General features: G+C 44.3%; 1 protein-coding gene across 2 annotated transcripts; it reads right to left on the bottom strand.

Moving 5' to 3' along the window:
• Positions 1-37,341: 37,341 nt before the first annotated feature.
• On the bottom strand, positions 37,342-56,548 carry LOC121579778 (protein Wnt-11-like). Of its 2 annotated transcripts, XM_041894666.1 has the most exons (6): positions 56,356-56,548; positions 53,997-54,192; positions 50,889-51,133; positions 48,686-48,963; positions 42,693-42,985; positions 37,342-39,829 (listed from the first exon to the last, which is right to left on the bottom strand). In XM_041894666.1, exons 2-6 carry the CDS (start codon positions 54,077-54,079, stop codon positions 39,655-39,657), a joined length of 1,074 nt encoding a protein of 357 aa, XP_041750600.1. In that variant the 5' UTR covers positions 54,080-54,192; positions 56,356-56,548; the 3' UTR covers positions 37,342-39,654. The 2 variants fall into 2 exon arrangements, with proteins under 2 accessions (XP_041750600.1, XP_041750601.1); XM_041894667.1 differs by lacking the exon at positions 53,997-54,192.
• Between the last annotated feature and the right edge of the window lie 5,901 nt (positions 56,549-62,449).

Raw genomic sequence — 62,449 nt, forward strand, 5'->3', positions numbered from 1 at the left:
ACTGAGCTACACAGAACTAGTTGCCATGGAGATTAACTTTTTTATGCGTCCCTACCAACAGTCTGGGTTTTTCTATCAAATCTATCTCTTTTGGGATACATGTCACAACTCTTCCAAGTAGCATTTCTGCAATACTTGGAAACTGGAGAATAATTATTACGCAATAACATTTCTCCCCGAAGTTAAGCTGCTTTCTTCTATTATGCCAACTATCTCAAACATAGTGAGATCTATGTATGAATGTATGAATATTCTGAACTGGATAACCACAGCAATACACAGTTTTAACATAAACACCATTGAACTGGAAGTACAGTAATAAGAGGTGTTATGACATAAAGTGAATAAAAACACAAGGAAAGTAGTCAAGCAAGCACTCTTGCCAAATAGCGTTTGTTCATGATTCCTGAAATGAACCTATTCCCTCCTGCTGAGAGACAGTCAGAGGAGAGGAGGAGGAGGCCACCACAAGGAACAATAAGGAGAGTAAATATTTGGTCCGTCTTTGTGCTATGCTGAGTCTAGCTGTCACAGCAGATGGATGAAGAGACGGGGGAGATTGCATGGCTTGGTGTGTGACTCCAGCATTACCCACCATAAACAAATCGTGTGTGAAATGAAATATGGTTTTAATTGGCAGTATAAATGTTTACAGCATAGGCCAAATCAAAGCCTCTATTGAATCTCTCTGTGTACATTATTGTGGATGCTATTAGAAAAAAGTACAAGGTTTACATTAAAACATTAATACAGATGTAGGATCTTAATTTGACCACTCTTTTGTTGCTGAGAATTTTCCTGCACAGCAGGAAATGCAAACTTGTAGTTTATTCAAGGTTTAAAAAGGCTTCTAAAGTTTGCAATTTCCACTTTAAAATGTCAGACTTGATTTGCCCTAACGAAAAATTTATCAACTCCTACCAAAAAAATTAATTAATTATAATCCACATAATAATTAACATTTCCTGTTGCTGCAGGATTATTTTCCTGCTGTAGCAAACTGGCTCAAATTAAGATCCTGCATGTGTTCTTCGATAATTCATTGTTGCATTTCATACGCAAACAAACACATGACCTTGCCGTCTGTCAGCGTTCAGAGGCCCAACGTCCTTATTTCATTGATCAACTACCCAAAGTTAACAAACAAGCTGACCCAGAATGGCCATGTGTCGGCTCTAGGCACCTGACACCAGCCTAATGCATTACAGTAGGGGAACTCTGCCACTGCTGACCAGTGTCAGTGTTCTCTCAGATGAAGGGGAACAGGGTTAGGGTGCATCCCAGGCCCCCCTTGAGTCTCTCTCTGAGCTATGCTCCACATTAGGGTGGCAGTAAATCAGACATTGTACCGCACCCTGCCGCCCCACGCTGGGGAAACCCTCTCTCACTGAGAGGGAAGGGAGCTGCTGTAGTGTTAACATGTCACTGTGGATTAGCCTATACCGAGTTCATGTGTCTCTTTACCGGGTAATACTGTTTACATATACTAGTCAAGTGTGTATCAGATCACTTTTTTTTTAGGGGTGGTGTTCATGGTCTGTGAGAGGAGTTATATCTCTCTGGGAGATGTCATGTCTTGCTCACCTAGTAAACAGGAGGATTCCATGTTCTTCAGCAGATCCATCCACTTTTTCAGTTGAACCTAAGTGATGTCATGACCGAAGAGGCAAAGAGGACTGAACAGAGATGAGAGTACAATGGAATGTGTAGACCCTGTTTCTCTTTACTGTAACTCTCTCTCTCTTTCTCTATCTTTCACCCACACGTACATACACAGATGTCAGAACCACATCCTACTGGGTAGATTTTTCCTGCTCTCCAAGTGTTGGGTTGACGGGGGCTTGGGCCGGATTATTTCCAGCTGGTGAGCAATGTGGATACCTGGCATAGGGGGTTAGGGCAGGGGTTGGGGTTGGGGCGGAGTGATGGGGCCGGCACTGGAGCTGCAGTGAGCTGCAGTATGCAGCTAAGGGGATTAGAGGCACTGTCAGACAGAGAAAGGGCCGAGAGGTCCACAGGAAATGATCTATGTGCATAAAGGCAGGAGGCAGTGCAGTGAGTCCAGCTCCAATACCAACCCAGCACTGGGGGAAAAAGGAAAGTGCAAGGTCAGTAGAGCGTTAGTGAGAGCACAAAGGAACAAAAGAGAAAGAGATAGCAGAGGCCATCACATGAAGAGGAAAGGAAACAACTGCTCTAAAAAAAAATTTTTTTTTAAAGAAAGACATGGAATGCCCAGGCTCAGTTCTCTTCCCTCTAGTGTATTTTCATTGAGAGAGACGAGAAATGCCTGTGGATTTGATGTCTGTCAGACATATCCTCTTGGCTGTGTTTGGCAGGCAGGGGGTGGGGGAGCAGTGGGGGTATTTGGTGGGTGGAGGGGAGCTGCGCATGAATGGTCATTAGCCATATGTGCTGGCGGAGGAAAGACATTGCTCAGGCATGTGTTGGAGGAAATGCGGCAGTTTGCGATGAGGCCCATCTCGTCCTGTGAAGTCAGAGTTTTAAAAAGGTGTTTTCCGAGTCATTGCTCTTTTTATTAGCAACAGCAATCACAAGTCTGGTAATTGGTTCTGGCAGGAGAGATTTGCCTCACAATTAGACCAAGTTTTGAACCAAAACAAATGGAGTCTGCCAGTGCCTGCTGACCATCAGTAATACATACCTGATAATGTTACGAAAAGGATCAGTGCCACTCCAATAATAGAAAACCTAAGAGACTTACTCCAGATGTATTCCTGTATTTTCTTCTTCTTCATACATTCCAATCCAAACACTCCATTCAAGCACGTCATCCATGTCTGAGGAGAGATGAGAAATAATACAACAGCCACAAGCAAACTCAGCTGTCAGCATCAAAACACGAGCCAAGAAACAAACAAATAAACATTGCATATCAAAATCAAAAGGGCAGAGTTCAAAAGGGGTATTCAGAAAGAGCGGACGATGATAGAACAACCAGATCCTGTCATGTGGGACCAGGACCATCATGTGCCCTCTGCGGCTTTCTCTCTCTCTCTCTCTCTGATGGCAAAGGATCAATTGCCCAATGCTCTCCCCTTTCTTTCCACTGGTGTGCGTGGCCAAAGAGCTCTATTTTCATGTCATCAAACAAATGTAAACACCTGCAGTTTGATAAACGGCATTGGCACTTGGATTGGAACCAGTGCTTTGGTCAGATGACATGAAAATAGATATCTTTGGCCACGCACACCAGTGGTGGGTTTGGGTCGAAATGAGAATGCATAAGCAGAAAATAACCCCATACCTACTGTAAAATATGGTGGTAGATCGTTGATGTTATGTGGCTATTTTGCTTCCACTGGTCCTGGGGCCCTTGTTAAGGTCAACGGCATAATGAACTTTACCAAGTACCAGGACATTTTTGCAAAAACCGGGTTGCCTCTGCCAGGAGGCTGAAACTTGGCCACAAGTGGATCTTCCAGCAAGACAATAACCCCAAGAACACATCAAAATTAATTGTTAATTGGCCACAAAAATCAACATTTTGCAATGGCCATCTCAGTCTCCGGACTTGAAACCCTTTGAAAACCTGTGGTTTGAATTGAAGAGGGCAGTCCATATGCGTAGATGAAGGATATTGTCACGCCCTGACTCTGAGGACTTGTATATGTTGAGTCAGGGTGTGTATTTTCTGTGTTGTGTTTGCTATGTTGTTTTCTAGAATGTGTAGATCTATGTTGGCCGGGGTGGTTCCCAATCGGAGGCAGCTGTAGCTCGTTGTCTCTGATTGGGGACCATACTTAGGCAGCCTTTTGGCACCTGTTAGTTGTGGGATCTTGTTCCAGTTATGGTATGTTTGTGTGTTACCTTGGACTTCACGTTTCGTTTGTTGTTTTGTCGTTTAAATAAACATGTATGCTTATCACGCTGTGCCTTGGTCCGTCCAGTCTATAAACGATCGTGACAGAAGATCCCACCAAACGAGGACCAAGCAGCGTGTTCAGGAGCAAACACCGGGAATTAAACAGGAGGTTACTTTAGTAGATGTCCTCCTCGGTTGGGGGAGAATTACGGAGGAGGAGGCCGTCCGCTACTGGAAGGCGATGAAGGAGGATGCCCAGGTAGGAGAGGTGAAACGGCGCCAACAGTGCCGACGACGGAGACCCGAGAGGCAACCCCAAGAACATTTTTGGGGGGGCACACGGTGTGGACGACGAAGAAGCAGGAGGCAGCGACAGGGTGATTCTGCAGGTTAGGAGAGGAGGCCACCATGTTACGGGGGCTATTGGTTCAGAGAGAGCAGGAGTTATTTGGTCAGAGGGAGGTGCTACAGGAGGCTATAAGGGAGAAGGAGAGTGTAGAGGCACGGCGAGAGGAGCTGGTTAGGCAGCAGAAGGAGCGGGAGTTTATAAGGGAACCCACGCACCACTGGCTTAGTGCGGGGACCAGTCCCGCTCCTCGCACCAAGCAAGTGGTGCGTGTCGCCAGTCCGGTCCGGCCCGTTCCTGATCCCCCGCACTAAGCCAGTGGTGCGTGTTCCCAGTACGGCCCGACCCATTCCTGCTTCCCGCACAAGGCCAGTGGTGTGTGTTCCCAGTACGGTCCGGCCCGTTCCTGCTCCCCATACTAAGCCAGTGGTGCGTGTTCCCAGTACGGCCCGACCCGTTCCTGCTCCCCGCACTAAGCCAGTGGTGTGTGTTCCCAGTACGGTCCGGCCCGTTCCTGCTCCCCGCACTAAGCCAGTGGTGCGTGTTCCCAGTACGGCCCGACCCGTTCCTGCTCCCCACACTAAGCCAGTGGTGCGCGTCGCCAGCCCGGCCCGGCCTGTTCCTGCTCCTCGCACCAAACCGGTGGTGCGCGTCGCCAGCCCGGTCCGGCCTGTTCCTGCCCCTCGCACCAAACCAGTGGTGCGCGTCGCCAGCCCGGCCCGGCCTGTTCCTTCCCTCGCACCAAACCAGTGGTGCGCGTCGCCAGCCCGGCCCGGCCTGTTCCTGTTCCTCGCACCAAGCCAGTGGTGCGCGTCGCCAGCCCGGTCCGGCCTGTTCCTGTCCCTCGCACCAAGCCAGTGGTGCGCGTCGCCAGCCCGGTCCGGCCTGTTCCTGCCCCTCGCACCAAGCCAGTGGTGCGCGTCGCCAGCCCGGCCCAGCCTGTTCCTGCTCCCCGCACCAAGCCAGTGGTGCGTGTCGTCAGCCCGGTCCGGCCTGTTCCTGCTCCCCGCACCAAGCCAGTGGTGCGTGTGTCCAGTCCGGCACGGCCCGTGCCTGTTCCTCGCACCAAGCCAGTGGTGCGCGTCACCAGCCCGGTCCGGCCTGTTCCTGTCTCTCGCACCAAGCCAGTGGTGCGCGTCGCCAGCCCGGCCCAGCCTGTTCCTGCTCCCCGCACCAAGCCAGTGGTGCGTGTCGCCAGCCCGGTCCGGCCTGTTCCTGCTCCCGCACCAAGCCAGTGGTGCGTGTGTCCAGTCCGGCACGGCCCGGTGCCTGTTCCTCGCACCAAGCCAGTGGTGCGCGTCACCAGCCCGGTCCGGCCTGTTCCTGTCTCTCGCACCAAGCCAGTGGTGCGCGTCGCCAGCCCGGCCCGGCCTGTTCCTGCTCCCCGCACCAAGCCAGTGGTGCGTGTCGTCAGCCCAGTCCGGCACGGCCCGTGCCTGTTCCACCGGTGCCTGGTCCGGCACCGGTCAGCTGCTCCACTCCGGAGCCAGAGCAATCCGCTCCACCGGGGTCCAGTCCTACTCCGGTCAGCTGATCCACTCCGGAGCCAGAGCAATCCGCTCCACCGGGGTCCAGTCCAGCTCCGGTCAGCCGCTCCACTCCGGAGCCAGAGCAGTCCGCTCCACCGGTGCCTGATCCAGCTCCGGTCAGCGGCTCCACTCCGGAGCCAGAGCAGTTCGATCCACCATCGTCGGGTCCAGCTCCAGTCAGCGGTTCCAGTCCAGACCCAGACGTCAGCCCCTCTCCAGGTTCGGAATCTCCCACACCAGGGTCCAGACAGGGCTTGGTACGTCGTGGGAGGAAGGAGAGGGGAAGCAGCGCGCCGAGGTCCAGACCAGACCAGGGGCGCAACAGGGAGGTGGAGAGTAAGTGGTGGTCATGCCCGGAGCCGGATACGCCTCCGAGGCGGAATGCCCACCCAGCCCCTACCCTGTTATGTTTATGTGGCGCGGTAAGAGTCTGCACCTTTGGAGGGGGGTACTGTCATGCCCTGACTCTGAGGACTTGTATTTGTTGAGTCAGGGTGTGTATTTTCTGTGTTGTGTTTGCTAGGTTGTTTTCTATGTTTTAGATCTAGAATGTGTAGATCTATGTTGGCCGGGGTGGTTCCCAATCAGAGGCAGCTGTAGCTCGTTGTCTCTGTGTCAGAACGCTGCTTGTGGATGTGGTGCAGGGAATCAAGCGCAGGAACAGGGGTGTTCGTCAACAGACTTTAGTAAATCCAAACAGGAATGAGTCGCCAACCCAACCGGGTGGCACGAACAATTACGCACAGCAACAACAGTGCGAAAACAAGAAAAAAGCGCACGCAGTGCGAACTCTCAAGATACAACAATATGAGAGAGGAAACTCCTCAATGGCAACAGCTGACAACAATAATCACACATAACACCTGACCCAACACACGATAACTAAATAGGAAACAAAATCAAACACTAACAAGGGACAGGTGTACAACTAGACAAAACCAAACAAACATGAAACATCGAACGGTGGTAGCTAGTACTCCGGGGACGACGACCGCCGAAGCCTGCCCGAACAAGGAGAAGGAGCAGCCTCGGCCGAAACCGTGACAGTACCCCCCCCTTGACGCGCGGCTCCAGCTGTGCGCCGATCCCGGCCTCGGGGACGACCAGGACGACGCGGAGCAGGGCGCGTAGGATGACCCCGATGGAACTCGGTCAGCAGGGACAGGTCTAGTATGTCCCTCCTCGGCACCCAGCACCGCTCCTCCGGGCCGTACCCTCCCACTCCACGAGATATTGGAGACCCCCCATCCGGCGTCTCGAATCAAGGATGGACCTCACAGTGTACGCCGGAGCCCCCTCGATGTCCAACGGGGGCGGAGGAATCTCCTCTATCTCATAATCCTGGAGTGGACCAGCTACCACCGGCCTGAGGAGAGACACATGAAACGAGGGGTTAATACTCCTGTAATCAATAGGCAGTTCTAACCTGTAACACACCTCGTTCAACCTCCTCAGGACTTTAAATGGCCCCACAAACCGCCGACCCAGCTTCCGGCAGGGCAGGCGGAGGGGCAGGTTTCTGGTTGAGAGCCAGACTCGATCTCCAGGTGCGTACACAGGCCCCTCACTGCGGTGGAGATCGGCGCTCGTCTTATGCCGACGGATGGTTCGCTGCAGATGAACGTGGGCAGCGTTCCACGTCTCCTCCGAGCGCCGCACCCACTCATCCACCGCAGGGGCCTCGATCTGGCTCTCGTGCCAAGGTGCCAGAACCGGCTGGTACCCTAACACACACTGGAAAGGGGTTAGTTGGGTGGAGGAGTGGCGGAGAGAGTTCTGCGCCATCTCGGCCCACGGAACGTATCTCGCCCACTCCTCCGGCCGGCCCTGGCAATAAGACCTCAGAAACCTCCCCACATCCTGGTTGACACGTTCAACCTGCCCATTACTCTCCGGGTGGTAACCCGAGGTAAGGCTCACCGAAACCCCCAACCGTTCCATAAACGCTCTCCACACTCTGGAGGTGAACTGGGGGCCTCGATCAGACACTATATCCTCGGGTACCCCGTAATGCCGGAAGACATGGGTAAACAGAGCCTCAGCGGTCTGTAGGGCAGTAGGTAGACCCGGCATGGGTAGGAGACGACAGGCCTTCGAGAACCGATCCACAACGACCAGGATGGTAGTATTCCCCTGTGAGAGGGGAAGGTCTGTAATTAAATCCACCGAGAGGTGGGACCAGGGTCGTTGTGGAACGGGCAGGGGTTGTAGCTTACCCCTGGGCAAATGTCTGGGCGCCTTACACTGGGCACACACCGAACAGGAGGAGACATAAATCCTCACATCCCTGGCTAACGTTGGCCACCAGTACTTAGTGCTAAGGCAGTGAACTGTCCGGCCGATACCTGGATGTCCAGAGGAGGGGGACGTATGAGCCCAATAAATGAGGCGATCGCGTACCTCGAGCGGAACGTACGTCCGACCCACAGGACACTGGGGAGGACATGGGTCGGTGCGTAACGCCCGCTCGATCTCGTCATCGACCTCCCACACCACCGGTGCAACCAGACACGACTTCGGTAGTATGGGAGTGGGCTCAACGGACCTCTCCTCCGTGTCATATCGCCGAGACAGGGCATCTGCCTTCCCGTTCTGGGACCCAGGGATGTAAGTGATTTTAAACACAAACCGGGCTAGAAACATAGTCCAGCGGGCCTGGCGAGGATTCAGTCTCCTAGCTGCCCGGATGTATTCCAGGTTACGGTGGTCAGTTAGAATGAGGAAAGGGTGCTGAGCCCCCTCAAGCCAATGCCTCCACACCTTTAGGGCCTGTACCACGGCTAACAGCTCCCTGTCCCCTACGTCATAATTCCGCTCCGCCGGACTGAGCTTCTTAGAATAAAAAGCACAGGGGCGGAGTTTAGGTGGTGTGCCAGACCGTTGTGAGAGAACGGCCCCAATACCAGCCTCGGACGCGTCTACCTCCACCTGGAAAGGCAAAGCGGGATCCGGATGCGCCAACACCGGCGCTGAGGTAAACAGGTCCTTCAGTCTCCCAAAAGCCCTGTCCGCCTCAGCTGACCACTGCAAGCGCACCGGACCCCCCTTCAACAGAGACGTAATGGGAGCTGCCACCTGTCCAAAACCCCGGATAAACCTCCGGTAATAATTCGCAAAGCCCAAGAACTGTTGCACCTCTTTCACAGTGGTTGGGGTTTGGCAATTACGCACAGCTGACACCCGGTCAACCTCCATCTTCACCCCTGACGCAGACAATTGATAACCCAAAAAGGAGACCGACTTCTGAAAGAACAGACATTTCTCTGCCTTGACATATAGGTCATGCTCCAACAGCCTCCTCAACACTCGGCGCACCAGGGCTACATGCTCAGCTCGGGTAGAACTGTACACTAGAATATCATCTATGTACACGACTACTCCCTGCCCCTGCATGTCCCGGAAAATCTCATCTACAAAGGATTGGAAGACTGAGGGAGCATTCATTAACCCATATGGCATGACGAGATACTCGTAATGACCGGAGGTCGTGCTAAATGCTGTCTTCCATTCATCGCCCTCTCTAATGCGCACCAAGTTATATGCGCTCCTAAGATCCAATTTTGTGAAGAACTGAGCACCGTGTAATGACTCCGTCATAGTCGCAATCAGAGGAAGTGGATAGCTGTACTTCACTGTAATCTGATTGAGACCGCGGTAATCAATACACGGGCGCAGACCTCCATCTTTTTTCTTCACAAAAAAGAAGCTAGAGGAAGCGGGTGAAGTGGAGGCCCGTATGTATCCCTGTCTCAGAGACTCGGCGATGTAAGTTTCCATTGCCTTCCTCTCCTCTTGGGACAAGGGATACACATGGCTCCGCGGGAGGGCTGCTCCTGACTGGAGATCTATCGCACAATCCCCCTGTCTATGAGGCGGCAGCTGCGCTGCCCTAGTCTTACTGAACACAAGTTTCAAATCCTCATACTCAGGGGGAATCTGCAGTGCTGGCATTAGATTCGGACTCTCCACCGAGGTCGCCCCTATGGAAACACCCAGACACAGCCCCACACACTGAGCAGACCACCCTGTAAGAGCTTTCTCTCGCCACGAAATAGTAGGGTCATGGGTAATTAACCAGGGAAGCCCCAGCACCACCGGATACGCAGGAGAGTCAATCAGATAGAGCTGAATCGTCTCCTCATGACCCCCCTGCGTCACCATCTTAAGAGGCGCTGTGACCTCCCTAATCAACCCAGATCCTAACGGACGGCTATCTAGGGCATGTACAGGGAAAGGCTTATCAACAGGACGGAGGGGAATCCCTAACTTTACACAGAACTGGCGATCTATAAAATTCCCAGCTGCGCCTGAATCTACCAGCGCCTTATGCTGGGAACGAGGTGCAACCTGTGGAAAACAAACAGGCAAGGTTAGGTGAACGACAGAAAGCTCTGGGTAAGTAGGGCGCCTACTCACCTGGGAGGACTCCCCAATGCCTGGCCTGACCTCACCTCCACCAGGGGACCCTCCCCAACACCTAGCCGCGGTGTGTCCTCCACGGCCACAGTTGGTGCAGGGAACGGCCCCCCTCGGGTTCCTACTCCTCCGTTCCCTAGCGCCAGCACCTCCGAGCTCCATAGGGCTCGGCTCGGAGGTGCTGGAAGGTGGAATGGGCAACCCCCACCCGGGGACGTTCCACGGGTAGCGAGCAGGGTGTCCAGCCGAATGGCCATGTCGACCAGTTGGTCAAACGACAACGTGGTATCCCTGCACGCCAACTCTCTCTGGACGTCCTCCCGGAGGCTGCAGCGGAAGTGGTCTATGAGGGCCCGCTCATTCCACCCTGCATCTGCCGCTAGAGTCCGGAACTCCAATGCAAAAGCCTGTGCGCTCCTCATCCCCTGTCGGAGGTAGAACAGACACTCCCCGCCGCCTTCCCCTCCGGTGGATGGTCAAACACGGCACGGAAGCGGCGGGAGAACTCCGCATAGGTAACAGTAGCGGCGTCTATTCTCCTCCATTCGGCGTTGGCCCACCCAACGCCTTGCCGGTGAGACAGGAGATGAGGGCGGAGACGCCTCGTGTCCCGAGGGAGCCGGGTGTACGGTGGCGAGGTAGAGCTCCACTTGCAGCAAGAACCCTTGACACCCGGCAGCGGAGCCGCCGTACGCCCTCGGGAGGGAGAGCCGAATCCCGCTGGGTTCCGGAAGGGGGACAGGAGGACTGACCGATGGGGATGGTCCGGTAGGTGGGGGCGTGGGTACCCCGCTGGTCTCCCATCGGTGGAGAGTGTTCATCACCTGATCCAGGGCGTGACCGATCTGGTTGATCCTGTCCTCCTGCCCACGAAGACGGTCTTCCATAATGTCCGTTGGCGCGGCTGCTCCTGCTGATTCCATAGTGTGATGTGTGATTCTGTCAGAACGCTGCTTGTGGATGTGGTGCAGGGAATCAAGCGCAGGAACAGGGGTGTTCGTCAACAGACTTTAGTAAATCCAAACAGGAATGAGTCGCCAACCCAACCGGGTGGCACGAACAATTACGCACAGCAACAACAGTGCGAAAACAAGAAAAAAGCGCACGCAGTGCGAACTCTCAAGATACAACAATATGAGAGAGGAAACTCCTCAATGGCAACAGCTGACAACAATAATCACACATAACACCTGACCCAACACACGATAACTAAATAGGAAACAAAATCAAACACTAACAAGGGACAGGTGTACAACTAGACAAAACCAAACAAACATGAAACATCGAACGGTGGTAGCTAGTACTACGGGGACGACGACCGCCGAAGCCTGCCCGAACAAGGAGAAGGAGCAGCCTCGGCCGAAACCGTGACACTCTGATTGGGGACCATACTTAGGCAGCCTTTTGGCACCTGTTAGTTGTGGGATCTTGTTCCGTGTAAGGTATGTTGTTTGTATGCTACCTTGGACTTCACGTTTCGTTTGTTGTTTTGTCGTGTGTTTATTCGTTTAAATAAACATGTATGCTTATCACGCTGCGCCTTGGTCCGTCCCGTCGATAAACGATCGTGACAGATATCAAGGATCTGGAAGGATTCTGTATGGAGGATTTGGTCCTAGATCCCTCCCAATGTGTTCTCCAACTCATAATTCATTTTAGAAAAAGGCTCAGTGCAAGGTGGGGTTTTGAAAGATATTGAAAAAAGGGGTGTCAATAATTTTGACCTCTACTTTTTGGAGAAATAAAATATATTACTTGTTAAAAATCTATTTCACTGAGCAGTTGTATTAGTATAAAATAATATAATTTCTGAATTGTTTTGACCATACAAATAGCTCAGTATTTGAATTATTTATTTTATACAGTAATTTTTGCTCATCTTTATCAAGGGTGTCAATCATTTCAGACCCCACTGTGCATACACAGTGAGTAAACAACAGTATATTAACAGTATATGAAGTGACCAGTGTTCAATGTCTTTATATACATGGGGTATTAGTCTCAAGGTGCAGGGCAGAGTACCGGGCAGGTAGCCGGCTAGTGATGGCTGTTCAACAGTCTGATGGCCTGGTGATAGAAGCTGTTTTTCACATCTCTCGATCCCGGCTCTGATGCACCTCTGTCCGCTAGATGGTAACAGAGTGAACAGACCATGGCTTGGGTGACTTAGGTCCTTAATGATCTTCTTGGTCTTCTTTTGACACTTGATGCTGTAAATGTCCGCACCACCCTCTGGAGAGCCATGCGGTTGAGGGCGGTGCAGTTGCGGTACCAGGCAGTGATGCAGCCCGACAGAATGTTCTCAATGGTGCAACTGTAGAAGTTTGTGAGGGTCTTAGGGGCCATGCCAAACTTCTTCAGCTGCCTGAGGTTGAAGAGGCGCTGTTGCGAATGTGAGAAGATTTCATGTCCTCAGTGATGTGTGCGCCTAGGAACTTGAAGCTTTTTACCATCTCCACTGCGGCCCCATCGATGTAGCCATTGTAGCCATGTGCCATCAGTCTCTCTCAGTGCGCTCAATAATCTGCCTGCACTCCTCTGGGAGGTTGGGGAGAGACAACATTCTGTGAGCAATTGAACCCTTGGCGCTTGACAGTACTATTGATGGGGAGGAACATTTTTCAACAGCAGCTACAAATCCATTTGCTATCTCATATGGTACCATTGAAAATAGATTTTTGTGGACTGAGCGTGTAGGCTTGGAAATGTATGCATGAATGCAGCCCAGGAGTCTCCCCCTCGTTCTATCAACAGGGTCCAAATAATCTCAAGACCTCTTTTTTGTTCGCTGCTAATCAGGCCTTCTTAAGGCCATTTAACTGGCATCTGTGCTCTGACACCCACCCAATGCAAACCAGGTGACAGAATAGAGAGAGAGAAAAGAGCGGATAGAGAGAAGTGTGTGCGTATATATTTTACAATGACCTTTTAGTCATTTAGCAGACGCTGTTATCCAGAGCGATTTAGTTAGTGCATTCATCTTAAGATAGCTGAAAAATATTTCTGCCGTAGTTTCATTATTTCTGATCACACATGACTTTGCTAAGAAAATAGATACGACATTGTCTGTCTTAGGAATCTGTCCTCAGTATTTAGATAGAATCCTACCCTAGATATTCTCTCTGTCAGTCTATCTTGCCTTCCCTTTAACAGGTCCCTTCTGGAAGCAGCACTACATCTCCCTCATAGATCAGCCTGACCTGAGCAGCAGCCGGTCATTACCAGAGCTATCTCCCTGTCCTCTCAGATAACCCAGTCTGATTCCCAGCCAAGTTAAAGGCCGGACACGCCAACGGGAGTCCTGATCCTCAGCATCCTGTAGTCTAGTCAGTGAAGTCTGTTCTTGTCCCTCAGACTGTTCAAATCAAAGTTTATTGGTCTCGTACACAGATTTGCGAAATGGTTGTGTTTCTAGCTCCAACAGTGCAATTATACATAGCAATAAAAAAAATATATCCAATAACATTGTAGCTAAATCACTGAGATCTTTATCTGCTGTCCCTTAGTACCTAATAGGGCCAAAATGTATCCACCATAAATCATTTAACCGAAGGTTTGCCAAGAAGATGTCCAAGCCTAGATGCAGAAACAGGCAGCACCTCACAGTGACCGATCGTTGACGGTAGCGGGCGAGTGGAGTGGTATCTGAAAGCCAGGTTAGAACAACTATTGTTTGCGGGGTCCATTACTGGAATTCCCCATGTCTTTTCCACCTGTCACGGGTAGTGATTGCAGAGGCGGAGCAGCAGTGATTGGGGATCACAGGCGCAACGCTGGCATGAAAGCCTTCAGGAAATCCCTCCAACAAAACGCCTGCCAGGCTGGAATGTTGGCACCAGCCGCCGGGTCCCCGAATCCCTCTGCCCAGAACAGCACCGTCAGAGGGGCTGGGAAGCATTTGATGCAGCGCGGATTGTTGTTGCTCGGTTTGGAGGGAGGATGGGGGGACGGAGGGTTAGGGTTGTATCAGTGGTTGGGAGGTTTGGAGGTTGGAGGGTGATTTGGGGGGTTGGGGGCAGGAGCCGAGGCTGTAGTGATAATCCCCAATTGGCAGGCTGAAGAGATGTGAGTGACTACGTGCTGAGGCCTTCCATCACAGGCTGAAGTGGTATGGGTCTGCTCTGTCAAACTCATGTCAAAGGGCCATGGAACCTTGATTCCAGTCTCAAGGATCTTTAATGAGAGCTTTATGGTCGAGCTAGTTCAGTGTTTTTCAACCATCGTCCCTTTGATGTTGCTGACCCGTTCCTCAGATAACTGACACCAATATTTGTGTTAGTTTTAATAGAAGCTGTCCTCCAAAGAGGAGAACCATGCACTTGATACCAGTCACTGCTTGAATATCATTTTAGAGGTTGGCAGTGATGAAGTAAAAACACTAAAACTTAGATATTTCTTTATCAGTAACAACGTCAAAAATAATATTCTAGTAAGCCTTAATCATATCATAAAGCTGTTGTTTCAGATCTTTGTACACAAGTCAAGATGCTTCTCTGTCCTGTGGGAATGCAGTTCATTTCTCGTGTCTCTCTGCATGCAGCAAAGCCATGAATCTTATTGTGAACATGACACTAATGATTCTGTGAGTATCAATGTAAATTCCAAAGGGGAAAGGAGTTCATGTTGGAATGTGCTGTGCACCAGGATCAAAACTCCCTGGCGATGGGAGACAACAGCTCACAACAATCTGGTTCCACCACAGAAGAGGAAAGAGAAGGAAGAGAAAGTGGGAAAGAAGAGATGGAGGGATGCGAAGAAGAATAGAGGGAAAGGAAAAGCATTCCTTGGCCTAAAGTGATCAATCATCTGTCTAAATCTTCATCTGTCTAATTTACCTGCAGTCAAGGGGGAAAGAGCACCGTCTCAGAGCGTGGTAATACACACAACACAGCTCCCTCACCCTGCCCCGTCAGGTCCGTACCTGGATCCTCCATGCAGCTTTAACACTGAGGACCGCTTTGGAAAGAAGTGTTTAATGTGTTATTCTCTTAGATCAAATACACATCTTGTTGATGTATTAATTATCTTTTCCCAATATGAAGTCCAATCCAATCTAACAGCCTCTGTAGAGAGTGGCCTTCCGCTGCTTTACCATTGATCAGACTACTCTGACCTTTTGAACACAGCAGATGCCTTTTGTATTGCCTGTGTTTATTTAATAGCTATTGGATACAGTCACACAGCCTTGGCTGCAGCTGACAGCCCAGCATTTTGGAGACAAGAGCTTTCTTGAATCATTGACTGTCTTTAAACCAAGCTAGTGTGTGACCAAATGCCACACACACAAACTGAGCTTGGAGGGTACTATGGTGTTGAATGCTGAGCTATAGTCAATTAACATTATTCTTACATAGGTATTCCTCTTGTCCAGATGGGATAGGGCAGTGCGATGGCGATTGCATCGTCTGTGGATCTATTGGGGCGGTAAGCAAATTGAAGTGGGTCTAGGGTGTCAAATCAAATCAAATCAAATTTTATTGGTCACATGCGCCGAATACAACAAGTGCAGACATTACAGTGAAATGCTTACTTACAGCCCTTAACCAACAGTGCGTTTATTTTAAACAAAAAAAGTAAGAATAAAACAACAACAAAAAAAAAAAAAAAAAAAAGGGTTGAGAAAAACAAAGAGCAGAAGTAAAATAAAGTGACAGTAGGGAGGCTATATATACAGGGGGGTAACGGTGCAGAGTCAATGTGCGGGGGCACCGGCTAGTTGAGGTAGTTGAGGTAATATGTACATGTGGGTAGAGTTAAAGTGACTATGCATAAATACTTAACAGAGTAGCAGCAGCGTAAAAAGGATGGGGTGGGGGGGCAGTGCAAATAGTCCGGGTAGCCATGATTAGCTGTTCAGGAGTCTTATGGCTTGTGGGTAGAAGCTGTTGAGAAGTCTTTTGGACCTAGACTTGGCACTCCGGTACCGCTTGCCGTGCGGTAGTAGAGAGAACAGTCTATGACTAGGGTGGCTGGAGTCTTTGACAATTTTGAGGGCCTTCCTCTGACACCGCCTGGTATAGAGGTCTTGGATGGCAGGGAGCTTTGCCCCAGTGATGTACTGGGCCGTACGCACTACCCTCTGTAGTGCCTTGCGGTCAGAGGCCAAGCAGTTGCCATACCAGGCGGTGATGCAACCAGTCAGGATGCTCTCGATGGTGCAGCTGTAGAATTTTTTGAGGATCTGAGGACCCATGCCAAATCTTTTTAGTCTCCTGAGGGGGAATAGGCTTTGTCGTGCCCTCTTCACGACTGTCTTGGTGTGCTTGGACCATGATAGTTCGTTGGTGATGTGGACACCAAGGAACTTGAAGCTCTCAACCTGTTCCACTACAGCCCCGTCGATGAGAATGGGGGGCGTGCTCAGTCCTCTTTTTTTTCCTGTAGTCCACAATCATCTCCTTTGTCTTGGTCACGTTGAGGGAGAGGTTGTTGTCCTGGCACCACACGGCCAGATCTCTGACCTCCTCCCCTATAGGCTGTCTCATCGTTGTCGGTGATCAGGCCTACCACTGTTGTGTCGTCGGCAAACTTAATGATGGTGTTGGAGTCGTGCCTGGCCATGCAGTCATGGGTGAACAGAGAGTACAGGAGGGGACTGAGCACGCACCCTGAGGGGCCCCCGTGTTGAGGATCAGTGTGGCAGATGTGTTGTTACCTACCCCTACCACCTGGGGGCGGCCCGTCAGGAAGTCCAGGATCCAGTTGCAGAGGGAGGTGTTTAGTCCCAGGATCCTTAGCTTAGTGATGAGCTTAGAGGGCACTATGGTGTTGAATGCTGAGCTGTAGTCAATGAATAGCATTCTCACGTAGGTGTTCCTCTTGTCCAGGTGGGAAAGGGCAGTGTGGAGTGCGATAGAGATTGCATCATCTGTGGATCTGTTGGGGCGGTATGCAAATTGGAGTGGGTCTAGGGTTTCTGGGATTATGCTGTTGATGTGAGCCATGACCAGTCTTTCAAAGCACTTCATGGCTACAGACGTCAGTGCCACGGGTCGGTAGTCATTTAGGCAGGTTATCTTAGAGTTCTTGGGCACGGGGACTATGGTGGTCTGCTTGAAACATGTTGGTATTACAGACTCGGTCAGGGACATGTTGAAAATGTCAGTGAAGACACTTGCCAGTTGGTCAGCACATGCTCGGAGTACACGCCCTGGTAATCCGTCTGGCCCAGCGGCCTTGTGAATGTTGACTTGCTTAAAAGTCTTACTCACATCGGCTACGGAGAGCGTGATCACATAGTCGTCCGGAACAGCTGGTGCTCTCATGCATGCTTCAGTGTTGCTTGCCTCGAAGCGAGCATAGAAGTGGTTTAGCTCGTCTGGTAGGCTTGTGTCACTGGGCAGCTCGCGGCTGTGCTTCCCTTTGTAGTCTGTAATAGTTTTCAAGCCCTGCCACATCCGACGAGCGTCAGAGCCAGTGTAGTATGATTCAATCTTAGACCTGTATTGACTCTTTGCCTGTTTGATGGTTCGTCGGAGGTCATAGCGGGATTTCTTATAAGCTTCCGGGTTAGAGTCCCGTTCCTTGAAAGCGGCAGCTCTACCCTTTAGCTCAGTGCGGATGTTGCCTGTAATCCATGGCTTCTGGTTGGGGGTATGTACGTACGGTCACTGTGGGGGACGACATCATCGATGCACTTATTGATGAAGCCAGTGACTGATGTGGTGTACTCCTCAATGCTGTCTGAAGAATCCCGGAACATGTTCCAGTCTGTGCTAGCAAAACAGTCCTGTAGCTTGGCATCTGCGTCATCTGACCACTTTTTTATTAACCGAATCACTGGTGCTTCCTGCTTCAGTTTTTGCTTATAAGCAGGAATCAGGAGGATAGAGTTATGGTCAGATTTGCCAAATGGAGGGCGAGGGAGAGCTTTGTATGCGTCTCTGTGTGTGGAGTAAAGGTGGTCTAGAGTTTTTTTCCCTCTGGTTGCACATTTGACATGCTGGTAGAAATTAGGTAGAACGGATTTAAGTTTCCCTGCATTAAAGTCCCGGCCACTAGGAGCGCTGCATCTGGATGAGCGTTTCCTGTTGATTAATGGCCTTGTACAACTCATTCAGTGCAATCTTAATGCCAGCATTGGTTTGTGGTGGTAAATAGACAGCTATGAAAAATATAGCTGAAAACTCTCTTGGTAAATAGTGTGGTCTACAGCTTATCATAAGATACTCTACCTCAGGCGAGCAAAACCTCGAGACTTCCTTAGTATTTGATTTTGTACACCAGGTAAGGTAAGGTAGAGGTGATATGATCCTTAACTAACCTCTCAAAGCACTTCATGATGACAGAAGTGAGTGCTACGGGGCGATAGTCATTTAGTTCAGTTACCTTTGCTTTCTTGGGTACAGGAACAATGGTGGACATCTTGAAGCAAGTGGGGACAGTAGACTGGGATAGGGAGAGATTGAATATGTCTGCGCATGCTCTGAGAACGCGGCTAGGGATGCCGTCTGGGCCGGCAGCCTTGCGAGGGTTAACATGCTTAAATGTCTTACTCATGTCAGCCACGGAGAAAGAGAGCCCACAGTCCACATGAACAACAGTACTCACACACACATGTAAAGTATGTGACCAGTATTCACAAACATACACATATCTGTACATGTACTGCTAAGACGTATACTATGCATGCATAGTATTGAGGTTGGTCTCCCACCATTGGCGTTATGGCTCTCTCTTTGTAAGCACAGAGCTAAGGGTGCTCAATCACACACCGTGCTTCATTACATAAACAAGAACCTGGCCAACAAGCCTGCTGCTGTTAATCCACAGCTTCCCCCGTCTCCCTCCTCCTCCCCTCCCTCCCTCCCTCCCCATCAAACTCACACAGGCTTTGAAAGGACATATGTTTGTTTCCCTCAGCAGAATTAATGAGAGCATCAATTCCTCCCTCCAACAGACTGACTTCACCAGGCCAGCTCCTACTCTGCCTGGCCTTGAAAAGGGAAGTAAATATTAGGACATGCTATTTAGAAGGGGCAGGAAACATGCAGGCCATGATGGGGGCATGAGAAGGGCAGATAACGTTCAGGGCAGGGGGGAGACAAGAGGCTGGATGAGGGGTCAGGGTAGGCAAGCAGAATCCAGACCTCTTGCTCCTCAGGATAATTAGACACTGATGGGGGAAATGGGCATGACCGTTTGGGGGGAAATATTTGCTTGTCGTAATGAGAGGTCGATCCAAAATGGGGGAAATATTTGCTTGTTGTAATGAGAAATCGAGCCCAAAATGGCTTCCATGCCTCCCTGGGGGCACTGAGTAGCTGGGTATTATAGGTGCACAGAGCGGAGAGGGTTGGGAAAGTCTTATCAGCCAAGGACTGGGGATAGAAACAAAGAGCTACACTCAGAATGAAGCCCCTGATTTCATTTCACCATCTCCCCTTAAGCCCCCTGGCCTGTACCATCCCCTCCCCCGTCTCTCCTCAGTATCCTCTGTTCCACCCCCACCCCCACACAGTGATCCCCTGCCTCAGCAAACACAGACCCTCTCTAGAATAACATACAGGGCCAAATTAAGATGGAGCACCGCATTTGTCATCTAGGCCTTAGTGTTATCCTCCGAAATAAAGACAAATACTCCTGCATTACATATCATGTTACACATTATCCATACCCACCCTTAGGGGAAAAACCACATGAATTTCACATGTGTGAAGTCTTCCAAAAACACATGTTTTCATGTGATCACATGTGCTCTTAAGTGAAGTTGATGTGATTTTCCAAATGTGAACTCGTGGTTTTTCTGTAAGGGCATTCTCACCAGAGGAAAAATGGCATTCATTTGTATCTGTGCATTTTTGTTACATTGGCCGATTCATTGCAGTGTTCAGAGAGAGAGGGGGTTGCACCTCTTTTTTAGGGCAGCTTAAAGGATCTGCCTTCAGTAGACAAGGAGCCAGTGTTTGGTTGGACCCTAACAAGATTTGAATCTTGGGCCACTGTGAGGGCAGCAAACTGGGTAATGAGAGTGTGTCTGCTAGCTGCTTGGTGTGCATCCAGCTTCACCAGTTTATTTGGGTTTCATTTCCAAACACTTCAATATGGCCCAGTAAATCAGAGTCACATCAGACACAGGTATGATATAGTGGACCTGTGGCCTGTGAACGGGGTCAGTGGCAGTAGGAGTGACGGGCCGCTCCTTGCAGGAAGCCCCTCAGTCACAACTCTAGTCACTCTCAAATTAGTTGGAGAGGTAACACTGATTTAAAGTCATTTTCACAATTTCCACTTCCCAATGGGTAAGGTTAGGATGTAGGCTGAGTAAACTGATCCTAGATCTGTGCTTTAGGGCAACTTCATTCTACTGCGAACTTTAGAGTCAGAGAAAATGGGTGATTTCAGCACCTTCACTAGACATATACTGAACAAAAATATAAACGCAACATGCAACAATTTCAAAGATTTTACTGAGTTACAGTTCATATAAGGAAATCAGTCATTCATTGAATTGGGCCCTAATCTATGGATTTCACATGACTGGGCAAGGGCACAGCTGACTGGGGAGCCAGGCCCACCCACTGGGGAGTGAGGCCCAGCCAATCAGAATACGTTTTTCCCCACAAAAGGGCTTTATTATAGAAATACTCCTCAGCACCCCCCTCCCCGCTCAGACAATCCTGCAGGTGAAGAAGTCGGATGTGGAGGTCTTGGGCTGGCATGGTTACACGTGGTCTCCGGTTGTGAGGCCGGTTGGACGTACTGCCAAATTCTCTGGAATGACATTGGAGGCGGCTTATGGTAGAGAAATGAACATTCAAATCTCTGGCAACAGCTCTGGTGGACATTCCTGCAGTCAGCATGCCAATTGCATACTCCCTCAAAACTTGAGAAATCTGTGGCATTGTGTTATGTGACAAAACTGCACATTTTAGTGGCCTTTTATTGTCCCCAGCACAAGGTGCACCTGTGTAATGAGCATGTTGTTTAATCAGCTTCTTGATATGCCACACCTGTCAGGTGGATGGATTATCTTGGCAAAGGAGAAATGCTCACTAACAGGGATGTAAACAAATTTGTGCACAAAATTTGATAGAAATACACTTTTTGTGCGTATGGAACATTTCTGGGATCTTTTATTTCAGCTCATGAAACATGGGACCAACACTTTACATGTTGCATGTATATTTTTGTTCAGTGTACTACTATTTTCTATGGTGGATTATCAGATGATTGATGTTCATATTTGGTTACCAAATCATAAAAATCTATACTGAGAGATTTGTATTGTTAGCGTGGAAAAAAATAGGAATCGCCTTCTATTCCCAGTGCGTGTTTCTAATCAGACAATTCACAAGATCCTCAGTAGAAATCACTACTGCAAACACTCATAATCACACATAATGGCTTCACAGACAGCCATTCCCACTCAATCTTCACTAAATAGATGGCATTACCTCATCCACTGAAATAAATATGGAAGCAATTAAAGTAGGAGGGGAATCTGGCTACCACTCAAACTTACCCATACATTGGATGGGAAGATATATATATATATATATATATATATATATATATATATATACAGTGGGGAAAAAAAGTATTTAGTCAGCCACCAATTGTGCAAGTTCTCCCATTTAAAAAGATAAGAGAGGCCTGTAATTTACAAGTACAAGTACAAGTCAAATATGACAGACAAATTGAGGTAAAAAAAATCCAGAAAATCACATTGTAGGATTTTTTATGAATTTATTTGCAAATTATGGTTGAAAATAAGTATTTGGTCACCTACAAACAAGCAAGATTTCTGGCTCTCACAGACCTGTAACTTCTTCTTTAAGAGGCTCCTCTGTCCTCCACTCGTTACCTGTATTAATGGCACCTGTTTGAACTTGTTATCAGTATAAAAGACACCTGTCCACAACCTCAAACAGTCACACTCCTAAACTCCACTATGGCCAAGACCAAAGAGCTGTCAAAGGACACCAGAAACAAAATTGTAGACCTGCACCAGGCTGGGAAGACTGAATCTGCAATAGGTAAGCAGCTTGGTTTGAAGAAATGAACTGTGGGAGCAATTATTAGGAAATGGAAGACATACAAGACCACTGATAATCTCCCTCGATCTGGGGCTCCACGCAAGATCTCACCCCGTGGGGTCAAAATGATCACAAGAACGGTGAGCAAAAATCCCAGAACCACACGGGGGGACCTAGTGAATGACCTGCAGAGAGCTGGGACCAAAGTAACAAAGCCTACCATCAGTAACACACTATGCCGCCAGGGACTCAAATCCTGCAGTGCGAGACGTGTCCCCCTGCTTAAGCCAGTACATGCCCGTCTGAAGTTTGCTAGAGTGCATTTGGATGATCCAGAAGAGGATTGGGAGAATGTCATATGGTCAGATGAAACCAAAATAGAACTTTTTGGTAAAAACTCAACTCGTCGTGTTTGGAGGACAAAGAATGCTGAGTTGCATCCAAATAACACCATACCTACTGTGAAGCATGGGGGTGGAAACATCATGCTTTGGGGCTGTTTTTCTTCAAAGGGACCAGGACGACTGATCCGTGTAAAGGAAAGAATGAATGGGGCCATGTATCGTGAGATTTTGAGTGAAAACTTCCTTCCATCAGCAAGGGCATTGAAGATGAAACGTGGCTGGGTCTTTCAGCATGACAATGATCCCAAACACACCGCCCGGGCAACGAAGGAGTGGCTTCGTAAGAAGCATTTCAAGGTCCTGGAGTGGCCTAGCCAGTCTCCAGATCTCAACCCCATAGAAAATCTTTGGAGGGAGTTGAAAGTCCGTGTTGCCCAGCGACAGCCCAGCGACAGCCCAAAAACATCACTGCTCTAGAGGAGATCTGCATGGAGGAATAGGCCAAAATACCAGCAACAGTGTGTGAAAACCTTGTGAAGACTTACAGACAACGTTTGACCTGTGTCATTGCCAATAAAAGGGTATATAACAAAGTATTGAGAAACTTTTGTTATTGACCAAATACTTATTTTCCACCATAATTTGCAAATAAATTCATTAAAAATCCTACAATATGATTTTCTGGAGAAAACATTTCTCATTTTGTCTGTCATAGTTGACGTGTACCTATGATGAAAATTACAGGCCTCTCTCATCTTTTTAAGTGGGAGAACTTGCACAATTGGTGGCTGACTAAATACTTTTTTTCCCCACTGTATATATATATATATAATTTCCCCCTAATCACTTAAAATCCTTTATTTTTATTACTCTACAAAAGGTTATGAAAACAGAGCACAAGTTGAAAGATTTTGAGGTCCGGTTGATTCATTTACTGTGATGCGCTTGATTTTCAGTAAGGAGTGGGGACATCTCAATTCTATACCTCAGCCATTCATTTGGGAACCAGAGAAAGTGGCCACATATAACCTGATCGAAAAGGACTGGGACTGACTGGGTCATATAGTGAGCTCATGAGGGTAACCCACTTTAAATCCTGGCAGTACGTTACTTGGCACTATGTACTGTACACTGCTAGAAGAAATGGTCCTATATAAAACCAAAAGGGTTCAATAGCTTGCTTCATATATGGTCTTCAAAAAGGTTCTTAGAACCGCAAAGCACCCTTATTGTTTAGCAGTGTACAGGATTCCTACCAAGGCAGTGGCAGTTACAGAATGGTTCCTTACTTATCCAATTAGTTACTCTAGACAGTAAAATCCCTATCATGCCATATTAAGTTATTAGCCTGATGAACATAGCAACGTATGAACATAGAAACGATTAAGGGAAAAACTGCATTCAATTGAACATCTGTGTTTCAGCCCAAGAATGATACAGTGGGGAAAAAAAGTATTTAGTCAGCCACCAATTGTGCAAGTTCTCCCACTTAAAAAGATGAGAGAGGCCTGTAATTTTCATCATAGGTACACATCAACTATAACAGACAAATTGAGGGAAAAAAATCCAGAGAATCACATTGTAGGATTTTTAATGAATTTATTTGCAAATTATGGTGGAAAATAAGTATATGGTCACCTACAAACAAGCAAGATTTCTGGCTCTCACAGACCTGTAACTTCTTCTTTAAGAGGCTCCTCTGTCCTCCACTCGTTACCTGTATTAATGGCACCTGTTTGAACTTGTTATCAGTATAAAAGACACCTGTCCACAACCTCAAACAGTCACACTCCAAACTCCACTATGGCCAAGACCAAAGAGCTGTCAAAGGACACCAGAAACAAAATTGTAGACCTGCACCAGGCTGGGAAGACTGAATCTGCAATGGGTAAGCAGCTTGGTTTGAAGAAATCAACTGTGGGAGCAATTATTAGGAAATGGAAGACATACAAGACCACTGATAATCTCCCTCGATCTGGGGCTCCACGCAAGATCTCACCCCGTGGGGTCAAAATGATCACAAGAACGGTGAGCAAAAATCCCAGAACCACACGGGGGGACCTAGTGAATGACCTGCAGAGAGCTGGGACCAAAGTAACAAAGCCTACCATCAGTAACACACTACGCCGCCAGGGACTCAAATCCTGCAGTGCCAGACGTGTCCCCCTGCTTAAGCCAGTACATGTCCAGGCCCGTCTGAAGTTTCCTAGAGTGCATTTTGCTGATCCAGAAGAGGATTTGGAGAATGTCATATGGTCAGATGAAACCAAAATATAACTTTCTGGTAAAAACTCAACTCGTCGTGTTTGGAGGACAAAGAATGCTGAGTTGCATACAAAGAACACCATACCTACTGTGAAGCATGGGGGGTGGAAACATCATGCTTTGGGGCTGTTTTTCTGCAAAGGGACCAGGACGACTGATCCGCGTAAAGGAAAGAATGAATGGGGCCATGTATCGTGAGATTTTGAGTGAAAACCTCCTTCCATCAGCAAGGGCATTGAAGATGAAACGTGGCTGGGTCTTTCAGCATGACAATGATCCCAAACACACCGCCCGGGCAACGAAGGAGTGGCTTCGTAAGAAGCATTTCAAGGTCCTGGAGTGGCCTAGCCAGTCTCCAGATCTCAACCCCATAGAAAATCTTTGGAGGGAGTTGAAAGTCCGTGTTTCCCAGCGACAGCCCCAAAACATCACTGCTCTAGAGGAGATCTGCATGGAGGAATGGGCCAAAATACCAGCAACAGTGTGTGAAAACCTTGTGAAGACTTACAGAAAACGTTTGACCTGTGTCATTGCCAACAAAGGGTATATAACAAAGTATTGAGAAACTTTTGTTATTGACCAAATACTTATTTTCCACCATAATTTGCAAATAAATTCATTAAAAATCCTACAATGTGATTTTCTGGATTTTTTTTCTCATTTTGTCTGTCATAGTTGACGTGTACCTATGATGAAAATTACAGGCCTCTCTCTTCTTTTTAAGTGGGAGAACTTGCACAATTGGTGGCTGACTAAATACTTTTTTTCCCCACTGTATGTGTCAGATTCCTGAGAGCAGTAGGCTTGTGCCAGTCTTAACATTAAAGGCCCAGTCCAGCTGTATATCACATTATAATACCATCAGGATAAATACATCACAAACGGTGCTGAAATGCCAGTGTTGTGTTGGAAGAATTAGATTTTGTTCTTTAAAAAACGGCTCGGGTTTATTAGCTATCACTCTAACATGCTCATGTTCCTGAGATAGCATAACAACAATGTTTAGCCAAAGCACGGTGGCCCTTCAGGATAACAATACAGTGAGTCAAAAGACACACAACAAACTCACAGGGCCTATATAACTGTGTGTGTGTGTGTGTGTGTGTGTGTGTGTGTGCGCGCGCTCTCGTGCATGCGTGCGTGTGTGTCCTCAACCCTGCTCAGTAATGTAAATTAGTTAGCCATTTTCCCCCTGGGTTTGTTGACTCCTCAGGGTGCAGACTTTTCCGTAGGCCCTCTGTTCAGATCCACTGTGATTACATGGCTCGCTGTTTACTTTTCCCAGAGTACTTAGCTCTCTATGCTTCTTTCATCCCCGCTCCCTCTCTTTTTGTTTTGCTCTCTTTCTTCCTCTTCGCTCTGTTTTGGTAATACACCATTGACTTACGCCTTTAAAAAGACACTGATGTTCTCAATGCATGGAGATTTATGTTAACTTTTTAAGTTTAATTGTAACAGTGTCAAAAAGCAGTATTATTAAAGGAGGCAATATATGGTTGTCAGTTTATTTAACTAGGCAAGTCAGTTAAGAACAAATTCTTATTTACAATGATGGCCTAGTTAGCTTTGTGTAATGAAAATCTTTTTCCATTGTAGAACTACCCTTATGGAAAAAACACATGAATTTCACATGTGAAGTGTTCCAAAAACACATGTTTTCATATGATCTTACAGAGCATTCAGAAAGTATTCAGACCCCTTTCCTTTTATCACATTTTGTTACGTTACAGCCTTATTCTAAAATGGATTAAATAAATGTTTTTCCTCATCAATCTACACACAATACCCCGTAATGATGAAGCAAAAACTGGTTTTTAGAAATCTTAGGAAATGTAAAAAAAACTAAAACAGAAATATCTTATTTACATAAGTATTCAGACCCTTTGCTATGAAACATCAAAATTGAGCTCAGGTGCATCCTGTTTCCATTGATCATCCTAAAGATGTTTCTACAACTGGATTGGAGTCCACCTGTGGTAAATTCTATTGATTGGACATGATTTGTCTACATGGTCAACTGGTCCCACAGTTGACAGTGCATGTCAGAGCAAAAACCAAGCCATGAGGTCGAAGGAATTCTCTGTAGAGCTCCGAGACAGGATTGTGTCAAGGCACAGATCTGGGGAACGGTACCAAAACATTTCTGCAGTATTGAAGGTCCCCAAGAACACAGTGGCCTCCATCATTCTTAAATGGAAGAAGTTTGGAACCACCAAGACTCTTCCTAGAGCTGGCCGCCCGGCCACACTGAGCAATCGGGGGAGAAGGGCCTTGGTCAGGGAGGTGACCAAGAACCCGATGGTCACTCTGACAGAGCTCCAGAGGTCCTCTGTGGAGATGGGAGAACCTTCCAGAAGGACAACCATCTCTGCAGCACTCCACCAATCAGGCCTTTATGGTAGAGTGGCCAGACGGAAGCCACTCCTCAGTAAAAGGCACATGACAGCCCACTTGGAGTTTGCCAAAAGGCACCTGAAGGACTCTCAGACCATGAGAAACAAGATTCTCTGGTCTGAGGAAACCAAGATTGAACTCTTTGGCCTGAATGTCAAGCGTCACGTCTGGAGGAAACCTGGCACCATCCCTACGGTGAGGCATGGTGGTGGCAGCATCATGCGGTGGGGATGTTTTTCAGCGGCAGGGACTGGGAGACTAGTCAGGATCGAGGGAAAGATGAACAGAGCAAAGTACAGAGAGATCCTTGATGAAAACCTGCTCCAGAGCGCTCAGGACCTCAGACTTGGGCGAAGGTTCACCTTCCAACAGGACACCGACCCTAAGCACACAGCCAAGACAACGCAGAAGTGGCTTCGGAACAAGTCTCTGAATGTCCTTGAGTGGCCCAGCCAGAGCCCGGACTTGAACCCGATTGAACATCTCTGGAGAGACTTGAAAATATCTGTGCAGCGATGCTCCCCATCCAACCTGACAGAGATTGAGAAGATCTGCAGAGAAGAATGCAGAAACTCCCCAAATACAGGTCATACCCAAGAAGACTCAAGGCTGTAATCGCTGCCGAAGGTGCTTCAACAAAGTGCAGAGTAAAGGGTCTGAATACTTATGTAAATGAGATATTTCATTTTTTTTTTTTTATAGATTAGCTAACATTTCTAAAAACCTGTTTTTGCTTTGTCATTATGGGGTATTGTTTGTAGATTGATGAGGGAAAAACGATTTAATCCATTGTAGAATAAGGCTGTAAAGTAACAAAATGTAGAAAAGGTCAAGGGGTCTGAATACTTTCTGAATGCACTGAATGTGAAGTTAATGTGATAACATGACAACATGTAAAGCAACATGTGATAACACCAAACGACACGTGAAAACGTGATCACATGTGAAGTGTTCCAAAAACACGTTTTCATATGATTTTTCTGCAAGTGTATTTAGAGGTTAATGCAATTGGAACAAGTATCTAAAGATATCAATTAACATGAATGGTGGCCTTTTTATCTAAATCGCATGGCATGTTTCGTAACTCCTTCGTAACTACTTCTTTTAGTGCTGAGACACTGTCAATAATGACTGCTCTCTATGTCAAGAATCTTGATCTTCAATATTATGAGAGCATCTGTACCGTATCTATGATGATCGTTGACTGACTTGATTTTGGGGGAAAAGCACCATAGAAATAGAATAACCTGTAATTCTATTTCTCTGGAAATTACCCGTTATATCTACATATTTCTAAACTAAACCGATCTCCATAAACTTCCTTCACCAGTTCCCCTGATCCCCATCTCATCCATCTTACCAGTTAGTCTTTATCTGGGATGTTGCTGTGCTATCTCCCAGGCAAGATGCCTCAGGACACATCCTAACTGCACTGGCCAGCTGCCTGATCACAGAAAACAACAAAAAAACAGCATTTAACAGCACATACTGCTGGGCCCTATTTACAAAGGGCCGGAGGGTGGGTGGGGAGTGGCTCACAAAAGTCAATTTACAGTACGGGTCAGTACATCTAAAAGCCTTTACCACTCCAGTCAAATTCTTTGTCTCCTTCAATCACAGCAAGTATCTAGACCAGAAGTTACACAAAGGCAATTGCCATTATTATGGTCTTGGCTGACATCAAGCCCTAGAGATTTTCACTGCTGTCCATAAACTCTCCTTTCCCCTGTCGATTACATGCCAATGCCCGCAGAGCCAGGGTCATACCAACTCCACTACCACCGCTCTGGCTAAACAGATATCTCTGGAAAATACATATAAACGTTAACTTTAGTAACAATTAGTTCCGTGTTGATTTTTAATGGCTTGGGACTATGAGTGTTCTAAAGCTGCAGTGGTGGTAAAAGGCTGAGCAACAAAACTGCCTGGCCATTCTGTTCACATTAGCTCACAGAACAGACAGAATGTGCAACAAGTTTATTTGCATTTAGCTACTAGTGGTCCTCTCTAAAATGGATACCCACATGAAAAAGTACTACAGTTTACTATAGAATACTACAGTACTTACTATAGTATTCTACAGTAAACTACACAGTATCCCTCAATGTGTGTAGTACTTACTATATAATTTTGTAGTATACTTTAGAATACTATAGTAAATACTACAGTATACTACAGTCTGTAAAAACACTACAGTCCACAAAAACACTACAGTTTAACTATAGTAATAAACTATAGTATTTTATCATGTGGGTAGAATCAACCATGCTTTCATGGATTATCTGAATTGTTTCGCAGAGTGAAAGTATTAGTCAAATCTTCTTAATTTCTGTGCTTCTGTGAGATATTTCAACGACATTGTTCAATCAGATGTAGAGAGGTCAGATAGAGGTCAGTGGAATTGAAGCATGCTAACAGAACTCAGAACACAGAAGTGATTCTAAGGCATTGCAAATCTCCTGTAAAAAAATTCTGAGAATGATTTTCAACAAGACTATTATTAGGCTAAATTCAGTATTGTGTTCACATATTTTTTTTTTATATTGAGTATACATTTAGTGGATTTATAGACTTATATGAGTAAATATTTAGTTACGTTGGTAACAACCTGGTCTCAGGGTAATTCGTAGGATTTGGTACGTAAATCTGTTCCCTACATTTAGTATGATATATTACGTTACGTTAGGTTACATTAATAGCGGTCGTATAATATCATACGAATTAGAGGATGTATAGTATCATACGTCTTAGAGGCTCTGCAGACCTTATGCAATGCAACGATTCGTAGCGTAACGCAGTACATGAATATCATTTTTTGTCACAAAATGGGCGGCTCCTTACGTAGTCCTACTTATGCTGCTCACAACACAGATCTGTTCCACTCAAATATTGTAAGGGGACGGATAATTCCTTGCGCAGCCTGGATAGGTATTCTTACAACGCCTGGATAGGTATTTATGTATCAGCTAACATTATCATATGTTATAGCAATTTGTCAGTCGATGACACAGTTGATGACATGGCACGCAAACCATTGGTTGTTGCGTTGCCACGCCTTAGCTGTGGAATGTACCCTTTCTCAATGAGGCTGTATTTTACCATCAAATTCGCTTGGTTGAAATGGAACCAGAAACATATATTTTGTTCCTCTTTCTCTTTTGACACAAAAAAATAGTTTCACAAAAAATGAACTCTACATCGATCAATTTAAACTGCTCTGAAAAATAATAAAGTGTTGCTATAAATCCATGAAAACAAAAGTGATGAAAGTATAAACGTCGTTCCTTGATCTGATCTATAGGCTATCTATCAAAGTAGCATATTTTGCATTGATAGACAAATATAATCCCAGCAACTGTTCAAACAATAAACCAAATAACATTGTAGCCTTATTAGAACCCCCCCAAAAGTTATTTTGTTTAGAAGTAATAACTTCTAATTTTGAAAGAGTAAAAATAGCTGCTAGCCGTGTGGTTTTTCTCCAGGAGCAAAAATTATGACATTCTATTTTTAGCTGATATGGGAGCGAATACATTCAGGCAGCATATTAAACTGGGATAATGTTGTAGGTTACTCTGGCAAGTTTAAGAATATTTGCCAGGGAATATTATTTAATTTTTAATCAGATTATTTCACATGAGGGAGATGTGGTAAGCTAAAAGGCTAATTTGTTTGCTGGTTTTAGCCAGCTAGCTAGCAAGCTGCTAGCAGAATAGCCTACAGACAACTGGCAAGCACAAAACGAGGTAATGTAAAACAAACCTAAACGTTCATTACATGTACTATAGCTATTATTCAAATATGCAGTTGGTTTTCTTTGAAATTAGCTAACAGTTGTGATGATGTTTTCAACATGATTCTGATTTGCTTTTACCACATGGGGAGACAACAACAACAAAATCTCTGCTATCGCCGCCTTATGAATGTTGCTATTCGGGGGTCTAGGAACACATGGACCGGCGAGGGTATCATGTTACCAAAAGGTGTGCATTGCTCCAAAGAATCTGACTCCACCCAACACAGTAAATGACTGAGTGATCTGTGGATCAGCCTTTTACCAATCGTACAATAACATACGAATTGGATGATATAATTTATCATATATCTTGGAGGACATAAAGTATTGTAAGTCTTTCTCTGAGACCAGGTTGCTTATTGCATTTTAACAATAAAGGAGAATTAAGTAGAGAATTTACGTTGGTGGTTAGGAACTAACGACAAAGGTTAGGATAATTTACATAAAGGGTTAGGAGAGCTAAAACGACAAAGGTTAGGAGAATTTACGTAGCAGGTTAGGTGAATTGGGTTAAGGTTAGAATAAGGGTTCGGGGAAGGGTTCGCTAAAATGCTACAGTTGTCCCCGAAGCAAATCCAACACGCAACCTTTGGATTGTTAGACGTTCACTGCATACGCCCACCCATTCTCCTCGACCAACCTCCCTACTTTCGTTTCTGTCTAAAGTCACTAGACCATTAGTACATTACATAATATACGTCTTGGAGGTGCTCAGAAATACGTGTAGTCTATTTTGTATGGCTCTAAGGCCAGGCTGTGGAAAGTCCTTCATGTCACCATTAGTAAAAGGGCACTGTCTTTAGCTTTGTGTTCAAGGGGTCAAGTGGAAGCCTTGTGAAAGGGTGGTGTTTACTATTGCACTCCAAGTCAAGAGTCAACATACAGCCATATACCGTCCATTCACATCACACCCACACACACCAACCTGGACTCGGGGTAGACGTAACATGGTAAACATGGTATGTATTAATTTGTGGATGTCCATCATCCATTTCGGATGATATGTTACGAATTACAATTCGTATGATATGTTACGAATTACAATACGTATGATATGTTATGAATTACAATTTGTTGAGGGTAACGTTAGCTAAGTGGCTAACGTGAATGTTAGCTAGTTGGCTAACGTTAGCTAGGCTTAGGGTTAGGGGTTAAGGTTTGGGTTAGGAGTTAGGTTAAAGGGTCAAGGTTAGGGTTAGGGGAAGGGTTAGCTTACATGCTAAGTAGTTGCAAAGTAGCTAAAGAGTAGTAAGTAGTTGCAAAGTTGCTAATTAGCTAAAATTCTAAAGTTGTCCAAGATGAGATTCGAACATGCAACCTTTGGGTTGCTAGACATTCGTGTTATATGTCTACCCATCCACCCCGACCAACCACCCTCCTTTCGTTTTTGCCTTAAGTAACCTTCGGTCTTATGTAACCATACCAAACATTACATATCATACTAATTCAGTTTCATATGTTACGTCTAGTCTATGAGACCAGCCTGCACACAGTCTATGACAGCATGGCTTTAGTGGACTCACTCTGTGGCCTCACAGAGTGCTGCTCACTATTCTTTCTCCCAGACCTCTAACCCTACATGCCCCACCCTCCTTCTCCAACACCCAATTACCTCCAACACCCATTTACCCCCAACACCCATTTACCCCCCACACCCATTCCCCATCACGACAGATTGTGTCCATCCTTATTTGCTGGCACTGCTTTTAGAATGCTGACAGGTAGGTTCACAGGAGGCCCTTTGAAGGTTCTAAGTAGATAGTGTCCATTGTTCACTCCTTCTACACTGTGTTTCTATGTACAGTTGATGTCGGAAGTTTACATACACCTTAGCCAAATACATTTAAACTCAGTTTTTCACAATTCCTGACAAAAATTCCCTGTTTTAGGTTAGTTAGGATCACCACTTTATTTTAAGAATGTGAAATGTGAAATATCAGAATAATAGTAGAGAGAATGATTTATTTCAGCTTTTAGTTCTTTCATCACATTCCCAGTGGGTCAGAAGTTTACATACACTCAATTAGTATTTGGTAGCATTGCCTTTAAATTGTTTAACTTGGGTCAAACGTTTCGGGTAGCCTTCCACAAGCTTCCCACAATAAGTTGGGTGAATTTTGGCCCATTCCTCCTGACAGAGCTGGTGTAACTGAGTCAGGTTTGTAGGCCTCCTTGCTCGCACACGCTTTTTCAGTTCTGCCCACACATTTTCTATAGGATTGAGGTCAGGGCTTTGTGATGGCCACTCCAATACCTTGACTTTGTTGTCCTTAAGCCATTTTGCCACAACTTTGGAAGTGTGCTTGGGGTCATTGTCCATTTGGAAGACCCATTTGCGACCAAGCTTTAACTTCCTGACAGATGTCTTGAGATGTTGCTTCAATATATCCACATAATTTTCAATTTTCCATAATCTATTTTGTGAAGTGCACCAGTCCCTCCTGCAGCAAAGCACCCCCACAGCATGATGCTGCCACCCCCGTGCTTCACGGTTGGGATGGTGTTCTTCGGCTTGCAAGCTGCCCCCTTTTTCCTCCAAACATAACGATGGTGATTATGGCCAAACAGTTCTATTTTTGTTTAATCAGACCAGAGGACATTTCTCCAAAAGGTACGATCTTTGTCCCCATGTGCAGTTGCAAACTGTAGTCTGGCTTTTTTATGGTGGTTTTGGAGTAGTGGCTTCTTCCTTGCTGAGCGGCCTTTCAGGTTATGTCGATATAGGACTCGTTTTACTGTGGATATAGATACTTTTGTACCTGTTTCCTCCAGCATCTTCACAAGGTCCTTTGCTGTTGTTCTGGGATTGATTTGCACTTTTCGCACCAAAGTACGTTCATCTCTAGGAGACAGAATGAGTCTCCTTCCTGAGGAGTATGACGGCTGCGTGGTCCCATGGTGTTTATACTTGCGTACTATTGTTTGTATAGATGAATGTGGTACGTTCAGGCCTTTGGAAATTGCTCCCAAGGATGAACCAGACTTGTGGAGGTCTACAATTTATTTTCTGAGGTCTTGGCTGATTTCTTTTGATTTTCTCATGATGTCAAGCAAAGAGGCACTGAGTTTGAAGGTAGGCCTTGAAATACATCCACAGGTACACCTCCAATTGACTCAAATTATGTCAATTAGCCTATCAGAATCTTCTAAAGCCATGACATAATTTTTTGGAGTTTTCCAATTTAGTGTATGTAAACTTCTGACCCACTGGAATTGTGATCCAGTGAATTATAAGTGAAATAATCTGTCTGTAAACAATTGTTGGAAAAATTACTTGTGTCATGCACAAAGTAGATGTCCTAACCGACTTACCAAAACTATAGTTTGTTAACAAGAAATGTGTGGAGTGGTTGAAAAATAAGTTTTAATGACTCCAACCTAAGTGTATGTAAACTTCCGACTTCAACTGTATATGCTGTTCTAACACAGCACGAAAATAGGGTTATGTATGACACTGGCTTGGCTGGATTACAGTCAACATTGTGGGCGCGTTCGAGCGGATCACTTTTGTCAAAACGTTGACCAACGTTGGTCACCGCCTTTCAAATGTGTTGCATTATGGGTATAAAAATTGTCCGACATGCGACTACATGTCAACTGCATGAACTTTACAACAATCATGTGATCAAAGGTCATGAACTTTCGACTGCAGTCGACTGGACATTTCTGCAGTTGCTCCTCACCAACTGCAACTTGAAGTCGGAACCAAAGCATTGTGGGAGACAACCTTCTTCTGTTTTTTTGGAAGCAAAAGGCACTACATGCTCATAAATGGTTGATGTCACCACCTATCATTGGTTATTATCAATGCGATGTTTACTCTTTTGGGTGGATGACTGTTTAGAGTTTAAATACAACTTTATTCTTACATCCTTATGATCTAATTACATAGGCCTACATGTGATCCACATTTCTAAAATAAATAAATGAAATATCCTACCTGTGACAATGTAGCTAATGTTTTTATCTAGATGTTACTGTAATGTTGTGTCCCATGTTATAGTCTACAATTTGTCTAGTCTGTAATATTGTTGTCACCAAACAAATGCAAATGTGTTGATTGTCTCTTAAGTGTGAATTTTAGAGGCTTAATCTGTGTCTGGGAAATAGTCCCTTAATGAGCAGACAGATTACCAGGATGCGTACTCAGAACATGCACTGACCAGATTTTATACCTACATGTTTCAAGCAGACCACCATAGTCCCTGTTCCCAAGAATGCTAAGGTAACCTGCCTAAATGACATCTGCAGCCATGAAATGCTTTGAAAGGCTGGTCATGGCTCACATCAACACCATCATCCCAGACACCCTGGACCCAATCCAATTAGCACACTGCCCCAACAGATCTGCAGATGACTCAATCTTTATTGCACTGCACACTGCCCTTTCCCACTTGGACAAAAGTAACACCTACAGTATGTGAGAATGATGTTTATTGACTACAGCTCAGCATTCAACTCTATAGTGCCCTCCAAGCTCATAACTAAGCTAAGGACCCTGGGACTGGACACCTCCCTCTGCAACTGGATCCTGGACTTCCTGATGGGACACCCCCAGGTGGTGAGGGTAGGTAACAACACATCCGCCACACTGACCCTCAACACGGGTGCCCCTCAGGGGTGCATGCTTAGTCCCCTCCTGTACTCCCTGTTCACCCACGACTATGTGGCCGCGCAAGACTCCAACACCATCATTACATTTGCCGACGACACGGCGGTGGTAGGCCTGATCACAGACAACGATGAGACAGCCTATAGGGAGGAAGTTAGAGACCAGGTAGTGTGGTGCCAGGACAACAACTTCTCCCTTAACATCAGCTAGACAAAGGAGCTGATCGTGGACTACAGGAAACCGAGCACGCCTTCATTCACATCGACAGGGCGGTAGTGGAGCGAGTCGAGAGCTAAGGATCTATCATGGTCCAAACACACCAACACAGTCGTGAAGAGGGCACGACAATGGCTCTTCCCCCTCAAGACACTGAAAAGACTTGGCATGGGTCCTCAGATTGTCAAAAAGTTTTACACCTGCCCCATTGAGAGCATCTTGACTGGGTGCATCACCGCTTGGTATGGCAACCGCTTGGCATCTGACCGCAAGGCGCCACAGAGAGTAGTGCGGATGGCCCAGTACATCACTGGGACTGAGCTCCCTGCCATCCAGATCCTCTATACCAGGTGGTGTCAGAGGAAGGCCCTAAAAATATTTAAAGACTCCAGCCGCCTATGTCATAGACTGTTCTCTCTGCTACCGCATGGCAAGCGGTACCGATGCACCAAGTCTGGAACCAACAGGACCCTGAACAGCTTCTACCCCCAAGCCATAAGACTGCTAAATAGTTAGTTAACCAAATAGCTACTCGGACTATCTGCATTGACCCTTTTTGCACAAACTTTTTTGACTCATCACTTACGATGCTGCTACTGTTTACTATCTGTCACTTTATTTATAGTTAAATGTACATATCTACCTCAATTACCTCGTACCCCTGCACATCAACTCTGTACTGGTACCCCTTGTATATAGCCAAGTTATTGTTACTCATTGTGTATCTATTATTACTTTTATTACGTATTTGATTTTTCTATTATTTCTCTATTTTCTTTGTCTCTGCATTGTTGGGAAGGGCCCTTTTTAAGTAAGCATTTCACTGTTAGTCCACACCTGTTGTTTACGAAGCATGTGACATATATAAAATGATATTACATTTGATTTGAAGTACCCCAGACACCAGTTGTGGGTTCAATACAAAGTGCATTTGAGTGCTTGGCATAATGGCTACCCTGTAACTTATGTGAACTGATGTGCATGTACATGTGTAGTATAATTATTGTCATGTTTTTTACCCAGTAACTTATACTGTACAGTGAGTGCTTTGTCATTCATGTGATTTGAATCAAATTCTGTTCTTTACATGCTTACTGACAAAAGCAACATAAAGGTTGAGAATTAAAGAAATACACTGCAGTCTATAGAGATGCTGACATGCAATCAATTACCATACAGGAAGAATCTTTGTGGACTCCATTTAATCACATCTGTTATAATTCCATGTTGCACAATCACAAGTAATAATGAGGAAGGTACAAGGCATGAAGTAATGACAAGTAACACGGGAGGTTAGCATTTTTTGGGGGATATGATATTTGTGCGTCAGTAACTTTCTCACTCATCATTATTGACGATTCATTCAGGACTATACGTAGTCATGGTAGCATCCACGTTAATGTAGAAGTGTTTAGAAACATATGCTATTATTATTTACAATATAAATGACTTCAAAATGACACAATACATTAGTTACCATTAATTTCTATTGGGCACAAAATAATCTGAAACACAACCAAAACAAACAGAAAATGCATCCAACAAGTTTGTAGAGTCACAAGCTTGATGCAATCATTGCGTGCTAGGAATATTGGACCAAATTCTAAACTAAATACCCTCAAATTAAAGCTGACAGTCTGCACTTTAACCTCATCGCCATTGTATCATTTCAAATCCAAAATGCTGGAGTACAAAGACAAAAGAAGACAAAATGCTTCACTGTACCAATAATTACAGAGGTATGCATGTTCTCATTCTAGTAGCCTTCTAGTAGCACTCACTACCTGGTTATATTTTGAGAATACCAATACCAAACAAGTCTTGTGAATGTTATAAAGAGCTTGGACTGGTATCTTATTTCCTTATCATCAAAATATTCCTTCCTTGGAACATGTTGATCATGTTTAGCTTCGTGTAGAAGTGGAATTTTGATAACTTCAACTTCATCGGCAATAACAAAGGCGATTGCCTCTCCCATTGTCACGTTTCCTAGAAACAGCAGAAGTTGTCCGACTTGCTGTCGGTGCCTATGTACCTCCCCCGACTTTACTCGTCGACTTCCATTTACAGTTGGCTACTTTCGCCTTACCAGTGTATCTGGAATCCACTCCGCTGTACATTTCTAATAATTCCTAAAATAGAAAGACTTTAATCTGTTAAAACATGCCTATCAACCAATTTGTTAGCAGTAATTGACTGCTGCAAACACAAACCGAGCTCATAAAAGGCCTCAGAAAAGCTAACGTAACAATGATTGCGTTCTATTAAACATACCTCCCCTGCAGTTCTATATTGTTCTAGCTGTGTTGGCAGCATCTGTGCCCCCATGGGCAGGCTAGGTCAATACTGGTACATGTGTTCGGCTTGTTCAAGTTGGAGCCTCAATGTGTCAGAGCACAGCATTGGCCAAGATGCTTAGATTCAAGCCCTCGCTAGCTGTTTGTGTCTGTTCAGAATCATGAGAACCACAAGGCAACACAAGGTTTGGTCAGCGGGTAATACTTCTGACTTACAGAGTGCCAACTGACAAGTTCTGTTCCTTTTAGTAACAACCTAACCCTTTGTATTTAAATAAATTAAATGTATTTTGTTTTTTATTTGGAGGTTCAACCATTTCCAAGATCTCTCCTTATTCATATGAGCGTTAGGCTAAACCTGTGATATAATTCATGGTTTCTTAGAATGGTCTTTGTGACAGTGAGGAATGTCCAAACAAACACCTTCCCAGGTTTTTTGTAATTGAGACATTGATCCAAATTGGCCTTTAGATTGAACACTACAACACATTACAAGTCTGTTCATTTATCTTAGCATCACAGATCATTGTCTGAAATTGATATTTTCTTAACACTTGGAGATTAAAACAGTAATGCTTTGAGGGGAAGAAATATAGCTAGTCTATTCCAAAAACATCAGCCTGTGAGGTTATGTAGTTCTCTTGCCAAGTTTTTTGTAAATGACCAACATGTTTTTCATCATGATGATGATGATGATGTGCGGTCTTGGGAAAGGAAAAACATGTAATTTCTAAAGAGCTTGGTAAAGATTCTTTAATTAGTTTATAAATATTTAATTATTTAATTCAGCATACAAAAAGACAGTATGTACATCAACACAAGAGTGGTTCATAATAACACAGGATTATATGAGACCCATGTGTTCCTTTCGCATACTCTGAGTGTTAGGCTTTGGACTACCTGCATGTCAGACATTATAGGGATAATGTGCTGTTTCTAACACTGGGAGTTATTTTTCCTTTTTCTGAGGATTCACACAGAATTGTCTGCCTGCAGGCGAGTCCCCAGTCGAGCTCCAGTGCTCAAGTGTCCAGAGTTCAACACCAGTTACTAAAAAAGTTCCACAACTGAAAGTACTTGAAGTTCCCTTTGTGTGTTTAGCACCTTTTTCCTCTCTTTCTTTCCGTCTCTTTCGCTCTTGAAAAAACAAGTACCATTTGAGCAATAAAAAATATGGATCCTTCAGAACCCTTTGAATTCCGTGGAAACGGTGAACATCAACATCAGAGCGTGACCAGAAGTACAAAAAAACAAACATCCAATATCATTTATTTTAATAAAGGTATACGAAAATAGACTTTTGATATCCAAGTATGGCAAGTGTAAGGAAAGTGTAAGGAAAGACAAAACCCTTGAGGACGGTGGTCTTCACGTAAACCGATAGGCATTGTCACAACACCTATTTGACCACGTTCGTAAAATTTTAAAACTTTTTAGTCCAGCTTGTGGGTCAGAGTTGAATAAAAAATTATGAACAAAAATAAACTGTTTCTTGTCAAAATATACATGCTAAAGCTTAAGACAAAAGTAAGCCATCTCGTAAACGTAGTGCTTTGGTTATCTGTGGCCCCAGCCCAGAGACGTGGGGCGGTTAGGTGGGTGGGTGGATGGATGGATGAAGTAGACAACATGGATTCATTTGCAGACATATCTCTCCACAATCCTCTCACACTTCTTACACGTGACATAGCAGCACCAGTGGTACTTGCAGTGGCAGCGCTCCACCAGCTTCTCTGTGTAGGGGTTGTAGCCTCGCCCACAGCACATCAGGTCGCAGCTGTCGCTGCCGATGGACGTCTTGTTGCACTGCCTGGAATGGACAGAGAGAGCGAGAGAGTGAGATAAAACTAGGTTTCATCATTTTTTGCGTCACTAAATGACACTGTCTGCCCCCAAACAAATGACAGAGAAACAAACCATTCTATACACCGGTAATACATTTTGGTCTATGGAAAGCCCTCAAGGTCCCCAACATATTTACACACACGATGACACGCACACGCACACATAAACACGGTCTCCCCAATGAATTCCCCACTCAAACAACCCCATTGATCTTAGAATAGTTCCTCTCTCAAATATCAACCCCAAAAAACGTTTTGGACAACTCTGAGTCCAACGGAAGCCTCACAAATGTATTTAAAAGGGGGAGCTTGACGAATGCTTATTGTGCATTCACCCAAACATTCTCCCTTGTGTTTTGTCTGAGGGCAGCAGATGCTTCAATTGGGACCCTTTAATTTCTTAAGCCTGGGGGCATCTTAAGTGAGCAGAGAATAGCTATATCATAAATCACAGTGAATACACAGGGGAGCCCTCCCTCTATTTAACCCTCTCTCTCTCCACATAATTGCATTGTTTTATAATAGCAGAGTGTTAATGGCCAGCGTGGTGAGAGACAGAGACACTGAGAGGATAGCTGAAGGCTGCTGACACAGAGGAGGGAAAAGAAGGGTAGGGTTGGCGGGTAGGGAGGGAAGGTGGGAGGGAGGGAATGAGAGTCATTGGAATACGTAGGACAGGCTCCTTACAATAATGGCCTTTGGGATGGGGCAATTAATAATAGCTCTACACAGACATGTTTTGTCAGGGAAAATCTGCCCTATCTGGTGCAAGTTAATGGATCAAAAGGACAGCACAGTCTGTTAACTCCACATTGCTCTCACACAGCTGTCACTCACAGTCAGAGCTACTAATCTCATTCTGAATTAAAACACATCTTTCGATGGTGCCGTCACGCAAGACCCACAGTGCTTGTTGCCTTTGAGACACTGATCATCCCTCAGCTCTGGGGATGTTATTGAAATGTAACTTGTTATGCATTTCTTATTATTACAGAACACATTCTAACCCCACAACGAACGTCGCTACAAGGCTCACAGCAGAACAAGTGTATATCACTGGAAAGACAAAGGACAGCTTTCTACAGAAGAGGCGTCCAGCATTTCTGTCCCTAACTGAGTAGGCTTCATGTTTGCTGCTACTCCACTCCAGGTATTATCAACGGGGTCAAAGATATTCATGGTGAGGAGTAGTGAGATTAGAACTCACTTGGAGGGTAAACACAGATAAGGCCATCCTGAAGTGTGCACCACTGAACATGGCTCTGTCAGGGTCTCCCACTAGCTCTTGTGGAGTGGCTAGGGATCATGGTCATGAGGAGTATGGTGCTGTGATGAGGCCATGTGATGGGGAGGAGGAGGTGTGGGATGGGGCGGTTAAAACATCCCTAGACCTCTGGGACCCTCATGGAAGCACACACCACACGGCACATCAGTGTCACACGCCCCCTTGCAGACTGCCACCAACGATTGCAAGAGGCTGATGGTGCCTTGAGACACGGCATAAAGGACTAAATACTGTATATGCTATAGACCACGTGTGGTGGGACCCTTATCAGGTTGGGGGCAGCAGATGCATGGAGCACAGTGAGTGCACCTGACGCGCAATATGTCTTCAGGTTACAGTATCTGTTAAGTGGCCTTCTGCTCAGAGGCTCAGGGCTAGGCACATTTGAACTATAGCTGCCTCCAGGAACAGTAAAGAGACATTTGCATTAATTGTTTTCAATGGTCCTCATATGTTCGTCTGCATTTCCAGCTCCAAGAGCTGCAGACCACTAAACCCTCCTCCTTTTTTAAATTTGTCATACGTCTTCTGCAGTCCAAAACCAAATAGCAGAGATTCAGCTACGCTGCTAAAATGGATACCCATGGCAAAAGATGCAAAAGGCAGAAAATCCACTAGGCTGCCAAAGATGGCTAGATGTTTTTGTAGAAGGGGGGTGGCCAGACTCTCTATATCTGGCCCTTACCTCAGACAAAGAAAATACCCCTTACTTCCCACTAAGTTCTCACAGTGGTCAGACTGACAACATGCAACATATATTTAAGCAATAATGCCTGAGGGAGTGTGGTATATGGCCAATATACCAAGGCTAATCGCTGTTCTTATGTACGACGCAACGCGGAGTGCCTGGATACAAGCCTTAGCCGTGGTATATTGGCCATATACCACAAACCCCCGAGGTGCCTTATTGCTATTATAAACTGGTTACCAATGTAATTAAAGCAGTATAAATAAATATTTTGTCATACCCGTGGTATACGGTCTGATATACCATGGCTGTCAGCCAATCAGCATTCAGGGCTCGAACCAACCAGTTTATAATTCCTAATAAAACACTTCAGATGAATAGAGAGTCTTGTTTTATCTTTGGGGACCATTACCTGTATCAGCTGAATGCACTCAGGCCCTAAGAATAACCACATTACTCACCCCTATCTGATAGCAACACAAGGGCCCAAGTCACAACGGTCATGTCAGTGACACGTGCTCAGACATACCACAGACAGGCCAATCTCTGGAACCACTTTCTTTATCAGAGATTCTCAAAACAAAATGGTGTCTGCCACCAGAGTGGGTGGCAGCTAATTAAATCAACATCCTGGACGAACTACCCGCTTGAGAAAATAAACAGGATTGGTCCAGACAGAGCCAGGCCAGTATACTGAGTATCTAGAGTTTCGCAAAAGAGGAGCTATGATTTTGTACGGTCCTATATACTTCCACAATGTGCCACCCATGACACCCTGCTTTTATGAACATAAGACACACACGCACGCACGCGCACACACACACACACACACACACAGCTCCTGTAACAGTCTCACCTGTCCTGGGTGCCAACGGAGCCGAGCTTGTCGTTCTTGGCGCAGAAGTCCGGGGAGCTCTGCAAGTAGACCAGCTCGTTCTCCCTGACGGGCCTGATGTCGATGTCCTTGGGGACCAGCTGCTTGCGCGTACCCATGGGTCTGTGCACCACCTTGGTGGCTGACAGGTACTTGGTCTTCAGGTCCATGGCGATGTCCTTCAGGTCCTGCAGGCCTCTCCAGCAGGTCCGTATGGAGCAGGAGCCAGACACACCGTGACACTTACACTTCATCACCAGCGCATCTCTCAGGGCCTGGGGGAGAGATAGAGGACGTGAATGTCAGACACTGTTACTACTGACGCTAATGCTATAGCAGAAAATACGTTGAATATTCTACAAAGGGATTCTAATTTACAAGAGCTATAAATATACATGCTCATATGTAGGGCTGTTACGGTGACCGTATTACCACCACACCGGCGGTCAGGTGTCATGACAGCAGTCAAATTCCATATGACCGTTTAGTCACAGAAATTAAGATTTTCCAAGCTCTGAAGCTGCTGATGGTCATTAGTAGCCTACCAAACGTAGCCTACCAAACTTGCTAACTGCCTGGTACTCAGCACTCTATTGTCCCTCTAATCACTCTGACATCAATGCAAATGCTGTCGAAAATCTAATCAAACACTTCATGAAAGCCCATTAGCTCATGTTGAGCAACATTTCTATAGGCTATGCAATTGGGCAAGAAAACAGAGTGATGGCCTCTACTAAAAAGAGGAGGATCCTATCAGCTTTCTATTGCTAGGCCTACTATATTTATTTCTCAACTTTCCTAATATTAAGCACATTGCGTCCTCCATTCGCTATTTAAGTGCATAGATGACATGTATTTTTTTCCGCAGCCCCTGTTTCGAGACAGGTGCATGATAATGGTCCATTCTAAATCAAAACAAATTTCACACATATTATTTAGTATATGTTAAGACAAGATTAAATCAAGAATAGTGTGATGGGTGACAATATTAGCCTATCACTTGTGAATAATATATTATCACTTGTGAATGATGCCCAGCTTAAGGCAAACAGCGCATAATTTTTTTTACGACTTTTTAAAATCATAGTCACACACCTCATGTAGCCTAGCCCATAGGCCTACAGTGCCTTGCAAAAGCATTCATCCCCCTTGGCATTTTTCCTATTTTGTTGCATTACAACCTGTAATTTAAATGGATTTTTATTTGGATTTCATGTAATGGACACACACAAAATAGTCCAAATTGGTTAAGTGAAATTAAAAAAATAACTTGTTTAAAAAAAATATAAAAAAGAAATAACGGAGAAGTGGTGCGTACATACATTGGGGAAAAAAAGTATTTAGTCAGCCACCAATTGTGCAAGTTCTCCCACTTAAAAAGATGAGAGAGGCCTGTAATTTTCATCATAGGTACACGTCAACTATGACAGACAAAATGAGATTTTTTTTCTCCAGAAAATCACATTGTAGGATTTTTTATGAATTTATTTGAAATTATGGTGGAAAATAAGTATTTGGTCAATAACAAAAGTTTCTCAATACTTTGTTATATACCTTTTGTTGGCAATGACACAGGTCAAACGTTTTCTGTAAGTCTTCACAAGGTTTTCACACACTGTTGCTGGTATTTTGGCCCATTCCTCCATGCAGAGCTCCTCTAGAGCAGTGATGTTTTGGGGCTGTCGCTGGGCAACACGGACTTTCAACTCCCTCCAAAGATTTTCTATGGGGTTGAGATCTGGAAACTGGCTAGGCCACTCCAGGACCTTGAAATGCTTCTTATGAAGCCACTCCTTCGTTGCCCGGGCGGTGTGTTTGGGATCATTGTCATGCTGAAAGACCCAGTTTCATCTTCAATGCCCTTGCTGATGGAAGGAGGTTTTCACTCAAAATCTCACGATACATGGCCCCATTCATTCTTTCCTTTACATGGATCAGTCGTCCTGGTCCCTTTGCAGAAAAACAGCCCGAAAGCATGATGTTTCCACCCCCATGCTTCACAGTAGGTATGGTGTTCTTTGGATGCAACTCAGCATTCTTTGTCCTCCAAACACGATGAGTTGAGTTTTTACCAAAAAGTTCTATTTTGGTTTCATCTGACCATATGACATTCTCCCAATCCTCTTCTGGATCATCCAAATGCACTCTAGCAAACTTCAGACGGGCCTGGACATGTACTGGCTTAAGCAGGGGGACACGTCTGGCACTGCAGGATTTGAGTCCCTGGCGGCGTAGTGTGTTACTGATGGTAGGCTTTGTTACTTTGGTCCCAGCTCTCTGCAGGTCATTCACTAGGTCCCCCTGTGTGGTTCTGGGCTCACCGTTCTTGTGATCATTTTGACCCCACGGGGTGAGATCTTGCGTGGAGCCCCAGATCGAGGGAGATTATCAGTGGCCTTGTATGTCTTCCATTTCCTAATAATTGCTCCCACAGTTGATTTCTTCAAACCAAGCTGCTTACCTATTGCAGATTCAGTCTTCCCAACCTGGTGTAGGTCTACAATTTTGTTTCTGGTGTCCTTTGACAGCTCTTTGGTCTTGGCCATAGTGGAGTTTGGAGTGTGACTGTTTGAGGTTGTGGACAGGTGTCTTTTATACTGATAACAAGTTCAAACAGGTGCCATTAATACAGGTAACGAATGGAGGACAGAGGAGCCTCTTAAAGAAGAAGTTACAGGTCTGTGAGAGCCAGAAATCTTGCTTGTTTGTAGGTGACCAAATACTTATTTTCCACCATAATTTGCAAATAAATTCATTAAAAATCCTACAATGTGATTTTCTGGAAACATTTTTCAATTTGTCTGTCATAGTTGATGTGTACCTATGATGAAAATTACAGGCCTCTCTCATCATTTTAAGTGGGAGAACTTGCACAATGTATGTATTCATCTCCTTTGCTATGAAGACCCTAAATAAGATCTGGTGCAACCAATTTCCTTCAGAAGTCACATAATTAGTTAAATTAAGTCCACCTGTGTGCAATCTAAGTGTCACATGATCTGTCACATGATCTCAGTATATATACACCTGTTCTGAAAGGCCCCAGAGTCTGCAACACCCCTAAGCAAGGGGCACCACCAAGCAAGCAGCACTATGAAGACCAAGGAGCTCTCCAAACAGGTCAGGGACAAAGTTGTGGAGAAGTACAGATCAGTGTTGGGTTATAAAAAAATATCCGAAACTTTGAACATCCCACGGAGCACCAATAAATCCATTATTTAAAAATGTAAAGGATATGGCACCACAACAAACCTGCCAAGAGAGGGCCGCCCAGCAAAACTCACGGACCAGGCAAGGAGGGCATTAATCAGAGAGGCAACAAAGAGACCAAAGATAACTCTGAAGGAACTGCAAAGCTCCACAGCGGAGATTGGAGAATCTGTCCATAGGACAATTTAAGCCATACACTCCACAGAGCTGGGCTTTACGGAAGAGTGGCCAGAAAAAAGCCATTGCTTAAAGAAAAAAATAAGCAAACACGTTTGGTGTTCACCAAAAGCCATATGGGAGACTCCCCAAACATATGGAAGAAGGTACTCTGGTCAGATGAGACTAAAATTGAGCTTTTTGGCCATCAAGGAAAACGCTATGTCTGGCGCAAACCCAACACCTCTCATCACCCCGAGAACACCATCCAAAAAGTGAAGCATGGTGGTGGCAGCATCATGCTGTGGGGATGTTTTTCATCAGGGACTGGGAAACTGGTCAGAATTGAAGGAATGATGGATGGCGCTAAATACAGGCAAATTCTTGAGGGGAACCTGTTTCACCTTCCAGCAGGATAATGACCCTAAGCATACTGCTAAAGCAACACTTGAGTGGTTTAAGGGGAAACATTTAAATGTCTTGGAATGGCCTAGTAAAAGCTCAGACCTCAATCCAATTGAGAATCTGTGGTATGACTTAAAGATTGCTGTACAGCAGCGGAACCCATCCAACTTGAAGGAGCTGGAGCAGTTTTGCCTTGAAGAATGGGCAAAAATCCCAGTGGCTAGATGTTCCAAGCTTATAGAGACATACCCCATGAGACTTGAAGATGTAATTGCTGCAAAAGGTGGCTCTACAAAGTATTGACTTTGGGGGGGTGAATAGTTATGCACACTCAAATTTTCTGTTTTTTTTTGTCTCATTTCTTGTTTGTTTCACAATAAGAAATATTTGGCATCTTCAAAGTGGTAGGCATGTTGTGTAAATCAAATGATACAACCCCCCCAAAAAAACAATTTTAATTCCAGGTTGTAAGGCAACAAATTAGGAAAAATGCCAAGGGGGTTGAATACTTTCGCAAGCCACTGTATATGTTTTGATAAGGTTTGTATCACAACTAAAGTGGCCAACTAACTTCTTAAAATGAAGCACATTAATTCGCTTTAAAATGGGTGTAGAGCCTAACTGGCATTCATACGCAGGGTGTGAGTTTAAAGTTTGGGAAAGATCATTTTCACCATAAAAATGCACCTTTATAATAAAATAAATATGTGCATAATCGCATTTGTGGTCACTTTTGAGAATAGTGTTTTCCTGCTAATGGAACATTTGTGCTTATAACCTACTGCCGTGTGCGCATTGCTGCACTTATAATGTTAAGAAATAGCCTAATAGTTAATCAACATTTTAAGCTAAACGTTCTCATCTGTTGCGTCAGGCTCATTGCTTAAAACAGGTTTTTGATGCTAGTGGTTGTATTGATTTGGAATCTATCGCATCCCACAAATGCCCCAGTTTATCGCACAGAATAGAATAGGTCAGCTTTTGTACTGTGGGGGATAATATATTGACATAGGCTAGTGCTTTTGCTGTTCGTTAGACCTACTCATCTTGTTGGCTGACGAAAAGTAAATGTGGACAGTTCTTCCAATATCTTCAATATGCGCCTCGGAATTGGATAAGGACGCGTGCAGTTGTGTCCCGGATGTGTCTGTCTTCACTTGTAGCCTGTGAGAAAGACCCGACCACGTGACGGAAAGCCATGTGAGTGAGAGGTGGGAGAAGGGAATTATAAGGCATAGATTTTTTTAGGGGGCATTACGGCCACACAAAGGGGATGCAGCTGGGAAATTCGAGGCATTATCAAGTGCCTGTCAAATTGTGAATGAGAGACGGATGAAGTGTGTACAGACTGCGTAAAAAACAAAGCAGAGCACGTCTTTCATGCAACTTTTTTCAAATCATCATTAGAGTCACATCATGCAGCCTTAAAAAAATGTTAAACATACAGCCCAACATTTCTATCACAACTAAAGTTACATAAATATCTCTAAATTAAGCATATAGGAGTGCCTGTTTCTTTGTTAACCGCTCAACACAGAACAGCCACATGTGTGCACGCCCTCAAATCGTTAGGAGAAAATATCCTTTCTATTTTATTCAGCTATGTTCAATTGTACTCTTCATACTATAAACTAATATAAAATAATGCCATGGAATTCTAAGCAAATCTTTTCTGCTAAATGAACTAGTGTAGCCCACAGCCATATGGCATAGCCAGATCAGGGCCTAACATAAGGACAACTCAGAGAACGCTATTCTGTTCTTCTGAAATAGACAACATTTTCTTCATATCATATTTCTTTAGACCTGTCTAAAATAAATAATGGTTTTTATTGGGATGGAGTAGGCTATATTACATGGATTTATTCTACTTTTTAAAACGTAGATGTTCCAAAGGTCTGCATCAGTGGCTTGTAGGAAGCCAGGAGATGCTAAATATGTTTATGATAATTAACGGTCAATTACCGTGAGATGGCAGTTATTTGCTTGACAATCCCCTGCTGACAAAATGTCATGACCGCCACAGCCCTACTCATATGTCCACCCATATATTCATATCTCCCTCTTTCAAACCAGACTGCTGCTGCTACTACTACTACTACTACAACTACTACTACTACTACTACTACTACTACTACTACTACTACTACTATATCTGATTAGCATAAACAGTGAGTATATCCGTGATCTGCGTGTGTAACTACCTGTCTCCCCACTTCACTGTTGTGCAGATGCATCAGCTTGTTGGCATGGGAGCCTGCCTTCTTCATCTTCATGGGGGCGTCAGAGAACTTGGAGCCCATGACCAGGCCGTAGTGCAGGTTGTCTGCACAGCCGCCCCAGCGGTAGCCTGGCTCAGGGATCTCTCCGGGGATGGGGCCGCACGAACACAGCCGCAGGTCCCCCGATGTGCATGCCCGCGCAATGGTGTGGCTGATGGCTGCCGCGGACAGGGCGTACACGAATGCCGACTCCCTCGTGCCTGTTGAGAACAACAAGACAAATCCTTGTAAGTGAGGGAACTGACTTCTGTAGATTAACTGCTTTTGCTTTTCATTCATGTAACCTTAATTTAACCCTAACCTGTACTCTCAGTGAGGGTAACATGAGAAAGTCACTAGACAGATATGGTTATACTGCCAGAGTGAATAATATGGATGTTATACACTGAGTGTACAAAACATTGACAGACTGACCAGGTGAATCCAGGTGAACGCTATGATCCCTTATTGATATCACTTGTTAAATCCACTTCAATCAATGTAGATGAAGGGGAGGAGACAGGTTAAAGAATGACACAACTTTGAGAAGCATTGGAGTCAATATGGGCCTGCATCCCTGTGGAACACTTTCGACGCCTTGTAGAGTCCATGCCCCGATGAACTGAGGCTGTTCTGAGGGCAAAAGGGGGGGTGCAACTTAATATTAGGAAGTTGTTCCTAATGTTTTGTACATTCAGTGTATAGGTAATGAAGTGTGTACACACAGAGGGAAGATATGTCAATGCTGGATGATGGAGGTAGGAGACAGGAAGAAAGAACCATTCAGGCCATCAAAGACATCCCTGTATGAAAAAGAGCACTAGTCTAGAGTCTGCCAGGGGCTTCTTAAGACTGGTCTAACAGTTGACAGATGGAGCCTGTCTTCTCCTGAGGCGCATCATCATGGAGCTATCTCACTAAACCTTTGATTAGGAGCCAGCTCTTTGTTGTGGGGTTTTTACATCTTCACCCAAACTCAGTAAAACTGGAACTGGCATTGGCTCTGTCTGGCTCAGCAAAGATCCTTTTGGCAATAGAAATAAACCCATCAAAGTACAAGTCCAGAACACGGAAAGACTCTCAAAACACTACAAGGAGCGGGCATTTAATTACATTTTAGTCATTTAGCAGACGCTCTTATCCAGAGCGACTTACAGTTAGTGCATACATTATTTATTTTTTCATACCCCCCCGTGGGAATCAAACCCACAACCCTGGCGTTGCAAACACCATGCTCAACCAACTGAGCTACATCCCTGCCGGCCATTCCCTCCCCTACTCTGGGCCAATTGTGCGCCGCCCCATGGGTCTCCCGGTCGGCTACAACAGAGCCTGGATTCGAACCAGGATCTCTAGTGGCACAGTGCCTTAGACCACTGCGCCACTCGGGAGACTTAATGAAACGAGGATTGATTTTTAAAATGTAGGCACGCACTGTATACATTACTAATGCTTTGTGCTGAAGGAAGCGACTAAGAACCTACCTATTCAAAAGACGTATGTTCCGCAGAGATCGCTGGCAATATTTCACATCATGCTTTACTATAGAAAAACAGATGCATGTATGTAATGTATGTAATGTATGCCATAAAATGGATTTAAAACTAAGAAGGATGAGATGCCACAAAAAAGATGTCTAGATCCCTTCTAATAGTCACTGTCCAACTCAATACTATCTTTCACATAGTGGAATCTTAAAGAGAATAACTTTGTAGCACCGATATTATGGAGGTGAGTGGCTAGGGTGATAGTGGATGATTTTCTTTCTTTCAAGGGGACACAAAGAAGAATGGTAGCCTTTGCTTGTCACAGTCGGCTCTGCCCTCAGAGCACAAAAGACCACCAAGGACGATGATTAAAGCGTTAAACTCTCTCTTGTAAATAATCTCCTGTGACACTTAGATTAGCTTTTTGAATCCCACCAAGGACACAGAGTTTCTACTGTACTAATAATTTGGTCAGAGATGATCACTCCTAGTTCGTTTGAAAAAAACGTATAATATGCACACCTAGCACAATGGATCTCACACCACCATTTCAGTCAATAGATCTTCACATAGTTTACTCCAGTGTGCTGGAGTTGTATTCCTTATTTTACGCCTAGTTCTAACCACCATAAATAGTAAATTGTGACTAGTAGGCCTACCTCTGTCAAGGTCTGGTCGATACCTTGAGGAGTCACTGGGGATATCAATAGAGGAACAGTTCCAGCGCATGTCAGCGAAGGTCTTCTGGCAGGTCTTCTTGACCTCGCGGGCTGCAGCGATGATGGTCTGCATGAGCTCCAGGTTGCTCCGACACAGCTGGGCTTGTGAAGACACCAGGCCCGGCAGCAGCTTGCAGTGGTGGGTCTGGTTGATGTGTAAGGACACAGGTGTGTGTGATAGGGCCCTGGAACAGAAATAGACATGCAAAAGCCAATACAAAGTCATTTTCTCACTTATGTCATATACTGAGCCACATGTTTTCAACCAATCAAACACATAATCAGAGCTGTTTGGAATAGGGAAATATTTTGGCATTTGAACCACTTGACTTAGGAGATACAATGGAAATGCCAATGGAAATCTCTCAAGAAGTCACGAACAGGTAAAACATAACAGACCACAGCTTGGCATCAGGTTATTCTCCTGATTCAGTTCACTAAAGGAGGTTCCAGAACATGCCAAATAATGAATTCATTATAGGCAAAAAGCCAGATCTGACAGCACTACATCTATCCATCTAGCATCATTTACATTCTTCAATGGTTTAAAGGATTTCATTATACCGAGACTTTACTGTGACATAAGTCATCTGATCGCGGAAATCTAAAAGGGGGGCACACATACTTTGTTTTCACTTAGACTGAATAGAAGATTAGTTCATAGAAAAACCACCAGAGAACCTGGTCAGTCAGTCAGTTCCTGATCTCTGTTTTCTATGTCTTGCAGGAGCACTGCGAGGGAGAGAGAGTTCCATGAGAACCAGCCAATGCCTCCTGCACCTTGGCCTGTTTGGGATTAGGAGGAAGAGGGCGGCCACTCCACTGTGACTCCCCTGTACTCATGGTAACCCAGCACTCACAAGTGTTTATGGCCCCATCTGTTTCACGTCCAGGCCCCGTAGCAATATCAAGGCTGGGAGAGATCCTTTCTACTATAGGATTTAGCACAATGTCATGCAATCCCCAATCTCTCTCTCTCTCTCTCTCTCTCTCTCTCTCTCTGAGGCACATTTGCTGCTCAATGGTTATAGCCCAGAGAAATATTAGCAACAACTCACTCTTATAGGTTTCAGATGCTACAGATGCTAAATAACCATTCCAAATCATGTGCAGGCTTAAAATGTCCATTAATCTATGAACAGAAGAAAAATATGTACCAAAATCACTACAGAATTTGTACATCTGAGAGACAAACATTCAAATGATGTCACTCTTGGTTATAGTGATGAGTAACAGTCAAGCAGTCAAGTGTTGCTGTAAAGCAGGGATGGGCAACTTTGATGGGGGTGGGGGCCACAAAAATCCGTAACTCATCATGAGAGGACGCAATGCCTCGCTGGTCTGCGTACCCACATCCATACCGACACATGCAGTCAGAGCCAGCCTTTTGGTGGCTCTAAGCAAAAATATTTGCAGCCCCCCTCTTGACAGTGGAAAGAAAACATTTTTCGTTTTAGAGTTAATTTCCTGCAATTCTGCACACATTTTGCTGTGGGGCGTAGAGAAAATGTTGCAGTTTTAAAGCAAGTTTGCTGCAATTCTACACATTTTGCCCTGGGGCAGAGAGAATATTTTGCAATTTTATAACACATTTAATTCAATTCATTTTTCGTTTTATAGTTAATTTCCTGCAATTCTGCACACATTTTGCCATGGGCGGAGAGAAAAATGTGCAGTTTTACAGCTAATTTCCTTCATTTCTACACATTTTGCCATAGGGTGTTGAGAAATATTTGCAGTTTTTAAAATAGCTGGCTGCTAGACTAACTTACCAATCTAAAAAATGTTAGCTGACTTCGGCTAATTCAGTGACTGTCAGTGACTGACATAACAAGAGAAAAACTGCTGATGCACAACCACATTTCGAAATTGTATCTTCTGTATTTTACTATTCTAACTCTCAACAGTTAGTATCCACTGAGTTCCCAAAAAATGATACATATACAAATTAGTGGATTCGGCTATTTCAGCCACACCTGTTGCTGACAGGTGTATAAAATCGAGCACACAGCCATGCAGTCTCCATAGACAAACATTGGCATTAGAATGGCCTTACTGAAGAGCTCAGTGACTTTCAACGTGGCACCGTCATAGGATGCCACCTTTCCAACAAGTCAGTTCGTCAAATTTCTCCCCTGCTAGAGCTGCCCCGGTCAACTGTAAGTGCTGTTATTGTGAAGTGGAAACGTCTAGGAGCAACAACGGCTCAGCCGCAAAGTGGTAGGCCACACAAGCTCACAGAACGGGACCGCTGAGTGCTAAAGCGCGTAGCGCCTTAAAATCGTTGGTCCTAGGTTGCAACACTCACTACCGAGTTCCAAACTGCCTCTGGAAGCAACGTCAGCACAATAACTGTTTGTCGGGAGCTTCATGAAATGGGCTTCCATGGCCGAGCAGCCACACACAAGCCTAAGATCACCATGTTCAATGCCAAGCGTCAGCCGGAGTGGTGTAAAGCTTGCCGCCATTGGACTCTGGCGCAGTGGAAACGCATTCTCTGGAGTGATGAATCACGCTTCACCATCTGGCAGTCCGACGGATGAATCTGGGTTTGGCAGATGCCAGGAGAACACTACCTGCCCCTGTTTTTCATGGTTAGGGCTAGGCCCCTTAGTTCCAGTGAAGGGAAATCTTAACGCAACAGCATACAATGTCATTCTAGACGATTCTGTGCTTCCAACTTTGTGGCAACAGATTGATGCGCCAGTTGCCCATCCCTGCTGTAGAGCATACATTTTCCACTCTCTAATTCCAGTTCAAATCTTCTTATTAACATTCATCAGGGGACAAATTGAGAACCTCATTCAATGTCAGAACATGAACTAAAACACACAACCTGCCTTTCTTTTTACCCACATAGACAATATGGCAAATTTTCATCTTCAGATGGACAATAAAGTTATATTATATTCTGTTCTTTTCTATAACAGATTAAGAATCAATAAAGTAAAAAACTAGAAGGACTTGGAGAGCACCATCTTCTGTACAACATAGTCCACAATAAAGGAAAAATGCAGACACAAAAACAAGAAAAGGAAAGGTCCTTACAGCCATTTGATGCCGGAGCAGATCTGGGACAACAGCAGAACGGTAAGCAGACTGAGTGGGAGGGTGTTAGACATTTTCTTCATGATGATAATGTTCCAACTTAGAGATGACGGTAATGCAGGTGACTGTTGGCTTCTAGGCTCTTCTAGATGCAATCACAAGTCAACTGTCATGGCACCGTCTCACCCTCTATCCCCTGTTTGGTGGAATAGAAAAATGCACCATTAAAATGCACCTCCAGTGAGAATCTCACTTTTAAAAGTTCATATTCTGTTAACTCATACCTAAATAATGTTGTTGACTCATCCTATACTCATATGTGGCCAAAGCATAAATTGGAGAAGAAAAGAAAAACACCTCAAACTTGTATCTCAAACAGACATACAAGATAGTTATATTTGCTCATAGAGGATGATGTCATCCTCCTGAGAAGGATGAGCTAGCCAATCAGCGGTCTACTTGCGTGAATATATTTAATGACCGGTATATGCCCACACCATTCCAACACAGAAAAGCTTCATTTTAACATAATTAATTACCATTTGTTGGAAGGAAAACTATTTAACTCATATTGTCATTAATTATAGGTCATATTTCATACAAATCTGGAAACACTGGACAGTTACTTTAAAGCAACATTCCACAGCAAATATTCAAAACAAAAATGACAAAAGATAATCTATGCTATATTGTTTTGTTCATTGTCACATTTTTCAAATATAGTGGAAAAGTAATAGAGAAATCTAAAACTCTATTTCAATAAATGTATTAATTATGGAAGTCTCTTTCCCACTGCAACAACACCAAAACGCATATTGAGCATAGCAAAGTTTATAGCAGCATATAAACTTTGCTGAGTTTGCTCATAAATTCCAATGATACATTTGGGAAACACTGATCATATAAGTTACAGAAACTCTCCCAAAAGTTGACAGAATCTCACAAATTCCCACAATTGAGTTAATGATAAAAGGTTACCCTCCCATAACTGCTACCCTCCTACAAATGCCCAACTATGACCAATTCTGCACTAAATATACTATATATATATTATTTAGCAATTAAAATGTAATTTAGGCTAGGTAGGATATAACCACAAACTGAATTGTAATTTCTGCTTAACTTTGGACAAATCTCAGAAGGAATTTTAGATAGTAGGATGATAGTGGAAGGCAACAACAAACCAGCACAGTAGGCCTATAGCCTCCAGCGGACACGGTTGTAGGCCTACAGGGCATTACCTCCATCAGATAGGGCCTTTTATTGTCCATTTGATGATAAGGAATCTCTTTTAACAGAGCTTTACATCTATGCATAAAACAAAACACTCTGACTGATTGTAGTGATATTTACAGTGGGAAGTGTAGTTGATTAATAATTATTATAACCACAAACAATAAGACATATATCACTATTATCACCAGGGCCAAATATTCATAAGCATCTTTAACCATGTGTGTAATGATGATCCATCCTAGTTTATAGACCCGTTTAGTGTTGTCATCTAAATTGGGATAGGAAGCGCATTTGGTAGCCTATACGCGCTGGCAATCAACCATCAATTTAGACTAGAGAAGAAAATCCAATTCTACATTATTAACATTTCTTTAACATTGCATTAACATTTCACTACCGACCCCTACAGTTGTGGTAGCTAGTTAGTAGCCTAGTTCTATTAATCCCGAGCTCACATTTTACATAAGGTGCATTGGGTTTATGCGAGGGAAACTGGGATTTTATGTGTGGTGTAACTGTCAATTAAATGAATTGTTTTTCCATGATAATATTCAACAAATATCTGTTAATTTCCCTATGTTAGCCATATCAGCCGCTCAACCTAAAGCGGTGGAACTTTTCCCACATCGTTCTCTTTCAATTTCCCCCATGAATGCATGTTTGAAGCTGTCTTCTTATTATTAAGCCTTCTATTTCTATTCAGTCCCTGTGGGAACGCAAGGAAATTTCAAAAAAGCACTCGCACATCTGAGCTATCTTTGTTGCAGGTGCATGGTAACAATGTAATAACGTGAAAGGAAAGAGAAACCCGCACACTGCTCTTGCTAGTATCAATGTTCTTTATTAAGCTATACTTATCGGCCTCAAGGCCTTCACCAGTTAAAATGTAAATACTTTGAGTCACGTTCAACTGCATGAAGTGGCCTATCGAGTCGTTATTCCAACAATATGTTGGATACAATCTAGCCAAACTAAAATCAAGGGTAGGACTTCATAAAATATAAGCTTTAAATAGCCTAACTCATGTTAAAACAAGCTTTAAAACAACAACAAAATAAGCATGTTATCGATAACTTTAGACTATGATAGTCATGACATGGAAAACTATACCATTGCTCCTCACCTTTAATGATGATTAAGTATCAATTCCGTGTAGCCTAATATCCTTATGAATTCAATATCTTCCACAAACACGTATAAATCCACAATTTCGCAATTCGAATGAATCCAAAAAAGAGGAAAGCATCGTTTACTCCCCAGCAGCAGTGGCTCTCTTCTCTCGCAGGTTCTTCAGGGTGATGTGTCTCGAGCTTCTGAATGTGTCGGACTCATGGCAGTTGGGCAGCCTCAACTCATAAGTACTCCTGCACCGCTTTGATCTCACTGGTGATGTCAGGCACAATTAGCATAACAAAGCGCGTTGGATTTGGACTTCCAAGAAAAGGGGTAAAATACTCATTGTCCAATCTTGTTCTACATGATAGACAATTGTGTTAAAGGTGATGTTTTGTTATATATATATTTTTGTGCTGTGTTATTTTCGAGGTTGCCTACAACAATAGCCTAATGCTCACAATAATGATGATAATATATAATAGAAATCTCGAATAATAAAATGTAGGCTATTATTATTATGGTCATTATAATTGTGATTATTACGGTTATTGTTATGTGTTTTATTATTATTGTTTTTGTTATTGTTATTATTATGTGGTCCTCTATAGCTCAATTGGTAGAGCATGGCGCTTGTAACGCCAGGGTAGTGGGTTCGATCCCCGGGACCACCCATATGTAAAAATGTATGCACACATGACTGTAAGTCGCTTTGGATAAAATCGTCTGCTAAAAATGGCATATTATTATTATTATTATTATTATTATAATTATTTAATTTGCCTATTATTATTATATTATACTATCATTACCTTCATTGGGCCTATTGTTTTCTTATCAGCATCATCTATCTAATTAAAACAGTTTTTAATTAAATTATTATTTCATTTGTATATGCTGAGTTTTCTTAAATATATTCGATAATATTAAACAAAAACATATTGAAAATATGTAACGCACATATGATTCCATCATGGTCACCTCGTAATTTTTTACAAGCAAGAGAGGTAACTATTGCTTTATAGTTTCTCTTTATAGCTTCATGTTCCCATGCATCACCATGTTCATTTTCTATTACCTGGCTCTCTCTGCTCACTTCGCCACCTGCAGAGAATTCCGTAACGCTCAGTGCTCCCCCACAGTAAAACAACCACATACCCACGATCCTTAATAACCATGCATTTAAGACACATTCATTAAGAATGTTTCCACTGTTAACACTGTTCCAGTGTGTTGTCTGACTGAGCGGGAACCACCGCCGGTAATTAGTGCGGGTGTTTTTCTTTAATGGGGAAAAAAAACTTCATGAGAGAAAGGAGAGGAGAACAATGTATAGGCTTCCTACAGGCTACAATTCATGTTCAAAAAGCTTGGTCCTAATGACACAGATTAAAAGAGGGATGGCATTTTATTTAACTGGCTTAGCCAGCCCAGAATTAAATTAATTCAGTTATAATTGAACATTTAGTATTCAACTTTATTATTCATTCAATAACTCAAACCTATTCAAGTTTTTATGGATGGCAGTTATGTTATGGGACACTTTGCCAAATAGTGTATAGGCCTAAAACAATGTTGAAAACCTGATACAGTCTTTGCAAAAACAAAAGACAAACTGGAAAAGTATTTTTATGATATTAATTAAAGCAAGACCACAATTCTTCAGATTTTACAATGCTGGGCTTCCTGTTTCACTGGGGTATAAAAATGAAGTAACAAGCATGTAAAATCCCTGTGTCACTCATCACCATTGGTAAAGGCAAATAGCTCAAAAACAAGACAACTGGTTGTTGACCATAAATCAGGCAATGAGTACAAAAAATAGCTAAAAAATGAAATATGCCACTTACCACTATTAGGGCAAACTTTAAGAAGTTTAAAACTATTGGAACAGTGTTACACTTGCCTGGTAGGCCTAGCTTGTCCCCACGCACAGTGAGGAAGATGGTTCAGGAGGAAAATACAAATCTAAGGGCCAAAGTTGGAGAATTACAGAACTTGTCTCGAAATGTACAGTTAGACGCTACCTTCATGCCAATAGGCTCTTTGGAAGGGTTGCCTGAAAAAATCCTGAAACCAACAAATGTAAACGCCCGGAGTTTGCTAAACGGCATTGTCACTTGGATTGAAACCGGTGCTAGGGTCAGATGACACGAAAATAGAGCTCTTTGGCTTCGCACACCAGTGGTGAGCTTTTCGTCGAAAGAAGGATGCATATGCAGAAAAGTACCTCATACCTACTGTAAAAAATGGATGGTATGGGGCTGTTTTGCTTCCACTGGTCCTGGGGCTCTTGTTAAGGTCAATGGCATCATAAACTCTATCAAGTACCAGGACATTTTACAGTCATTCCAGCATTTCACAGCGATTTTTTTTAAATATTTGCGGGCAAAAATGCTTGATTTTGGTGTGTCAATTTTGACATTTTGCATGGCAATATGCAATGATTTTGTCAAATCTTACATGAAAATGCGCTGACGAGGGGGAAAAGTTTGACGTGTGGCTGATTGAACCATATGATTCTGTAAATGTGTGGTGATTGGTTGAAATTGCAAGCCCTCACATAATTTTATTTTACCTTTATTTAACTAGACAAGTCAGTTAAGAACAAATTCTTATTTACAATGACGGCCTACACCAGCCAAACCCGGACGATGCTGGGCCAATTGTATGCCGCCCTATGGGACTCCCAATCACGGCCGGTTGTGATACAGCCTGGAATCAAACCAGGAGGTCTGTAGTGACGCCTCAAGCACTGAGATGCAGTGCCTTAGACCGCTGCGCCACTCGGGAGCCCATAATATGCAGGGAACTGTTGATTTTGCTAAAAAAATCGCAGAATCACAAAATCCTGGAGGGACTGATTATAGCCAAATACCTGGTTGCCTCTGCCAGGAAGCTGAAACTTGGCCACAAGTGGCTCTTCCAGCAAGACAATAACTCCAAGCACACATCATAATCCACAAAGAAATGGTTAAGTGACCACAAAATAAAATTTTTGCAATTGCCATCTCAGTCTCTGGACTTGAACCCCATTGAAAACCTATGGTTTGAATTGAAGAGGGCAATCCATAAGCAAAGACTGAAGGATATCAAAGATCTGGAAAGATTCTGTACGGAGAAATGGCCTAAGATCCCTCCCAATGTGTTCTCCAATCTCATAAAACATTTTAGAAAAAGTCTCAGTGCCTTTATCGTCGCAAGGGGAGGGTACCGGAGTATTGAAAACAGGGGTGCCAATCATTTTGACAACTATCTTTTAAAGATTTTTTTTAATTACTTGTTAAACAAAATATCTCTCTCTGAGAAATTGTATTGTATAAAATAATATATTTATTTAGCATACAATATAGCTTATTATCTTTATGAAGGGTACCAATACTTTTGGACCTGACTGTATATTTTGAGTTTTCAGTGTAGAGAAAGTTATATTGTCAAGAGAAACCATTAACATTATCACAGCCACTTTTTCTCCCTTCATCAAAAATAGCTTATTAGCAAAGAGCAATTTCTCAAGCAAGAAATTTGCTAGGCTTGTCTGGGAGTGGTCTGAGTGAGGGTGATAATTGGACAAGCCTAATGTGAGGGATCTGTAACCTGATTTTTTTTTACATTGTATAATGGTAGCAAATACATCAAAACTATGAAATAACACATATGGAATCATATAGTAACCAAAAAATGTTTAACAAATCAAAATACATTTTATATTTGAGATTCTTCAAATAGCCACCCTTTGCCTTGATGACAGCTTTGCACACTTTTGGCATTCTCTCAACCAGCTTCATGAGGTAGTCACCTGGAATGCATTTCAATTAACAGGTGTGCCTTCTTAAAAGTTAATTTGTGGAATTTCTTTCCTTCTTAATGTTTTGAGCAAATCAGTTGTGTTGTGACAAGCCCTATTTGGTAAAAGACCAAGTCCATATTATGGCAAGAACAGCTCAAATAAGCAAAGAGAAACGACAGTCCATCATTACTTTAAGACATGAAGGTCAGTCAATATGGAAAATGTCAAACACTTTGAAAGTTTCTTCAAGTGCAGTCGCAAAAACCATCAAGCGCTAAGATGAAACTGGCTCTCACGAGGACCACCACAGGAATGGAAGACCCAGAGTTACCTCTGCTGCAGAGGATAAGTTCATTAGAGTTACCAGCCTCAGAAATTGCAGCCCAAATAAATGCTTCACAGACTTCAAGTCACAGACACATCTCAACAAAAACTGTTCAGAGGGGACTGTGTGAATCAGGCCTTCATGGTCGAATTGCTGCAAAGAAACCACTACTAAAGGTCACCAATAAGAAGAAGAGACCTGCTTGGGCCAAGAAATATGAGCAATGGACATTAAACCGGTGGAAATGTGTCCTTTGGTCTGAAGTCCAAATTGGAGATTTTTGGTTCTAACCGCCGTGTCTTTGTGAGACGTGGTGTTGGTGAACGGATGATCTCCGCATGTGTAGTTCCCACCGTATAGCATGGAGGAGAAGGTATTATGGTGTGGGGGTGCTTTGCTGGTGACACTGTCTGTGATTTATTTAGAATTCAAGGCACACTTAACCAGCATGGCTACCACAGCATTCTGCAGTGATACGCCATCCCATCTGGTTTGGGCTTTGTGGGACTATCATTTGTTTTTCAACAGGACAATGACTCAACACACTTTCAGGCTGTGTAAGGGCTATTTTACCAAGAAGGAGAGTGATGGAGTGCTGCATCAGATGACCTGGCCTCCACAATCCCCCGACCTCAACCCAATTGAGATGGTTTGGGATGAGTCGGACGGCAGAGTGAAGGAAAAGCAGCCAACAAGTGCTCAGCATATGTGGGAACTCCTTCAAGATTGTAGGAAAAGCATTCCTGGTGAAGCTGGTTGAGAGAATGCCAAGAGTGTGCAAAGCTGTCATCAAGGCAAAGGGTGGCTATTTGAAGAATCTCTAATATAAAATATATTTTGATTTGTATAACACTTTTTTGGTTACTACATGTTTCCATATGTGTTATTTCATAGTTTTGAAGTCTTCACTATTATTCTACAATGTAGAAAATAGTAAAAATAAAGAAAAACCCTTGAATGAGTAGGTGTGTCCAAACTTTTGACTGGTGCTGTATACTGAACAAAAATATAAACTCAACATGTAAAGTGTTGGTCCCATGTTTCATGAGCTGAAATAAAAGATCCCAGAAATCTTCCAGACGCACAATAAGCTTACTTCTCTCAAATTATGTTTACATCCATGTTAGTGAGCATTTCTCCTTTGCCAAGATAATCCATCCACCTAACAGGTGTGGCATATAAAGAAGCCGATTAAACAGCATGATCATTACACAGGTGCACCTTGCGCTGGGGACAATAAAGGGCCACTCTAAAATTTGCAGTTTTGTCACACAGCACAATGCCACAGATGTCTCAAGTTTTGAAGGAGCATACAATTGGCATGCTGACTGCAGGAATGTCCACCAGAGCTGTTGCCAGATAATTGAATGTTCATTTCTCTACCATAAGCCTCCTCCAACGTCGTTTTAGAGAATTTGGCAGTACGTCCAACCGGCCTCACAACCACAGACTACATGTAACCACGCCAGCCCAGGACCTCCACATCCGGCTTCTTTACCTACGGGATCGTCTGAAACCAGCCACCCGGACAGCCGATGAAACTGAGGCGTATTTCTGTCTGTAATAAAGCCCTTTTATGGAGAAAAACTCATTCTGACTGGCTGGGTCTCACTCACCAGTGGGTGGGCCATTGCCCTCCCAAGCCCACCCATGGCTGCACCCTTGCCCAGTCATGTGAAATCCATAAATTAGGGCCTAATTTATTTATTTCAATTGGCAGAATTTTGCGTTTCTATTTTTGTTCAGTATATATATACAGTTGAAGTCGGAAGTTTACATACACCTTAGCCAAATACGTTTAAACTCAGTTTTTCACAATTCCTGACATTTAATCCTAGTAAAAATTCCCTGTTTTAGGTCAGTTAGGATCACCACTTTATTTTAAGAATGTGAAATGTCAGATTAATAGTAGAGAGAATGATTTATTTCAGCTTTTATTTCTTTCATCACGTTCCCAGTGGGCCAGAAGTTTACATACACTCAATTAGT

This window comes from Coregonus clupeaformis, chromosome 13 (genome assembly GCF_020615455.1).
Source record: "Coregonus clupeaformis isolate EN_2021a chromosome 13, ASM2061545v1, whole genome shotgun sequence".
Taxonomy (NCBI): domain Eukaryota; kingdom Metazoa; phylum Chordata; class Actinopteri; order Salmoniformes; family Salmonidae; genus Coregonus; species Coregonus clupeaformis.

Coding starts and splice junctions, on each gene's coding strand:
- LOC121579778 (XM_041894666.1), bottom strand. CDS start 54,079: ATGAAGAAAATGTCTAACACCCTCCCACTCAGTCTGCTTACCGTTCTG. Junction 51,134..53,996: donor TGCTCCGGCATCAAATGGCT/GTAAGGACCTTT, acceptor TTTCTGTTCCAG/GGCCCTATCACACACACCTG. Junction 48,964..50,888: donor TCGACCAGACCTTGACAGAG/GTAGGCCTACTA, acceptor TGTTCTCAACAG/GCACGAGGGAGTCGGCATTC.